At 33.5% G+C, this 72,089-nt stretch overlaps 7 protein-coding genes across 7 annotated transcripts; 2 read left to right on the forward strand and 5 right to left on the reverse strand.

The window, feature by feature from the left end:
• Positions 1-23,194: 23,194 nt before the first annotated feature.
• On the reverse strand, positions 23,195-26,156 carry LOC122586410 (uncharacterized protein At4g06744-like). Its single transcript, XM_043758406.1, has 2 exons — positions 24,576-26,156; positions 23,195-23,537 (listed from the first exon to the last, which is right to left on the reverse strand). The coding sequence occupies exon 1, from the start codon at positions 26,062-26,064 to the stop codon at positions 24,601-24,603; it is 1,464 nt and encodes a 487-aa protein (XP_043614341.1). The 5' UTR covers positions 26,065-26,156; the 3' UTR covers positions 23,195-23,537; positions 24,576-24,600.
• A 9,583-nt stretch (positions 26,157-35,739) lies between these two features.
• On the reverse strand, positions 35,740-38,087 carry LOC122589955 (pentatricopeptide repeat-containing protein At5g18475). The gene is made up of 2 exons (XM_043762285.1): positions 37,755-38,087; positions 35,740-37,423 (listed from the first exon to the last, which is right to left on the reverse strand). Exon 2 carries the CDS (start codon positions 37,334-37,336, stop codon positions 35,795-35,797), a length of 1,542 nt encoding a protein of 513 aa, XP_043618220.1. The 5' UTR covers positions 37,337-37,423; positions 37,755-38,087; the 3' UTR covers positions 35,740-35,794.
• Positions 38,088-38,957: 870 nt separating this feature from the next.
• Positions 38,958-41,632, forward strand: LOC122589956 (14-3-3-like protein B). The gene is made up of 4 exons (XM_043762286.1): positions 38,958-39,481; positions 40,539-40,661; positions 40,780-40,896; positions 41,452-41,632. Exons 1-4 carry the CDS (start codon positions 38,978-38,980, stop codon positions 41,470-41,472), a joined length of 765 nt encoding a protein of 254 aa, XP_043618221.1. The 5' UTR covers positions 38,958-38,977; the 3' UTR covers positions 41,473-41,632.
• Positions 41,633-41,700: 68 nt separating this feature from the next.
• On the reverse strand, positions 41,701-44,413 carry LOC122589957 (protein CutA 1, chloroplastic). Its single transcript, XM_043762287.1, has 6 exons — positions 44,257-44,413; positions 43,902-44,008; positions 43,688-43,750; positions 42,985-43,016; positions 42,763-42,857; positions 41,701-41,938 (listed from the first exon to the last, which is right to left on the reverse strand). The coding sequence occupies exons 1-6, from the start codon at positions 44,385-44,387 to the stop codon at positions 41,857-41,859; spliced, it is 510 nt and encodes a 169-aa protein (XP_043618222.1). The 5' UTR covers positions 44,388-44,413; the 3' UTR covers positions 41,701-41,856.
• Positions 44,414-53,438: 9,025 nt separating this feature from the next.
• Positions 53,439-55,712, forward strand: LOC122589424 (cyclin-D4-1-like). Its single transcript, XM_043761718.1, has 6 exons — positions 53,439-53,732; positions 53,828-53,914; positions 54,029-54,124; positions 54,223-54,424; positions 54,517-54,620; positions 55,239-55,712. Exons 1-6 carry the CDS (start codon positions 53,439-53,441, stop codon positions 55,455-55,457), a joined length of 1,002 nt encoding a protein of 333 aa, XP_043617653.1. The 3' UTR covers positions 55,458-55,712.
• A 2,720-nt stretch (positions 55,713-58,432) lies between these two features.
• On the reverse strand, positions 58,433-59,071 carry LOC122587889 (zinc-finger homeodomain protein 2-like). Its single transcript, XM_043760046.1, has one exon. It carries the CDS (start codon positions 59,069-59,071, stop codon positions 58,433-58,435), a length of 639 nt encoding a protein of 212 aa, XP_043615981.1.
• Positions 59,072-68,130: 9,059 nt separating this feature from the next.
• Positions 68,131-71,032, reverse strand: LOC122590122 (GLABRA2 expression modulator-like). Its single transcript, XM_043762458.1, has 4 exons — positions 70,834-71,032; positions 70,564-70,665; positions 68,745-69,016; positions 68,131-68,352 (listed from the first exon to the last, which is right to left on the reverse strand). Exons 1-4 carry the CDS (start codon positions 71,006-71,008, stop codon positions 68,146-68,148), a joined length of 756 nt encoding a protein of 251 aa, XP_043618393.1. The 5' UTR covers positions 71,009-71,032; the 3' UTR covers positions 68,131-68,145.
• Between the last annotated feature and the right edge of the window lie 1,057 nt (positions 71,033-72,089).

The following is a 72,089-nucleotide window of genomic DNA, read 5'->3' on the forward strand; positions in this document are numbered from 1 at the left end:
AAATATTTTTTTTCAAAGGACGTAGCCCATAAGCTATAAGTGAAGCCTCTCAAACTATGGCAGAGTCATGATAGCTAAGGGCGAATCCCGTTAAGTAGATTACCCCATCACCGATCACCCCCTATGAGATATCACCCTCTATTACCTATCACTCCCACCAGCTAATCCTTATTAATATCCATAAGGGCGAATCCCGTACCGTATCCTTATGTATAACTCACTAACTCGGGTTAGAATTTTTTTTTAATTTTTTTTTTTATGGATAGAGTTATTTAAAAAAAAGAATGAAAAAAATGAAAGAGTATAAAAAAAAAAGCTAAAAAAAATTAAAAAACAAACCTTCTTTCCCTTCTCTCCTTAAGAACCTTCTCTCAGGATTTCTACCATATATATATATATATAGGGAAAAGTGAATATAAGGTTGTCCAACACCTAAGTGGATATAAGGTTGGATTTCTACCATATATATATGTATTGGATCGTATGGGCTTAGGCCTTAATCGAAGATTAGGCCCGAAACAATAAACCAATCGACTTGCCTCGTGCTGACGTCAGCACGAGGTTGTTTCTTCATACTGATGACGTCAGCACGAGGGACGACCCTTTGGCTCTTTGTTTAGCTTCGTTTGGCTCATACATAACATCCAATCATCGTTCAAGTGTTCTATGACACTTATAAACCTTGATTCTATGTTCTTGTACCTGCAAAACAATATATAACACACAAACACAATACAGAACATAAACAGATATAATATTGAAGTTCAAACGTAATCATTGAATATCAACACAAGTTCTTATTTAAATGATTATAAACATAGTTCCTAAAACATAAACGATAATCAAATCTATGTTGCGCTTGTCACAACGAATCTGCATCTACAGACTCCCCCTTGACGATTGCAGCTAGATTTCTTTAAAGTCTTCGAACTTGAACTTCAAAGCTATCCATTGAACAAAAGTCTTGTGCTATTCGCATGAATTCTCTCTTGGAAACAATGCGCGAGAATGTTGCGATAGCGCCTTTCTTTAACTCTCCAAAATCTCACTGCTGAACAAGGTGTATCCAAAAGTCTTCTCTGATCACCTCTTGACAAGTTGACAACCTGCATTGGATCATACATGCGTAGCAACATTTGTTCCTGTGAATCATCAACATAAATCTGTGCTTCGCCTGACTTGATATCTATTTGCCAAAACGTCATCTCTGTCAGCATATCTTGATCCCATCTAATAGCGGAAACCTTCTTAACACATTTAATCCTTCGCTGTTCAAAACGAAATGTGCCATCTTGATTCTTAATCTTCTTCAAAGGTGTTGGCTTAATCAACCTCTCTTCTGGCTTCAGACCTCTATCACTGAAATTTCTAGTTCTTTCATATCTGAATCTATTCCAATAGAAATCTGCAAGTCCATTGCTTTGAAGATTAACGAACCATCGTCTTCCCAAATCTATCATGTCAGAATCACTGAGAGAGTGGAAGTGTCTTTGACTCATCGACATGTACTGGCATCCCTCCTTTCTTTTGATAATAAACAATTTGATTCTGTGATCATAGAACCAACTTTGTATCACTGAGAAGTACTTGGGTGCATCCTTGTCTGAGATAAATTCCCAAAACATTGATGGTTTCAAATTTCCACCCACATGAAAACCAGCACGAGTTACAACTACTAGAATCCTTCTATCAATAATGAACTCAAGATCTTGTTGCACTAGAGGTATATTGAATCTTCTAAGATCAATCTCTCGTGTAGCATCAATATTCCAGTATAACTCAAAAATATTGTCATGTCCTTCATCAATAATGTTTGCAGATACAGCAAATCTCAAACTTGTTGCATTCCTAGGTTCATCTGGACTGTTTCTGATTGGATTAAGATTGAGATGTTCTACTTCAGCTATTGGTTCAACTTAAATGACTTCATCTTCATTAAAGACACGATCAAAGTCATAAGGTATATCAAGCAACCTTTTTCTATCAGCTTCTGAAGTAATGAACTCTCCTTCTTCCATATCTTCACCATTGATACTTTCTAGTTCATCTTCAGCATCAAGATCGTCCAATGCACCTATCCTTTGAAGCTTATCTGCAATTCAAACAATTTACATATACAAAGATAAAGAACATAAATCATAAGTCAAGACATAATAGTATAAATACATAAAAGAAATTAAAATAAATAATACTATATCATAAATATAATGCAACAATTACATTAATATTTATCTTATAATCTTTATCTATTTTAACTTAAAACAATAATATTATATCATAAATATAATGTAACAAATACATTCATATTTATCTTATAATCATTACAAAAACAAAAATCATTAGCACTAAGGTTCATAATCCGAATCTGAATCCGAATCTGACTCTGACTCTGACAATGTATGAGTTAACCCTGACCGTTCTTTCATTTGATCCCTAAGTGATCTTGGATCATAAAATCATCATAATCCATAATCCCTGCTCTAGCTCTCATATGAGCTTGTGGATCATAACCCAATCTCTTTTCTAGTCTATGCACAATTAAAGGGTGCAAATCTGACTCTGTAGAGGCATTGGTAGTAGAATCAGTCTTAGTTGACTCACTATCCTGAGTAGATTTTCCTTTGCTAAGATTTTCTTTTTCTATATGATTGTGAGGATCATTCACTAGCTTTTCTCGAATCTCCCTTTCTATTCTATTAGAATTAGAATCGGAGTTACCTGAATTGGAATCTTCCTCATCATTATCATTTGGATCATCAGGATCTGCATCTGGAGCGGCCATTATAGCTTTACCTTTATCTTGAGTCCTAGAAGTACTAGCACCCACCAGCAATCTCTGACTCAATTTGTCTTGGCGACTCCCTCTGAATATCTGCAGTCTATGTATCCATAGCATCATTAGCAGCATCTTGATCTTGACCTCTATTCTCTGGCTCACCATCTGTTGGTTGTCCTTGGTTTGGACCTTGAGCTGGATCTTGATCTTCATGATCATCATCTCTTGTCTTCTTAGCAAGCTTATCATCCTTACAACCATCTTTATCTCCCCCTGGAGCCAAGAATTGGTCAAGTCTAGAACCAAGAGAATGAACAAGTGTTGTCATTAAGTCCATCTCTTCTTGATGCTTGGAAGCTTGGAGCTTTAGCTGCTTCTCCAAAGCTGTAACTCTCATCTCTAACATCTTCTTTTCAGAAAAAAACGACTCAGCTGCACTTGGACAGGAGCAACTGGACGTGACGTAGAAGCAACATCAGATGTAGAGGCTTGAGGTGGCATCGTAGCTTCAAATGAAGGCATAAGAGCACTAAAAGTTCCTGTGGGAGGTATCTGAGGTCGTTGCAAAGGAGCCAACAGACGTCCCATGATAGTAGAAACAGGAACTGTAGCCTGAATAGGAGCAGACGAAGGCCTAGCAGCAACTGTCGACTCTGGCTCTTGATGAACTGTAGATTCCGGAGCAGTAGGAATCGTAACAGTTGTAGCCTCAGTGACAACTTGTGCGCGAGAACCAATTCCTCTTATAATAAACTTTGGTCTTGACCTTCTCTCTCCAACAACAACACCAGCAGAAGTAGTAGACACAGAAACAAGAACATCAACAACTGAAGCTCTTAAAGCAGCAACTGATGGAGTAACTTGAGATCTCTCCATAGCGGCTTGATATACAGCAAAATCTCTATCAACTCAACTTGAGATCGCTGAGAAGTTGGAAGTCTCTCCACAACATCAACTCCTTTTCCTTGTCTTCTTCTTCGCTTCGGAAATCTTTCAACCTCTTTTTCATCTTCTTCTTCATCTTCTGAATCTTCAACCACATTAACAGGCAATTCAAAAGGACCAGCAACATCACCAACTGGAGCAGAGGTAGAAGTAGAAACTCCAGAAGTTGGTGGAACAAGATTTGTAGGATCATCAATATCCTCCATAAGAGCAACCATATCTGATTCATCCTCCAGATTTCCAGCAAACAAAGGAACATCATTAAGTCCCTCAAACTGATCAGCTCTCTCTTCTTGAGGATTATCTTGAGCCTGATCATCACCAGCAGCCACAGCAGTAACGGGTTCTTCATCTTCCCAACCTTGTCTAGGTGCAACATAGTTAGGATTGATCAAATGTCCGAACAATGGTGGATTATCAACATGTATCGGATGATCTCTACCCGACAAGTGCTTCATACTTTCAACAAATGTCTTATAAGTAAGACGACCTAAATTAAACGTAGGACCGTCAAATGGCAATTCAGCTGCATAGTGACGAATGATTATCATCACAAATCTTGGAAACAGAAAGAATTTCTTGTCTGTACCAAATGAAGTCATTTCCCTTTCCAAATTATCAAAAATGTACTAAGAAAAGCTATACGGCTTGTTCAGCACCAAGGAAACAATCTGAGATGCGTTCTGGATATTCATCTGGTCATAGCCTGTACTCAGATGACTAATGGACCTCAACAAATAGTAAGCTAGCAACTTCCATTTGCCACGAAGATGATTCCTGAAGTATGGGTGAGAAATAGCACCAGTATAACCCATACAACGTAGAGCACCGTCACAAAATTCCTCTGAAAAGTCAGTCGGACCTTGCTCTATCTCGACATCACCTAAGTGTAATATCGTTCGTAAGTCTCCAGCCAAGAACGAGAATGAACGTCCTCCAACAGTAGTGCGAATGTACATATGATCACTCATCTGCACTGATCGGGTTGAGTTCCAAAACTCCTGAATGAGACTTATCACCAACGGAGGGTTCTCTGTCACTGCAAAATGTACACGAGAACGTGCAAGAAACTGTAGGACACCGTGAAACTCTGGTGTGCACCCCGTCTGCGTAATGCTAAGATCGAGTTCAGCATTGTTCTCCTTGACGAACACGCGAACATTATTACCTTGTCCTGCCATACCTGCACAAAAACAGACAAAAACGACAAGAAAACGAAAAGTTAGAAAAAAAATATCAGAAATTTCCTAAGTGTCACGACCACCTTCGTGTGACGTCATCACGAGGCCTAACCTCTTCATGTGACGTCAGCACGAAGTGTTCTTCGTGAACCCAGAAACACGAGGCATAAAACACCTCCATTCGACGATTCAATGCAATTAAATCATCAACTTGGACTTTTTTTCGTGCACATCATTTATTAAATGCCCAGAAAATCAACAATCGAAACAAATTCAATTTAGATGAACACGAAGTGGATATTCTTCGTGTTCTTCATATGCTTCGTGTGAATAGTAAATGAGCCATAGATTCTTCGATTAATCTTGATTTTAAACATGTTAATGTGAACTTTTATTAGATTTAAAGTGTACAAACATCAATTAATCCAATTTTATGTCCAATTTTAGTCCAAATCATCAAAAATCAAAGATTCAATCCTTAGTTCGTTCGTGGTACTATTCACGCGAAGAACAAGTCAAACATTGGGAATTATAACAACTTGTAATCGTTAATTTTCATAGTCAAAACATCAATAATCTATCCTAAATCATGAATTTACCAACAAATCTGGATAAGAAACGGAAAAGGGGAATGAAATCGATCGAATAGAGAGGACGAATGAATAGTGGCATGAAGGAGGTGGTTCGTGTGGATTACTTAGGGTTAATTTTCGGATAAAAGTAATTAATGAAAGGTTAAAACCCATATTTATATTCGGAGCTTCGTGGGCCGGGCCGAACACTTAGTTCGTGGGCTTCATGATGACGTCAGCGCGAGGCATGCTGACGTCAGCATGAACGAAGTCGAATTTTCAGTTTTTAAAACACATGAACTGCTTTCCTTAGCCACATTTTGTAAATTTTCCAGAAACCTTATTAAGGAAAACTACAAAAATTCCAGAAACATAAACCTGTATCTACTCGAATATGCAATCATAAATCATCCGTACTAACTTGTCATCAGAATAATGTATCAAATAAATCTTACATTATTATCTTGACATAAAATCGATCATTTCTTCATTGATGTTTAACTTTAAACAAATGCAAACTTACATCAAAACATATTTAATGTATAATGCATTGCAATACATCAAAATATCATATCAACAACCTATCACATTACATCTTAGGTTGTGATCTTGATAATACAATTATAACCTATCACACTCAGTCTTAGGCTTATAAATACAAGGCAATCCATCCTTGTAGCACAGTTTGTGCATAGATTTTTGTCCGTCTCAATACATATAAAATGAACTCTGCAACCTGCACACTCAACAAACTTCATCAATGCATCAAGATCAACAAAAATTATAAATATGCAAAACAACTATGATCTTAACCTAGAAATCATTACAAGATCTAAGGCAAGTCCAATCTTTGTCAAGCATACTTATCAACAAAAAACAATTGAAATTTCAAAAATTTACTTGAAACACATTCAAAAATATTTTGACTTTTCAATTTCAAATCCATTCATTTTCTAAATTAAACAACTTATGTATTAATTAGAAAATCCATCTTTTAAACATACATACCATAAGCAACAAGACTCATATAATTAATTAAGAATCATATAACTTCCTACAGAATCATTAGATGCTTATCAAATCTCTCGTGCAATAAGAACTAGTTTAACACACAAACTGACACTTATTAGTACAAAAATAAAAATAAAAACAAAAATAGCTAAAAACAAAAATAACGAAAATAAAAACTTAACTACTTTATTTATTCACAAGAAATCTTAAGTTTCTGCAGATTAGATCAGATTAGCTTTTACATAAGTCTGCAAGTGAGAAACAATTCTCTTATTATTAGTTATGAACAGTGACTCAACCACGATTACCGGTATATTTGTCCTCTTAAACACTCGGTACTTCCAGTTTCCTTTGAGTTATGACACTTTCGACAAACCCTGGCCAAGGACAGTCACCATGTAACCCGAGTAGCCTAATATGCCACTGAATAGTTTGCGAACTTATGTGACCCACATTCAGATATACTTCCGTAATCGATACAAGCACTAAGATAACAAATATTCAATATATATTCAAAAACATCCTTAAACAAATCATGAGACACTTTTTAGATAACAAAATATAATTACTTTGTGATTTAACTTATTTGCTTTTGCACATCATTATTTATAAGGAACCCGTGATTTTCTATGAGACCCATGTAGCGAACTTTCTGACAACCTATCCCAAGTTGGAAGCTTTAGGTAGGCTAGGTATACAAAGACACCCCAAAGGCATACTTGTCCGAATCTCAAAGACCACATTAGCCCCTTAATTAACATTCATTTCACTTGCATAAACAATATCACATTTAACTTTCATGCTCATGAGTTGTAGAGGTTTTTGCCTATATTTTGAACAAATCCTATAGTAATCCTAGATCCTTCACAAAATTTAAGGACTAGATCAGTTCATTACTGAAAAGCAAGCATTCTCAGCCATATATCTGAATATGTTTCTCACAAGAACATTGTATAAATTAAGTTCAGATTAAGGAAACTTTGCTACTTTGTGTCTACCAATATATCCCAAATTGTAATCACTGAACTAAGCAGTTATATTACGATTAAGCAGACTTAAAAGCTAAGTATCCTCACTTCTAATCATCTCACAACATTAACTTAAATCTTTTCATATTTTTGTCATTTTCAGATTTTCCACATTTTTATGGTTTTTATGACACTAAGAACTCTTTTTGTATTTTTATGACTCTAGCTATTTACAGACACAAACTTACAAAATTATTTCTTTGAGAGATTTAATATGAATTAGCATTCTTCATCCCATTGAGAAGAATTAACTTCTCAAATCGAGCCTTATCAAATGCTTTGGTATACAAATCGGCTAAATTATCATCAGTTATAACCTTTTCCAAATGAATAACTTCTTTTGGGCACAATCACGCAAGAAATGATGTCTAATATCAATATGCTTGGTGACCTTATGCATGACAGGATTATTTGTAATGTCTATAGCTGACTTATTGTCTATTCTAATAGGAGTATCAAGAAAATCCATACCGTAGTCACGAAGTTGTTGCTGAATCCACAATACCTGGGAACAACAACTACCAGCAGCCATATACTCTGCCTCACATGAAGACTGAGCAACACATGTCTGCTTCTTGCACTGCCACGATACTAATCTTCCTCCTAACAACTGACAACCTCCAGTCGTAGACTTTCTGTCATTGTTACAACCACCAAAATCCGAATCAGTATATGCAACAAAAGCAAACGTTCCTCCCATAGGATACCATAGACCAAGCCCTTGGTTTCCTATAAGATAACGTAGAATACGTTTTGCTGCAACCAAATGTGACTCTTTCGGACTAGCTTGAAATCTTGCACAAAGACAAACAACGAACATAATATCTGGACGCGAAGCAGTCAGATACATCAATGTGCAAATAATAGCACGATAATAAGTTGCATCCACAAGTTCATCTTTCGGATCAAGAACCCCTAAACCATGATTTTGCTGAATATGAGTACCATATGTCTTGGACTCTAACATTTGAAACCTCTCCAAGATGTCATCGACATACTTAGACTGGTGAATAAAGAATCCATCTTTCTTTTGATCGACTTGCAGTCCGAGGAAAAATTGAAGTTCCCCCATAGCACTCATTTCAAATTCATTTTTCATGCTCATTTCAAACTCTTTGCACATCTTTATATTAGATGAACTAAAAATGATATCATCCACGTAAACTTGTACAATTAGATAATCTCGTTTCTTCCACTTGATAAACAATGTGCTGTCTATCGATCCTCTTGTAAATCCATTTGTCAACAAATGTGTTGACAACTTTTCATACCACACTCTGGGTGCTTGATGCAATCCATAAAGAGCCTTATCCAAACAATATGCTCTTCTTGGATAATTCGGATCTTCAAACCCCGGTGGTTGGTGAACATACACTTCTTCTTTAACTTCACCGTATAAGAAGGCACTCTTAACGTCTAACTGATACACCTTTATACCTTTGAAACTTACATAGGCTAAAAATAACCTTATAGCTTCAATCCTAGCAACTGGTGCAAAAGTTTCGTTATAGTCATATCCTTCTCGTTGTGCAAACCCCTGAACAACCAAACATGCTTTATTTCTAGTAACAATCCCTTTGTCATCTCGTTTGCATTTATATACCCAACGAGTTCCAATCGGTTCTTTACTTCTTGGCACATCTACTAACTCCCAAACTCCAAGTTTTTCAAATTGAGCTAATTCTTCTTGCATAGCTTCAACCTAACATGGATCTTGAAGTGCTGCCTTAACATTCTTAGGTTCTACTTGTGAAATGAAAACAGAATATAAACACTCAGTTATCAATCCAGTGTCTTTCATTTCTGAAAACAAACTAGTCAGTTCCTTATTCAGCTGATTTCTAGTTCGAACAGGTTCTATAGCATTACCAAGAATATTTTCAATTGGATGATCCTTATTAATTTGATATTGAGGAACCAAATCAACATTCAAACTTTCTCCTAAATTTGTTCTAATCTGAAACTCAGGAGAGTTAAAATCATCTTTCGATTCTTCAGAAATAAGATCATCATCAGGCAGTGAAACCTTTGACGGAGTAAGTGGAATAGTGTTCTCAGGTTCATTATCATCTGAATCTGGTTTCTTATTCTTGTCCTTACCACTTTCATCAATACAAGTAGTAGATCCATGTGATCTCTTAAAATAATCACATCATCAACTGTCTTAAGATCTGAATAAGAATCAGGACCATGTAGTGAACCAAACACACTATCGTAATCGAAGTTTTTGCCACTTCCAGAATGAATAGCGGGCTTATGACTGACAATCTTGACATTTGTTCCCAAATCAACTTTGCCGGTTTGTTTATTGTAAACCCGTCGAATTGATGTTCCCGGTTTATAACCCATGAAAAATCCCTCTTCAACCTTTGAATCAAACTTTGACTGAGGTAGATACTTCAAGAAAGTACACGGTACACCAAATGGTTCAACATTCTGTAAATTCGGTTTCTTCTTATGTAGAAGCTCATAACATGTCTTATTATGACGCTTAACTACAGTAACCCTATTTAAAATATGACAAGCTGTATTCACTGCCTCCGCCCAAAACATAGTAGGAAGCCCTGAATTTGCAAGCATAGTTCTGGCTGTCTCGATTAGAGTCCTATTCTTTTTTTCAGCAACTCCATTCTGTTGTGGTTCATACGGAGAACTGTATTGATGTTGGATTCCCTTTGACAAACAAAAGACATCCATCACATTATTCTTGAATTCAGTCCCGTTGTCACTCCTGATTCTCTTAAGACGAACTCCATAAATATTTTCAGTTTCAACAAAGAAATTTATCAAAATCTGCGGAGTTTCATCTTTCGATTTAAGAAAGAATACCCATGAGAATCTCGAGTAATCATCAGTAACTACCAAACAGTAATACATCCCACCGATACTTCTTACATTAACTGGACCAAATAAATCCATGTGAAGTAACTTGAAAGGATTGGCAGTAGAGTTTTCTTGTTTCGGTTTATGTGTAGACTTTTGTTGTTTACCTTTCAGACAAGGTACACATTTGTCTTCCATTCCAAACCGTTTCATGGGAACGCCTTCAACCAAACCATGTTTGACAATGTCATTCATCTTACAGAAATTAATATGTCCCATTCTTCTATGCCATAACAAATATTCAGATTTGTTTGCTTTTGTTAATAAGCAAACAGACTCCTTAGGATCATCAACACCTAACACAAGGCCATAGATGTCTCTCTTCCTAGGAGCTTTTAGCAGGATCCAGTCTTCAGGAATAACATATCCTGGTTTCAATATAAGTGCTTCTTTCTCAGTAAAATGGACATTGTTACCCTTGTCACAAATCTGAGAAACACTCAATAAATTATGTGCTAACTGTTCCACATAATTGACTTTCTCCAGCGTAATCTTCCCATTGACAACATCACCTTGGCCTGAGATGTTGTTGCCCTTGGGACCTGCGAAACTAACATACGAACCATTTACATCTTCATAATTGGACAAAACATTCTTGTCCCCTATCATGTGCCGAGAGCATCCACTGTCAACATACCAAACACTGATTGGCTTCCTTGGTTCTCCCTGCACATCAGACAATAAGATGGTTAGTTTCTGAAGGGAACCCAAACCTTTTAAGGTTTAGGTTTTCCGAATTCATCTATAATGATCAATTCCGTCCAATATCCATCGCTCTGTAAAAGAGCCTTGGAAGAAGATGGTGTCATTGACTGTTTCTTAAGTGAAGTGAAACGAGTCTTAGGAGGTGAATTCCTTGGTGAGTGAGTACCAAATCTAGGTTGACTCCCTAATCGATCATAGAATTTAGACGAACTATTAATTCTAGAAGGAGATCGATTTTGTTGAGCCATCTTCCTAGGTGAATAACTCCTTTGAGGTGTACGAGAACGACTCAGACTTACACTACTAGAAGTAGTATTCTGTGAAGGTCCTTGTCGTTTTGGAGTCTTAGATCTATTGAAATTAATCCTTTGATCTGTAACATTAGACTCACCATATGACACATTTTTAAGTAACTTAACATAATTCTGTGCATATTTATTATCAAAACCTCTTTTTGCATACCCCTCATAATAATCTCTTTTATATGCACTCATAAATTGTGGTGAAGCTACTTGTTCAACTAATTTACCCTTCCCTTTAGTATTAGGAATATCACCAACATCCTTTGACTTGAATTGACTGTCATTCTCAGGATTCTTGACCTTCCTATTTGGAAATTCAATAGCTATATGACCTTTCTCACGACAAGTATAACACTTCTTTGCTTGTTGTTTTCTAGATTGACCATATTCTATTTCAGTGATTGGTATACCATACTTCTTCATTTCATTTATGGTATCAAGCGTTTGTATTGCTTCTTCCATAGTTCTTGCTGGTTTAAAAGGAGCATAATGTCTATCCTTATATGGAATTTGTTCAGTTAACCATTCTTCTTTATTTTCCACACACCAAACTTTATCATTTTTTGATTTAGGTTCAATCCTATTTATAGATACTTCTTTATTATAGAAAACTATATCACAGTCTTTCAATGTGTAGTATACTACTTCATCTGGATTAAAATCTAATTTCGTTTGTTGGTGATCTCTTTGTAGAAGTAAATCAGAATCTTTAGTCACGTTACTTTCCTTCTTAAGAATAACATTTTCAGTAGATAAACTAGTTACATTTTCTTTTAATTTTAATACCTCAAGTTTCAAATCTGACACCATTTTACAAACGTCAACTAGAAAACAAAGAACAAGATACCTTCTAATCTGCAGCCTTGCAATCTGCCATGTATGCAACAAAGTGTTCAGTTGTCATACCTTCAGGTATCACGAAGTTCTTCATTTGTTCTTCAATGCTCTTCATAGAAATGTCATCAGCAGGACTCGATGACTCTTCCTTTTCTTCAGATGCTTTCACTGCTGTCATAGGTTCACTCTCAGATCTTACCGTCTCAGCAACATTACGTCCATTTTGCTTAACTATCTTAGATGCACTTTCTTCACTTGAGTATACAGCATAATCAATTGTTGCGGCTACCTCATCATATAATTCTACCATGTAGGCATGATTCGAGGTATCATCAGATTGTGTATCCCATTGATAAGTACCATCCGGATTCTGAACAACAACGGCCTTTGACTCCGAAAATGGTGACAAAACGGGCTGTTGTGGAGTAGCAGGATATGTAATCATTGCTTGAGTTTTCTGATTACTTGGAGTAATACCGCCTTGATTGTAATTCTGACGACCAACAACGGTATTATCAATCCTCTTAGGTTGTTGACACTCTCTTGCAAAGTGACCAAATCCATCGCAGTTATAACATTTCACCTTAGATTTGTCAAAGCCTTTAGTGCCATTACCTATAGGTCTCCCAGTTCTCTGAGTGAATCTTCTGACCTTAATAGTGAGCATAGCTAGCTGCCATTGTAGATCCATTTCTTCCAAATCATCAGGATCTATCTGATTGTAATCCTCATCAATTACTGCAGTATCAATAATCTTTCCTCCGATAAATGCTTCATGAGCACTACAAAAGGCTGTGTAACTACTCATTCTACCTTCTGCAGAACTCATACTCATTGGCATAGAGTGAAAAGATTGTACATTGCTCTTGACATTCGTATGTGCATTGTAATAAGCAACATATCCAGGAATACCTTCAGCATCTACTATTGGTGTAGCTTCTGCACCACTTAGAAATGCATTGTTCCCCGAGCTAGAACTTGCTAAATGAACAGACTTAGCATGATACAATGATGGATCTTGAGTGAAATCCGAGTGAGTATCTTTAATTCTTCTCTTCATGTCTCTGTTCTTCAGCTTGGAAACTACCTTTTCAAAGTCCCATGTACTATATTCCTGATCATCTTGAAGTTGATGAACATAATCAGTCCATGTCTTAGGTAGTGAGTCCAAAAACTTATCGACTAGCTCAGTTTGAGGATAAACAACCTCAAAATATGACAACTCAGTAGTCAAATGACTGAATCCAATAATAATCTCGTCAAGAGATTCTCCTTTCAGTCCATTGAAAGCTTCATACTGGCGCTTCAGAAGTTTGATACGATTCTTCTTCAAGGTTACATCGCCCTCACAATATCTTTCAAGAGCGTCCCATAAATTCTTTGAAGTAGTGTATTTTTTGAACAAGTATACACTATCTTGAGGTAAGGCCATAGTAAGAGTGGACAAGGCCTTTCCCTCAATTGTATACCTTTTTCGTTCTTCAATCGGCATATCAGCATAAGTATACCTACCGATCACTCCATTCTTCTCATACGAAGGCCAATCAAAACCTTGAGTTATCACAAGCCACATGTCCATGTCAGTGAGACGAATGTAGTCTTCAAAACGTCTCTTCCACATCCAATAGTTTTCCATACGGAACAACTTTGGAGGTGTGTTTCCACGACCAACCTCATGATCGTGCATGATCATCTGGCTAATAAGTAGGGCATTTGGTGAATTTGCAGCAGCTGGAATAGTAGTCATTTCGAATCTTTTGAAATCAAATCAAACAAAATAACACTTAGTTCGTGTGGCACGAAGTACAAGTGACACGAAGTACACGTGGCACGAAGTCAAACAAAGTTACGTGGCACGAAGCTGTATGACTTACACGAAGTACACGTCACACGAAGTGAAGCACGAAGTACACGCGTCACGACCTAAGTCACGAAGGGTAGTTCGTGTTGACGTGGCACGAAGAACAGTTCGTGCAGACGTGGCACGAAGTGAACACGAAGTCACTGGATGACGTAAGCACGAACACGAAGTACACCTCGTGCTGACGTAAGCACGAAGTGACACGAAGAAGATCACGAAAATGGTAAATAACACGAATTTCGAACGAATTTGCAATGAATAGCCAATCAAACGATCTTAAACCTTCTGGTAATCAACCTTAGGGCTCTGATACCACTTGTAAGGTACCCTATTGTTGAGTGGATCGTAATAAGACATGATTCGTTATGTCAAGAGTGCGGAATCCTCTTGAGATAACTAGATTGCTATTGCCTTCCGTTGATTAATGAGCACTAACCAACCCAAGGAGATGCACAAGGCTTGTGGTTCGTGTAAGAGATCACACGAAGGAACAATTAACCTTAATTCATAATTTTGTGAATATCTTCTAAGATTTACCAAACGATTAACCTAATTTCGTAGATTAGGTCTTGTATTTATACTAGTTATGTATTGGATCGTGTGGGCTTAGGTCTTAATCGAAGATTAGGCCCGAAACAATAAACCAATCGACTTGCCTCGTGCTGACATCAACACGAGGGACGACCCTTTGGCTCTTTGTTTAGCTTCGTTTGGCTCGTACATAACATCCAATCATCGTTCAAGTGTTGTATAACACTTATAAACCTTGATTCTATGTTCTTGTACCTGCAAAACAATATATAACACACAAACACAATACAAAACATAAACAAATATAATATTGAATTTCAAACGTAATCATTAAATATCAACACAAGTTCTTATTTAAATGATTACAAACATAGTTCCTAAAACATAAATGATAATCAAATCTATGTTGCGTTGTCACAACGAATCTGGATCTACATATTCCTATCCCCCATATATATATATATATATTAGCTGTATGTGGCGGTTAGTACTGAACCATTGTGTTGATTCATAAACGAATGTATCTCTTTAGTCTTCATGAATCATCACGTCGGTTTCTTTGTGAGAGGTCAAAACCGTTTGCCTCCTTTTCTTTTGAATAAACACACCGTTTCTTTATCCTATTTGTAGAAGCAATTTTTGAGAGGCTTTTGTTGTCCATTGCAATGCAATTCCAAGGGCTGATTATGATGAAGAGAAGGCATTATCAAGGTCGTGATGACGTCATCATCACCTCGTGATTACGTCAGCACGAGGCATCTAGGTCGTGATGACGAAGCCCATGAACAAGATAGAAGCCCAGCCCGTTTCTACAGCCTATATATACTAGAATTAGGTTACAATTGTGTTTTAACGATTTGAGTTGCAACAGATTTCGTTCATCGTGCACGGGGTAGAGATCTATACCCCGTGCCAGTAAGATGTATACTGATTTGGTGTAATATCCATATGATTAATGATATTCACGAGTTTTACATCTGTTCTTATCTCTTATTCTTCATGTAATTCGTGTTTATATGTCCATTAATTATACAGAAACCTCAAAGTCGATTATGAATGGATTCCGCACTTTCATAGTCGAATTAGTCACGATTTGAACGGTCCGTCATGTTTCAACACTATTTACACTTTGTATCCCTCAAGTCATAGATTAAATATAAATTCCAACAACTTAAAAGACCGGAGCCATATCTTGCAAACTACAGCAAGAAAGTGAAAGAAAAAGAAATGATGGATGCCCAACTAGAAGCTTAATCCTTTTTGTATTTAGAAGGTCAAGATAAGATGAAAAAAAGGCCTTCACTAAAGTGGCCATAACTTTTGCTACAGAGCTCTGCTTTTTACGTCCGACCAATCAAAACGACTGTTGGCAATAGGAGTATCAAGTTGCAAACTGTCGAGCCCAAAAACGCCATTTTCCATGAGTTACAGGCCTTTTTAGCAGTTTTCGGTGTGTTTTGGACTTTGTTTTTGTAATAGCTTTCGGCCCACTTTTCTTTTAGGGCCCATTCGAATTTTGCAGCTTTATTTATATCAATGTAATAATGGAAAAGTGATCAGTTTTATCACAAATCGAAAATTCATTTTTCCCTACAAATGTGTGTGTTTGTGTGAAAATCCCTAAATTTCAGTATTCTTTTAGAATCAATAAATTTTAGAAGAATTGTTTCTAGGTATTATTTGAATCAACAGAATCAATTAGTTATCCTAAATCTCCGTCTGCGTCAAGAAAAAAAGTTGAAAGAAAATACGTAACACTTTGATCATCCAAATACAATAAATTTGTACCAGGAAAAGGACTACTATACCAACCGAGAGAAAATTCCTTTGATAAACCCCTGTTTTAGGGTAATGGAACACGGGTTCAAGGAGCCTTATTTACAACTAAATGACTTGAGGATATATATATATATATATAAGGAAAAAGGAATATAAGGTTGTCCGACACCTAAGCTTAGGTGTGGAACCCCTCACATACTAATATTTTATTATTTCTTGTTTAATGAATAAATGCATGGGCCCCCATGATTTTTATGGATTAAAAAAACAATATGTGAGTGTTCCACACCTAAGCTTAGATACTCGACAGCCTTATATTCCCATCCTCCATATATATATATATATATATATAGTGGTGGGTTATTTAGAGTACAAGCAATCCAAAAAGTACAAAAGTACAAAGCACCGTTGGATCTTCTTCCTCCTCCTTCTTTCTTCTCCGGCGAGAGTGCCGCCAGCCACCACCTTCTTCTCCGGAGACCGTCACACCTCCTCTTTCTTCTTTCTTCTCCAGCGAGTTTTCCGACGAGTCAGGTTCGTTTTTGGGTGGACACGGTGCGGGCATTGCCCTCATCCATTTTAAACTGATTGTCACGGGACACATATGGGAATCGTATAGATTTGATGGGCGGCGATTCAATAGATGGTGGCTGTTTGATACGGTATGGGCGAAGCCCTTGCTGCCCGCGTCGGCGCCGTGGTTGGGGTGTTTGGAAATGATGGTGGTGGTTGCGGTGGTTGTCTCATGAGAAGAAGGAGGTGGTGGCTGGCTGATAACGCTCAAATAATACATATTTTATTGAGCGTTTTCGTGCCATTTAACGTATAAATATGACCCATTTGAATGTAAATTAATGTATTTTAGTTACTTATTACTTGCATAAGTTTTTTTGTAGGTTGCAATGGAAATTGATGGGAAAATGCACTAAAAAACAGAGAATAAAAATGTCATTGCACTGTTTTGGCCATAGTTTGATCATTCGGACTCCGATCGAGACGATTCAACTTTCTACGAATTCAGAAGATTATTATCTACAAGTTTCATGTTGATCACTTTCGATGAATTAGCCATCATGATCACGTTTTGGAAGTTTAAAGCATAAAGATAAAAATGAAAGCGACATTATTCACCTCGACCCCATCTATTAAATATTTGCAACAATGAATTCAAGAATTCATTTCAATAAACACTGATACTATTTGGTGCAGAACTTTGCTATTCACTACTGTATACCTAGACTTAATGTCAGAGGATTCATGACATATATTTGAAGACTTAGACTATAAATAAGGATGGCATGCAGACGTTTAAGGTGTGCTCAGGAGAAGGTTCTCCACACCATTTAGTTTTAGTTATATCTTGGGCAAAACCACTTCACCAAAAATAATTGTATTTTTGTTCATTAGTTTTAGTTTGTAAAATCAATTTGTTACGTTAAACTCCTAAGTTATTCTCAAGTTCAAGTTTAGTTCATTCGATTAATAGTTGTGAGAAGATTGTTTGTTGAAGTTACTTTTAGAAGTTAATAATAAATTTGGTTTCATTATTGTGAGAAAAGTCTCATCAATTTAGTTAAGATTCACGAAGATTTAGTTTTGGTTGTTGGAATTACTTTCAATACAATTGGGTAGATCACAAGGGATTTGTGGAGAAGCCGTTGGGATCTCATTTTGAGTAGAAGTTAATTGTCCTTAATTTACCATTTCAAGGTTAGAATCTCATTTTAACTTATGAGTTTATCAATTGGATAGTGACAGTCTAATTATAAACTGGGGGTTGAAAGCGTTTTCTGGTTACAAAAATCAAACAAACTCTTTTAGATAAAAATAGTTAAAAATTTAAAACTATTTTTAGGTCGTAATGACCTTAAGATTTATTTTTTGCTCATCTTACGCCAAAAAAGATCATTTTTAGTTTGTTAAGCAATGTGACAACTTTTAGTTATGCACGATATCGATAGCATAAATTGTGAATGAGAGAGGCGTAACCCGTGGTTATGTAGTCGTTAATGAAGAGATCGCGACTAGAGTTGATACGATTGCTTAGCATTTAGAGGTTACCGATGAACTTTCGAGTGTTTACTCTACTTTTCACGTGCCACATCTTAGGAGGTACCTTGTTGAAGGTGCGGCTTAGTTGCCTTTGGAAGAAATTGAAGTTGACAGTAAGTTGAACTAGGCTGGAAAGCCATGGCCATAGTAGAAGAAAAACGTAAAAGAGTGTAAAGTGAAGTTGTGAGATCGTACAAGATTCGGTGAAAGATTATACTAATGACAATTTGTACTTGGAAGTTCGAGAACGAGGTGCTTGTTATCACTATCTTTGATATAGCTTGGATCATGAGGTCGTCATCCATTCCAAGTGGGGGAGAGTTGTAACATCCCAATAATTTTAAGATAAATAAATTAACCCCAGTAGTTTTGACATTAACATAATTTCGTAGTATTTTATTTTTAGATATGGGGTTAATTTAGTTGGAACTTTAGCGGATAGCGGGTAGAATACCCACAAATTAAAGGATGGGTCGTGGCATCCCCATGGAGTGCCAGCCATCCAACTTTCCATGAGTCATATTTCCATTCACCCTCATTTTCTTCACCTCCATTTTCTTCATGCAATCTCCTTCCTTTTCTTTCAAAATCAAAGATTATTTCTTCCAATCCAAGGATAGAAACCATAATAATAATCATCACCATCAAATAATCTTCATTCAAGAATTGAAAAGTTAGGGTTTGTGGGTATTGTGGTGGTAGCTGAATTTCAAAGAGAAAAAAATTGTATGCAAGTTTATGCCCTCCTTCGTATGTATAATTGTATGCAAGTTTATTCACTAAGCATTCGCTTACATTTTAGTTATTTACCATTTTATAGGTGGTTCCGGAAGAAGGAACTAGGTATTGTTGATTTGAAGTTGTTGACTTGAAGTGTTAGTGACTTGAAGGTATTTGGTCATCCGTAGAAGAATGACATTTTGGTTAGAAACCTAGTTAATTCCCTCTCAAACTCTTGGCTCTTGATACATGTGTCTTTCGATTGAGAATGTTGTGTATCATGTATCTTAAGTCTTGAAGTCTTGACTATTATGGTGGATTGAAGTATAAATCATTTTGTAGTCAACTTGGTCATTTCGTCACTTTGGGTAAATTCGGGCGAGTGACCCGCTTGGTTGTTTTAGTGTAAATTTCAATGGTTAAAGTTTCGTATGTAGTAATTATGTTGCAAATTATGTCATGTGAAGGTTTGAAATCAAATTTGATGTGTGATGGAACTTGTGTTTGAGTTTGGAAAAGGTTGCAAATTGAGTTAATAGTCAAATTTGATGTTTTGTGTGTGCAGTAAGAGTACAGACGCAGACACGGCTGACCGTGCTCACGTCTGCAGTATTTCCTCTTGGTGTTCAGTTTCTGAGAGCACGGATGCAAAGCACGGTCGATCGTGCTTGCGGCCGCAGTTTCTCTGTCTTCGAGCAAAATTTTTCCGAGCTTCGTCCGATGTTTTCAAGGTCTGAAACTTATAGGATATGTTTATTATAACATATTAAGGTGTTCTAATTTGTTAGATTTTGAATTTGAACATTTTGAGTTTTTCACCTTATTTTGTCTAAAATTTTTCTAAGTATGGATTGGTAAAATAAAGTCGACTTGTAAAAAAAAACAAAAAAAATGGTCGAGTCGAGTTGAGTTCTTTCAGTTTTTTAGACTTTTAATGCATCAAAATGTAGTTTTTAAGTGTTCTCACCATTTTCTTATTTTAAGATTGTTCTCATTTGATTGTCTATATATATATATATGAGTTGGGTATTGTAAAACAAACAGGACAACATCTTGACCCTTAGAGTATGGTAAAAATGATGCACGAAGATGCATATCCCAGTTTGGTCCTCTATCTTCAATTTTCCTCTTCGACTTAGATTGAATGTTATGTACATTGTTGATGCAACTTCAATTTTCCTCTATCTTTATTTTTAAAAGAAAAGAAAAGAGTTGAAGAGATGAGAATGGAAGAGAAAGGTTATAATTTCTATCCTCTCAAATCATCCCATATTTGGGAAGAAAATTTGTTCACCAAAGTCAACTAAAAAATCCATTCATTTCATTTCTCTTCTTTCATTAAAAAAAAACTTAAGAACACAATTTTTCTTAAAATCTTTTGTGTTCCTTTCCTTTCTTCCCATGACAAAACTCAAGAACACAGGGTAAACGGTAAAGTTGTTACAGATGTCGTCCCATCAAACTAGATGACATATATGTCCTCTTAGATAATTTCTTCCCGTTTAAGATGTCACATTGATATATTTATTATACTGCGTATTACATGGTTGATAATTTAGTTATATATATATAACACTCCGGTGAGAATAGTCTTAAAATAAGAACGGTGAGAACACTTTAAAAACATCATTTTGATGCATTAAAAGTCCATAAAACTAACATAGTGCTTAACTAATTATCATCATTTAAGTGTTTAACAACACATTGATCCGTCAAAATTGAAAAAATCACGTTTTTTGGTGGATGCATCATTTTGAAGAATATGCATCCAAGATGGATGCACAAAACAAAAAACATGATTTTCTTGATTTTGACAGGCCAATGTGTTGTTATACACTTAAATAATGACAATTAGTTAAACACTATGTTAGTTTTATGGACTTTTAATGCATCAAAATCATGTTTTTTAAGTGTTCTCACCGTTCTTAATTTAAAAGTTGTCCTGTGAGATAGTTATCCTGACTTTTTAAAACCATCCACCTCAAAATGATAGTTATCCTGACTTTTTAAAACCATCCACCTCAAACTAAAATTATCTCTAAACATGCCACATAGGATTTATCCTACGTGGCACCTCCATATTTTTTCACACTAATAGATTTTCAATAAATAATATAATATAATTATACATATATTTAAAATATGGCATATAGAAAAAGCATATATATATATAATTTATATTTATATAAATCAAACATATATAAAAAATCACGACTAACATTGCATGACATTTTTTAACTTTTTTATTTTAATTATAAACACTTCATAATTCATGACTCATAATCCATGATATTTTATTACCTTTTCTTTCTTTTGTTTTTTCATTTTTTATTTACTATATACACTTCATAATCAAACTATATATATTACGTTCAACACGTACACCTCAAGTTACATAGCTCTTTATAATAATCTATCTATACATATATTATGTTTCACAGTTTTCTTTGTTGTTAATTTATCATAATCATGAAGTATTTTTCAAATGGTTTTTAATTTATAAAGTTATTCTTAATAATCTATCTATACATATATTATGTTTCACAGTTTTCTTCGTTGTTAATTTATCATAATCATGAAGTATTTTTCAATTGTTTTTAATTTATAAAGTTATTCTTCTGCCGTATACCAATCTATATATATATTAAAACAGTAAAAATCCTAGCCTTTTAAACTCTTCTTTCAACCTAAAGCTAGCTTTAAACATTGCCACATAGGATTGTATCCTACGTGGCATCTCCATACTTTTTTTATAATATTTATCTTATAACCTCTATTTATTCTCAAACCAATGTAATTTGTTTTATTAAATATAACATAAAATATTAAATCAAAACTATATACACAAAATTAAAAAAAAAACTCAAAACCCATATTAAGATATAAGAAGACGTCCAATACATCTATTAATTTGGAAATGATATTTAACATAAATAATATTATTTATTAAAATATATACAACTTTAAAGACTATATCAAATTTTAAAATTTATTTAAAAATATTATTAGGTTACACGACCAAACAATTTTGTTGTTTCTCCTTCGTTCTCTTGGCCGAAACCTTAACCAAAATTGGTTATTCTAGCCACACAAAAATGTCTATTTTATAATGATAATAGTAGTTATTTTGAGTTTTACAAATGAATTTCTTGATTGTTGGAGATAAAATACTTTATTTCCTAATTGTGTTTAGGTTTATTTTTTCCCGTCACTACATAAGGTTTTTTCTCCATCTTTTCAGCATAACTGAAAGCAAAAATTATAATGATTTTCTCTTATTTATCTTATTACTTTTTTACTTATTCGTATTTGTATTTATGTGTATTTTATATGACTAAATTTTTGTCATGTTTAGTTTTTTACTTTGTAAATATTATTTCGTTTGATGAATATATAGATATTATGCTACATTATCGATTTACGTTTGATTTGTTGATGATATCAAAATATCTTAGGTTAAATGTTGGTGTGTAATCACTATAGTAGGTTTAGTGACTGTGATATCGACATGTCAGAAAAGACAAAAGATGACCAGAGTAATCCAGGAATTAACCATTAACTATAACATAATCAATTTCAACATAATAAGCCTATAGAATAGCTATTTATTAATGCATAAAATAACTTTTTTAACTAGTCGCGCATCACGCGAGGTAAAATATCTAGTATATATATATATATGGATATGGATTGTTTATATATCAAAATTTTCGAGAATTAAACAAATATATCATTGGGTGGTCAAAGGTTGTTACATGTGACCAGTGCCCTTGTCGTTAAAATTAAAATATTTAATAATTGCTAATTATAGGTTCAAAATTTAGAAGGATCAGAACCCCATCTTTCACCACTGAATGTAGTCTGTATTATTTAGTTACTATCATTATCATTATTGTTGTTAATATACGTTATTGACCTTCTAAAAGGTAACTATGTAGAGATAAATATTATCTACAAACATTCGAAATAAACTTATGATGTCCAGGATTGATTGTAATTGAGAACAAGGTATTTGTAATTGAGTCACTCAATTAACATTGAATCAAACTATATACAATCGTTGTACACAATTTTGATTACAAGAAACTGAAATAAGCAATCATATATATATATATATATGTTAGCTGTATGTGGCGCTTATTGCTAAACCATTGTGTTGCTTCACAAACGGATGTACTACCTCTTTAGTTTTCATGAATCATCACGTTGGTTTCTTTGTGTGAGGCCAAAACCTTTTGCCTCTTTTCTTGAATAAACACACCGTTTCTTCACTTTATTTGCACTTTGTATCCTTCAAGTTTTAAACTAATTATAAATTCCAACAACTTAAAAGACCGGAGCTATATCTTGCACGCTACAACAAGAAAGTGAAAGAAAAAGAAAAAAATTAAAGGAAAATACGTTACACTTGATCATCCAAATAAAATAATTATATGTAATTGTACATGTACTTATCTACCAGGAAAAGGACTAATATTCCAACCGACAAAAATTTCCTTCGATAAACCCCTGTATTCTGGTAATCGGACACGGGTTCGAGGAGCCTTATTTACATTTAAATGAACTATGTATGAATATTTATGTTGTGTAATGAACTACTTTGATGTTTATTGTATGTAATGAACTTTTAAATCCTAGTTATTGGATATATTTGGGTATATGTGACAACCACTTATAACTTTTTGGTTGGTCGGATACATCCAATAACCTGGATTTGAAAGTTCATTACATACAATAAACATCTAAGTAGTTCATTACACAACATAAATATTTGTGCATAGTTCATTTCTCAGGTCCTTATCTATCTATATATATATATATAGATCGGTTAAATAGAGTACAAGCAATCCAAAAAGTATAAGGGGATCAATCTCCGCCGTTGCATCAAGCATCTTCTTCCTTCTTCTCCGACGAGACTGCCACCACCAGCCACCACCTTCTTCTCCGTCGACCGTCACCACCTCCTCCTCCTTCCTTCTTCTCCAACGAGACAACCACCGCCACCACCTCCAGCGACATCTCCGACAATCAGTTTCTTTTTCTGGTGGATACGGTATAGGAATCGTATGGATTGGGGCAGTCATCCAAGAGATGGTGGTGGTTTGATATGGTACGGGCTTCGCCCTTGCTATCGGCCCCGGCACCGTGGTTGGGGTGGTCGGAGATGATGGTGGTGGCGGTGGTTGTCTCGCCGGAGAAGAAAGAGGTGACACAACAACCAGAGAAGGAGGAGGAAGGGTTAATCTAAGCCCTTGATTGGACGGCCATGATTGGTCCCCTTGTATATTTTGGATTGCTTATACTCTAATTATCTTTCATATATATATATATATATATATATACATAGTAAAAAACAGCGGGGTGTTAATATGGGTACTAATTAAAGGGGTACCGGGGTTCCTTGATCACCGAACCCTTTAATTTTTCCAAAAATCCAAAGATGTATGTGGCAGGAGAGAGGCATAAATTTGTGCTCGTGGAGCCTGCGCCGGTACATAAACGTTATTGGATTCCAATTGTGAGGAATTGGATTCATTACTTTCAAGCCCAACGGAGCAAGGAACATAAGTCAGAGACTTTTCATTCGGGCAAGTATGAGTAGTAGAAAAGAATTTTGCACATTCAGCAGCCGATCTTTGATTTGGAAGATTCAAAATACAATTCATTTTAGCATCAAGAACCCCATCCTTGATCAGCTTCCGACACCGTGGCCCAACTTGCGTAAAATAGTTATAAGATATCGTGAAATTGAAGAGTTCAGGAAGACTACACACTGCTTCCGGAACCGGGCCATAGAACTTATTCTTAGCCAAATTCAAAAACATCATTTTCTTCAAGCATCGAAACGAATGTGGGATCGGGCCAGATAAAAAATTAAACCCGACATCAAACACGGTAGTCTTATTTAAAAGCCCGATTTCGTATGGCAAACAACCAGTTAACTGGTTGTTCAAAAAAAGAACCTGAAGTAAAGTATTCGAAGCTTGACCGATACTTTTAGGGATCCCACCAATGAACTTGTTGTTTGCCAGGTTTAAAGAAAATGCGGTCGTGGAGCCAAGGTTGTCGGGTAACTTTTGAACGAATTTGTTGTTGTGTATGAATAACAAATCGAGATTGAGAAGAAAGACTTGTGGTGGCACAATACCCGCAAATCTATTAAAGCTAAGATCAAGAAGTAGTAGTTTTTTGGCTTTCAGGAGAGGATAAGGGAATGCACCCGTGAATAAGTTGTTACTTAAGCCTAGTTCCTTAAGATAAGGAAGTTCGCCTATACGGTCAGGGATGGTTCCCGTGAAGTTGTTTGAGTTTGCATGGAAGAAAACTATTTCCTTTAAACCAAAAAGGAATTCGGATATGGTTAAGTTTGGGCCACTAAAATAGTAGCCGTCGAAATTGACCCCTACGAGGGCTTTTCCCTGTTTATCCGGTGCGATACCGCATACGAAGCCTTTATACTTGCCGCAAACATCTTTGCCTTGCCATGTATCGGTTATATGCAAGGGATCAACTGTTATTTTCTTTCTGAAGGCCTGGATTACGGGGAAGACTTCTCTTACAAGTTCGCTAATTTCAAAAGGTGATGCTGGTGGTGGTTTTTGTAGTGGTTGTGGAGATGGTTTTGGAGATAGTGGTGGAGGTGTTGGGGGACATGCAGCGGGAGGGGGACCGAGGATGGAGGAACACCGCCACCACCAATAATCTTGAGTTTTTCGTAGCGGTGACGGAGGAGCACCGCCACCACCGATAATTATTTCGAAGCCATCGTCACCACCAATAGTTATTTCCATTGCTTGTCTGTGGGGAAGGTGCTCATCAGCAATGATAGCAAGAAAACGAGTGAAGCAAACCAAGAGTAAAAATGGATAGGCGCCACCCATTTTTTTAGTCGCGAGTGGACTCAAAAGAAGGATAAGGAATCCGTTTAAATAGAGTGCTGCTTTATACACCGGTCCCGAATATGTTTTGTAAGAACCGGTCATTAACCTTGTTACAATATAATTGTAGAAATTGTGAGTTTGAGAAATATATATAACTTAATTATTAATTAATATTTAAAATAGTTGAATAAATATATAAAGTATCATTTAAGATTGTTAAAAAAAGGTAAAGGCAAAATATTAATTTGGAGATCCTATAGCTAGTTTGGATAAATCCAACTCTCACAACGATGTTGTAATATAGGGTCTTACTTAAATATTACATGACGTAATCATATTGAAAATTGGTATATAAAAAAATTTATATATACCGAATTGGACAAATATAATAAAAATCAAACGTTTAAAAGCTAATACAATAAAATGGGTAAAAGTGGTTTAAGAAAAACTTGAGAACCCAAAAATTTAGTGTAAAAAACTAAAAATGAAGACTTTGATAGTGGCAAAAGATAAAAATTAAAACAAGGGTAAAATTGAATAGAATGAAAGTAAAAAAGATATTGTAATGAACATATAACAAACTTATGGGGTAAAAGTGAATCATATAAAAATGAAAAAGGTAGTGTTGTACTTTATACATAATAACTTATAAATTTTATGTTGGTTTTAGTATGTATATAATAGATATAAGGTTTCTCTCAATTATATTGGTGATGATCCATACACCACTTAATTTTAGCCGTACACTATCAAATGTGCTTAAGAGTGTTGTACAACACTGTAAAAATGTTTGATGATGTACGGTCAAAACTAGGTGGTGTATAGATCACCACCCAATAATATACTTCAAATTCTCATTATCATATTAATCTCACATTATTCCTTCCTCTCAAAATTTGCCCCCTACCAACTACGGATGAGATTTTAACTGAAAACCCATAACCCGTACTTGACCCTCCCGTACTCAGCCCACCCAAATCCTAAACGGGTCGGTTCTCGATTCTTGATTTCATTGGTTCTCGGGTTCAGTTCGAGACGAGCCAAAACTGGGAAATTCATGGATTGACCCGGTAAACCCGTAAGATGGCATAATGTAAGTGGACTATTGTATACTTGGATGCTATGTTATCAATGACATAAATTTTGGTGTTTCGTTCAAGGACCGATATTGGTGGGATCTGGAATTTCAGTGGGATTTCGTTGGGATTTCAGTAATTTTAATGTTATGCAATATCTATATAATATAAATAATTAATGCATAATACTTAATAAAAATATCAAAAGTCAAGCTTACAAGTGTCAATATTTGATAGATTAGTGATAAATCTTGTAAAAATTAGTGTTTATTAAGTTGTGTTTAAGTTTGGACCAATTTTTTTTTTTAAAAAAAAAAAAACGAAATCCCACCGAAATTTGGATCGAAATCACTGGGATATCGGAGGTTTGACTGAAATTTGACCGAAATTTTCGTTGACCGGAATGTTGACCAGAATTTGGACTGGGATCCCACCTTAGGACCGAAATCCGAGATCCCACCGAGATCCCACTAGGATCCCAGCGAAATTGATAACATAGCTTGGAGGTTAAACCAAATTGAAATGTCTGGGAGAAGATAGCATCATTCCACCAAACTTTGTACTTACCGTATAAGGATTGTTATCAAAATAGCAAGGAAAACCAAAAGTTTCTTTTCTTCTATATTCAAACGAACATTTAATTATCTTCAAAAAGTTTGAAGGGAGTTGAAAGAAAGTAGGCGGGGGGAGTTATTTTAATTTTCTTTTGAGAGTAGAAAGAGAGATGTTATAATTTGAAGTGGATACAAAAAAAAAAAATTATTATTTTCTCAATTTTGACGGAAAAGTGTTTTTCACCGTATTTTCATTTTAAGGGCGTTCTCATTTAATTAGCCCCCTATAGGTGTATGTGTGGGGTGAGGGGAGGCTATGGCAGGAAGTGTGTTATTGTGCGAAGAATCTTACAACCCATTTTCGACATTTCCCTTCATCTCCACCACCGGCCGTCTTCCCTCGTCGCCCCCACCATTTCCATTGTCGGAAACTGTGATTTGAAGCGGGCTGCGCTCTTAAGGCGTTATGTAGCTGGTAGGGGTGATAGGTCATAGGAGGTGATCCGTAATAGATGATCACCTACGGGTGATTGCCTTCAATGCCATGGACACACGAGGAAGTATTAACATACACGTTACTAAAACTACGTTCGTCCCTAGTTTGATTTTCAAAGTTTTTCTTTATTTTAGCTTTGACCTCAAATATTTTTGTATAGGTTATATAGTAGTTGATTAAACTTATTAGAGCGTTATATACGACATAGATTTGTTCATTAAATGAAGGATAGCCAGGCCCTGGTTCCCAGGGTTAGGGTATTCTCTATTATGTTATAAGTCTACTAAGATCAGAACTAGTTTATTCTCCTTTGCATATCGGCCGGCTTTTAGAAACCTTCACATTTCCTACTGAGATCCCAAGTCTCCAAGTAGGCCTTGGCCACCCACGACCTTCGCTTTTTAGAGAATCCTGCTCCTGTCTCGTAGGACTCGTAGCTCGGCAGTCCACGGGTAGTTTTTTTTATCCTTCTAATTTCGAGTGTATTCTTGGATAGTTATAGCGGCCCATAGGCGCGAGATGTACCTTGTGGCGCGCGCGGGCGGGGGGGGGGGCATGGGCATAGTCCTTTCAGACAGTGACCGTTTAGTCCATGGTCCATTGGATAGTCGGTGCAAGGCCAGAAATTGAAACACATTGATTCCGCTTGTTCCCGTCCTTCACTTGAGGGCCTGTCCCTCATTGTGGTTAGTACTCCGTATATTATTGAAAATACATTAAAAACTCAATTCATTCATATATTAAAAACGTAAAATCTGTTTTGTAAACGCAATACTAAACACCCCCTAAAACCATCTTGAAACATCATTTAACTGGCATATATAACCTGTATTAGTTTAAAGAATTAAAAATAAATTTACATTCCAAATTTATTGTCACATAATATCAACATCAGATTATTATTATTCATAAACTTATTTATAATATGGAACATATCGTATTATACAAGATATTTGTTAGTTTTCACAAACTAACGACATAAGACATCAAAAGTTCCATATACAATAGTGATTATATCCGTGCATTGTACGAATTTACTTTATATTCTCACTGATTTTTTGTAAGATTATATAACGTAAAAAACAATTATATGAAGAGAGAAGCGAAGGTGGAGTTGCCTCATACCAAACTTGAATAAAAAATCTTTCATGTCTAATTTTTAATTTTGTACAAAATAGGTGGCTTAGTCATTTAATTTGTAAAAAACATTTGAAAAAAAATTGAAATGCGAGTGATTTTTCACTTAAGTTGGATGTGAAACAACCTCACACTCACTTTTACTTTTTTAAAAAATGTAATGAATTATAATCTGTTGTAAAATAGATGTTTATATTAATTCAATTAAAATTGTCTACAAACCGGAAGGTTTTAAAGGGACACTGAGTGGGGGGTGGAAGACGACGGTATTACCCCATACCAGCCGTGACATGGCCACCAGCCCCGAATTTATGCTTCGGCGGTAGGGATGATAACGGGTCAGGTATGGTCAGGGTTTAGGTAATCCCGGACCCGAACCCGATTAAAAATCTTTGTCCCAAACCCGGACCCGACGGGTCCCCGTTTGCTTACTAATCATCGAGTAATGAGTTTCTCCACGGATAATCGGGGTTCCTTTATTAATATAAAATTTTTGAAGTTAGCATTATTAAATACATTATACAAATTATATTATATCACCTATTCTGCTAGAGAATCTATATTATAGATTACCTGCAAATTGAATCAACGACCATATACAATATACTTATATTAGAAGAGCTTTCATTTTTAATAATGATACAATATTACCAGCAGATTCTATATTAACATGTATCTATTTAAAAAAAATTATGAAAATACTATTATTCCTTAAATTGAATAAATCATGGTTTGAATTTTTGATTTAAGAACAGATAGTAATATTATGATTCATATGTAAACATTTCATTACTATGTAATATATACGGCTCGGGTATACGGGTTCGGGGCGGGTCCTGGGTATACGGGTCAGATATGCGGGTCTTCTTTGAATGCCGGACCCGGACCCGATCCCGATCCCGCTAAAAAAGTCAAAACCATACCCATACCCATACCCGGCCCTAGACCAAAAATATTGGGTTTCGGTTTTTCCCGTCGGGTGCGGGTTTATTCGCCATCCCTATTCGGCGGATAAGGGAGCGCGTATCTAAGTTAGTTGGCGTAAATGGAGAGAGAGATAGACTAATGACCATGGAGTGGGGGCCCATGACGTTTATAGCCGTTTAAAATAAAAATCTTTTTTTATATATATATTTAAACTCTACAACTACACGCCAATTAAACTCAAACAACTACAAAAATACTTTTCATGATGTTTCATCAATTATACACCTTCCAAATCAATAAAAAAAAAAATGTCTAATACATCATCTTCAAATGAAATCATCCTCCCAGATATGCTTCCCAATTTATCCAAAGGTAGTTCATTTTGGTTTTTTCAAGACGCGTTAACGAAGCAAGAAGAGCTTGAAGACTCGGGAAGCTCTAGTGATACCCAAAATTATATTGAGCAACACCGCGAAGAAGCCAACATCAAACGAAGACCCAAAGTTTGGGGAGCAATTTTTCGCCATCAGTATCGTATTAGTCAAAGATTATTTTTGATGATTATTCACGGCATTGAAGCTACTTTCCTGTATATTTTTGATATGGCGCGAGCATAAAGTCAATGATTATGCTCGATAGCCTTAAGTGTATGCCTGTCCACTAAAGGAGTTGTCCTAGGGCGTTACACGTGAGGTGAGCATAAAGTGCCGACTATTATGATTGAAGTTGTCGCTTCGCAAGATCTGTGGATTTGACATTCGTCTTCTGTTCCTCCCGGATCAAACAACGATATTAATGTGTTGAATCAATCGACGTTGTATCATACTAACATAATTGGAACGGCTCTAGACACTTCATTCCCTTTACGCGGGTGCTATGTGGATATTTTCTTATCGATGGAATATATCCTAAGTGGTCTACGTTTGTTAAAGCATATTCACATCCGGTTGATGTGAAGCGAGTACAGGAGGCAGCGTGAAAAGATGTTGAACGAGCTTTTGGGGTTCTAAAGGGAAATGGAAGATTTTGGAGCGTTCTATCCGGTTTATTGATAAAGAGAATATAGAAAAATTGGTTGAAACATGTTGTATATTGCACTACATGATCATAAAGGACGATGAGAGGTCAATATCATCGGTTCATATAATGGACCCTCCAGTGCCTATACTTTATGACCAAAGAGTGCTATGGGAGTTATAGGAGGAAAACATCCATCATCGTCTCCGGTACGATCTTATGGAGCATGTAGCGAGTTTATAATTGGGATACCTTGATGATCTAGTGGTTCAACCACCACCGATTGAAGACTTAATTTAGCAGTATGTAGTTTTTAATTTTTAAAACTAATGTTGCAATGTATTTTTCTTGCTTTAATTTATAATGTAATGCTATACTTATAATAAATTGTTATGTATTTAAAAGAAAAATATATATATAAATAAATTTAGGAGGGTTGAAAATTGGGTTAAAGGCATGAGAGTATAACCAACTATAACCAAAAGGCTATGTAATGTACCCATTTACTCGACTTCCTATCTAGTGTAACTAACTTTGTTTTTTGGGTTATACAATGTAAGCAACCGGCTAACAAACAAGTTACAAGTTACCACTTTCAAATTTATTCCCTTTTTATTAAAATTTTTTGCCAATTATCGATTCAAATAAAGGGAAAACAGCATTCGGTCTTGACCTCCTTGCGCATGATTCCAAACTAAATAAAAGTCGTGCCTCTATGTCGATTTATTCTCACATTGAAATACCCGAATAAGTTAAGCCACATAAAACTTGAATCCAAACCAAAACCTTAGAGACTCATAGGCTCATAACATCTGCACTCTTTTTCTTTTTATTCTTTTGACTCGGTGATCTTTTCAACCGATTTCACATATAACACAAAAATAACAAAAAACAGCAAAGGGAATAACACAAAAAGAAGAGTCTATTTCAGTTTCAACTTACTAGCCAAGTTTCAATTTACTAGCCAGATTTCCAGCCGTCATCGTCAACAAAATAACAAAAAACACCATTTTTTCCGGCGAATCACCATTTTTTTTTCGGCGAGTGTTAGATTTGAACACCTTTAGTCAGGGTTTGTGCGGAATCAATTTTTGAGTCGATTGGTGCTAGTTTCAAGTCTTAATTCGAAAAAACAACAAAGTTATTGCGCTTTTAATTTTTCCGGCGAATCACCATCTTTTCCGGCGAGTGTTGGACTCGAAAAATTTTGGTCAGGGTTTGTGCGGGATCAAATTTTGAGTCGATTGGTGGTAGTTTCAAGTCTTAATTCGAAGAAACAACAAAGTTATCGCAATTTTAATTTTTCCGGTGAACCACCATCTTTTCCGGCAAGTGTTGGATTCGAAAAATTTTGGTCAGGGTTTGTGCGGGATCAAATTTTGAGTCAATTGGTGGTAGTTTCAAGTCTTAATTCGAAGAAACAACAAAGTTATCGCGATTTTAATTTTTCCGACTATTTTAGTAAGGATGATGATGATGACGATAATATGAGATGATATAGATACAGATACATTACAAATAACCGAATAGAAACCTTTTGTAGCCAATTGATTACATTATATAACTTAAAAAACAAAGTTGGTTACACTAGATAGCAAGTCGAGTAGATGGGTACATTACATAGCCTTTTGGTCATAGTTGGTTACACTCCTATGCCTTTAACCCTTGAAAATTTATATAGCGCAAGTAAAATCGGTTGGGACTTGGGAGGGTTGAAATGTTGTAATGATTTTATTGGTTGAAATTGAGAGATTGATAATTTACCACCCTTCCCCCACCCACCAAACTTTTGCACAAAGAACTAGCTGGAAAGAATGAAACTATACATAGAATATATAAAAACATAGATACAATTATAAATGGGGCAAAACATCTGACCTTGACATCTTTGACCAAAATAAAAACCTTCAAAACCTTGTTTACATTTTACTCTTGAAAAGGCAACATAACATAAGACTGGGTTAACATTTTACTATTGTGTAAAGTGGGCACTTTCCCGTTTATACATCTGGGGTTAAGTGTCGAGGGAACATGAACTTGGTTCGTAACTGGAAACCGGTGACTGAGGCATTCAGGAACTGGCCGGCTATCTTCTTGGAAAGCGAAAACCCTCTCGGTTGGTGGTCGTATCACACTAGTAAAATTAGTAAATGCACTGTCAACATATTATTTTTCATTATATACAGCTCTAGTGAGCGTTATTGAGACACTTGAGAGGATCAGGCGAGATTTTTTATGGGGCAAAGATGGCAATGCAAAGAAAATAAACTGGATCACTTGGCCTAAGGTAGTTACATCCAAAGACAATGGAGGGCTAGGTCTCAGATCTCTTATAGAGATGACTATGGCAATGTTGTCCAAGTGGTGGTGGAGATTTAAACCCGAGCCAGAAAACTTATGGAGAGGTTATTTGGAGCTTTCATAATTCTTCTAGAGCCTGGAACTTCATTCCTGGAAAGATGTCAATTCCGGGCCCATGGAAACAGATATGCAATATATCTAATGAGTTGACAGATTTTGGGTATGATTTGCAGACGTCTTTTCATGTGACACCAGGTACCAATTCTAATCTGTTCTTTTGGTTTGATACTCGGGTCCTCGACATGCCACTACGAACCAGATTCCCAACTTTATTTCAACTGGAATATGTTAAACTATGTTTGGTGAAGGATAGGGTCTGTTTTGGAAGTGGAGGTCAAACAGTATGTTTCCATTGGGCTAGATAACTCAACCCGATGGAAAATGTTGACGTAGATGTGCTACTAGATTTGATAGCATCCATGTCTTGGGCTAGAGACGATGATGTTTGGAGGAATGATGTATGTAACTTAGATGGATACTTGGTAAAGGTCCCTTAGAGCCGGATTTCGGGAAGAGGGTGTATTGCGGGTAAATAATACATTTGTTTGGAATAAAGGGGTGCCTATCAAAGTCAACTTTCTGGTGTGGCGGGTTTGGTTGGGGAGGCTACCCAATAAAGATAATTTGGCTAGAAGGAATGTTCATATACCGTCATCCGAGTGTCAAGGTTTGCGGTTTGGAGGACGAGAATTTGGAACATACGTTTGGCTCTTGCGAAGTTGCTGCTCGGATTTGGGATTATGTGTCACGTTGGTGTCGGATAGCTCGCTTCCTTTTCTTCTCAGTTAGAGATCTCCCGATCTTAGCTCAACAACTAAGAGGCAAGTCATCTTGAAAGCAAGCAGTGCATTTGGTTATCGTCACTCGGATGTGGTGCTTATTGAAGAATAGAAACAATGTGGTGTTCAATTCAAAAAGAGGGTCCGCCGAATCGATCATAGATGAAATTCGGTCACTAGCATTCATATGGATTAAGAGCAGGTCAAGATACAAAGCTTTATCGTGAGAATGTTGGTGTGATTTTAATTTTATTCGTTTTAGATAATGTAATGCAATATTATGGTGTCGTAATAGTATTGGTGCATGTAATTGATGACATATGGTGACCAATGTTTTGTTGGTTTAAACTATAATGGTAATTGATTTTATTGGTAGTTAAAAAAAAATAATTAGACTGGGTTGTTAACAATGATGACAAAACAAGGGAACTTGCCTTTTTTTGAAATTGAAAATGGGATTAGTTCCCTCGAATGTAAGAAATTTTGAACGAATGTTTATAGTAGGAAATAATTAAAGCTGTGTGTATTGTATGTAAACAACTTTGAAATAATGTTTATTGTATATAAGAATTTCGTTTTAACCAATTACAATCTGACAAGTGACACTTGTATATGGTTGTCACGTATGTTTTCTTACATACAATAAACATTTTTTCAAGTTGCTTACATACAATACACATAACTTTAGTTTCTTCCTGCTGTAAACATTCGGTCAAAGATAGTTAAATTTCAGGAAACTAATCCCATTGAAAATATATTCTTGTCGGATGGATTAAATTTCATTCTAGGAGGTCTACGAGGAGTTAAAAACACGCAATAAATTATGTGTTTTCTTTTTTCAATTTAACCGGTGATGCAAGTCTCTTTATATATTACTTGTTCTCAAAATTGGTTTTCAGTCACTTGATCAGTTGATTGGAAGAATCTATGTTTCTGTTTTAATCTTTTATATATATTGTAAATAAATTATGTGAAACACTGAAACATCAACAAGAAACACATTATAAAGATTACCTTAAAAACCCCAGAAGAGGGCTATCCATGTGAGGCCAATCTTGAAGGGTGGACTTGTGCCATGTGGCACCACGTAAACGTTCCAGAAGTCTTCAAGAAAATCTAGAATGGTACTACTTGGCACAGTGGGGGGCTTACGCCATTGGCAGCCTAGAAGCGTTTAGATGTTTGTAAAATGGATGTATGTGATGGTGTTTTACTATTTTTGAAACCTGGTCAACGAACAAAATTAGTCGGAAAAGGGGGTAAGTCGCCAACAAAGACGCCTCATACCCTTAGTCTAAAGAAGAAAAGAATATAACCATGAAAAGAGCTGACAACAAAAAACACATTCTCATAATTATATGTTCATATCAAGTTCAACAATTCTTATTCTCTTACCAATACATCAAGAAGTTCAAATGTTGCAAGCAACCTTCTTTCCCTACACATTACCTCAATAAGCAGACTCCAAACTCTTGGTTCGGGGTTGAACCCCATCTGCGCCAACACGACCAATACCATGGCTGCATCAACAGCTTTTCCATCTTCACAAAGATGAACCAAAAGCTCATTTGACGTAGCAAAATGGGGCACAAATCCTCTACTTGCCATCACTCCTACCAACTCAGTTGCCTTCTGCAGATCCCCTAATTTGATAATAGAATTCAAGACAATTCTATAGCTTGACTTATCCAAATATACACCTTCATAAGGCAACTTTTGTAACATTTCAAGAGCTTCATATGTTCTGTCATATCTGCATAGTCCCACAAGTATTATATTATACGTAATGGTGTCGCCTTTACAAACTTGTACTTCCATTTCTTTGAGAAACCCGATCGCTTCATCAATTTCACCAGCTCTACACAAACAATTTATCAAAGTGGTGTAACCAACCTTATCAGGGCGTAACCCTACACCTTTCATCTCATTAAACACTCTTCTCGCCTCTCGTAGATTTCCCACTTTGCAAAATCCATTCATTAAGGTTGAGTAGTTGAAAATATTCGGGTTGCACCCGTTTTTTTTCATGAAGTCAATTATCTTTATGGCCCGGTCAACTTTCCCACCACGACAAAACCCGTTAATTAGAATATTGTAAGTCAACACATCTGGAACAACCTTATCTTTTGAGACCATTTCCTCAAAAAGCTTAATGGCATCTTCAAGTTGTCCTTTCTCACATAGACCTTCCATTATAGTTGAATACGTGATCAAATTAGGGTAAGAAAGTTCAGACATTTTCATCTCCTTCACCACCTCAAAAGCAGATTCAAGATTCCCGTTTCTGCAGTGATGTTTAACCAAAATGTTGAAGATGCAGGTGTTGGGATGTATATCAAAAGTCTTTTTCGCATGTAAGAGGAAACTTCTCGCCAAATCAACCTGATATGAGTCAACCAAGAGGTTTAGACATGTGCTAACAGCTTTTAGCGACGGTTTTTCGCGAACAATGGGTTGGATAGCATTAAACATCTCAACAACCCTTTCATGAAGTGAAGACTCTGAGAAATGAGTCATGAGATCAAGAAATATACTTTCATGAAACTTGCAAGTTTCATAGCTCATTTGATGAAGAACAGAATCGACATCTTCAAATTTCTTTAAGCGGCCGAGCTTATGTAGTGTAACAGCGTATGTAGAGTGGTTATGACTAAAACCCTTTTGAGTAGCTACCATGTTAAAGATTTTCAGAACACGCTGTGGATCTTTTTCACGTTTGATCAACGTGATAGCTGACTCGTGAGAAATATACTTGGATCTTTTAGGGGCTTCTGCTAAAGGTTCTGTTGGAGGGTCGAGTTTCGGCAACTTAGCTCTTATGTAATTAAGAGGAGAGATCCATGGAACTACAGAAGGTTCTTTAGAAACTGTGGAGAACCGACGAGTAGGTCCAGAAAAAAGTTTAAGCGAATTCATGATACGCATCAACGTTGATTTAGAAAACCGATGTCATCATATTGTGAAAATGTAATTCTTAACCACTACCATTTTGCAGTTGAAACAAATTCAATTCTGCCAGATTACACACACAAAATGAGAGAACAAGTTAATATATATATACACAACAATACTTAACCATATACAACATTTACAAGTAAAGACATTTTATCAAACAGGTGGTGTGCATGCCAAAATGGGACAAACATAAATATTATGTAGAGAAACACAAAGACATATTTAATTAAAGATTAAGATTAACAAATGTAACAACCTAGCTAGTATATCATATTGGGTAAATTAACAGCATACTTCTTTCATAAAATATGATTACTAATCCCATTATATACTATGACATAGAATCTTGTTTATATTTTTTTTTGTGTGTATATGTAGGGTCGCTTACCAGATGAAAGACTGTGATCAAAGTGCCAAAGAGATTCGAGCAGCAGAAGAATAGATTTAAGGTTGATTGATCCGTTCACAATTACATGGAGAAAAGAGATATGGGATGCTCAGGTAAACCGGTAGTTAGCTTGGGATGTTGATGGCTTTGGTTGGGGTTCGGTTTGACATATTCCGGATGGCGTCTAAACCTTAATGAGTCGATTAACAGTTTTCGCAGGTTAAGTTTCAGGTTGTTGGGTCAAATGCATTGGCGGGTAAATTTTAGGACAAGGTGATACGGGTTATAGGTTGCTAAATTGACATGTTGATTTTAGCTCAAATATATTGTGAGTTGTTGATCGAATTGAAATGTCAAATTAGTTGGTGGTTCGATCTATTAAAATTTTTTATATAAATTCAAAATATTTTTAGTTTGATGGGTCCACCTATAAACCCAAACGGTTAACCTAAACTCGACCTATACAAATCAAGTTAATAGTGGGTTGACACTTGACAGCCTGGTGGGTTGAGATTTCAAAATCATAACCTGGTTTTATTACGGACCCGGTTTCAAGTTGAATAAAATTATGAAAGAAAATAAGTGAATTATGTTTGTTATATTTTTAAGTTTTTAAATGGATTATTAGCTTATTTGTTAAAAATATATATCATTTCCCATTTATTAAATGTATCTATTATAATCTCAATTTATGGCAAATTGTTAACTATACATCCAACTTGGTTTTGAAACAAATATTCAATTTCCACTTATAATGATTTTTGGTGAGTTTTTTTCTCTAGATTAATAGATTATAATGATGTTAGATTTAAATCCATGTAAAACATATGTGTTTTACAATATTATTAGTATATAAAAATTAGTATATGAAAGAAAAAAAATACCTATACGATAAAAGTTTATATTGGGATCTATTTCTGTTATTCGTAATTCAGGCCTTAAAGAAAAACAGATTGATGAATACTCCTGTGATAGAAAATAAAAAGGGAACTAATTAATTAAATGGCAGCTAAAGTAGATCGCAGAGTTATAATCTTTATCAAATTCAATAATCATTATAATACAAACCGATAACTACAATAACAAATCCTTGTACGTATCGAAGTCATCAATGTGTATAATACATAGACAGTAACTATTTATATATCTATCCTATTCAACATCATTGCTCATGTTAATTCTCTTGATCGATATCACCTCCTATTCACAAACACAAATAATCAATGGCTTCCAACTTATTATCAGAAGAAAACTTTAATCGTGAACTATATGTATACATGTCAAAAGTAGCCGAACAAGCCGAACGTTACGAAGAGATGATGCAATTCATGGAGAAACTAGTCTTGAAAACAACTCCACAAACCGAACTAACTCTAGAAGAACGTAACTTACTATCCGTTGCCTATAAAAACGTTATAGGGTCGTTACGTGCGGCATGGCGAATGGTGTCGTCTATAGAACAAAAAGAAGAGTCTAAGAAGAATGAAGAACATGTTATGGCTGTTAAGGATTATAGGTGTAAAATTGAGGATGATTTGTCGGATATGTGTGATAGGATGTTGAAGATTATTGATATGAATCTTGTCCCGAGTACGATTAGTAGCGAAACAAAAGTGTTTTATTTGAAGATGAAAGGGGATTATCATAGGTATTTAGCTGAGTTTAAAGTTGGTGATGAAAGAAAATTAGCTGCTGAGGCTACTATGAGTTCTTACAAAGCTGCTCAGGTATATATATATATATAAATATATAGTAGTTGTTTTAATTTGATAGTTTTTTACACAGTTTTGTAGATTTGATTTGACTATTGTACAATTTTTAGGTTTATAAAGTTGTGATACCATATATTTTACATGAGGTGGTTTAATTTCCGGACCAAAGGGCCGCCTAGATAATACCTACCAATTAAGTAGTCATACGATTTAGTCCTTTTTGAGACAATGTGTGATGGTATTTGTGTTTAAATAGTTAAGGAGGTTTATGTGGTTAAAGGTGTACAAAACGGGTACAACAATCAAAATCAAAGCGGATTTTTTCACTGGTTGAATGTATAAATTATATATGTTTGTATTAAGTAAAAAAAAAAAAGTAATTAAGTCAAAAAAAGATATATATATATATTTATATATATAAAATAAAATGTAGCTAAATGCATTAAGTTTTTAATTATTAAGTGTATTAAGTAAAAAAAGAACGAGGTCTTAGGCTTGAATCTTCAATACCAAAAGTGTCGAGTCCAAGACTGGACCGTCATTATATGGTCTAGTTCTTAGTTTTCAAGTTATCAGTTTTGGTCCAGTTTTGGACCGTTCCACGTCCTAGCTGTGATAAGTTTGGAATGAAATCTTTGCATTGTTTTCTCAGGCTCTCGGTGTTTGTGCTAGTTTTTATCGTTACAATTATTAGATTATACATAAATGTAGATCATGTCTATGACTCTATGCTTACGGCTTCAATGTTTTTTTTTTTAAAACTAGTAGAGTTATTCTACTCTTAGATTACAACAATATTACTAATCAATTTCATGTCAAAATTTAAATCTTAATCTTAAAGAGTTAAAGGCAAGAGCCGGATAGCCCCCATTGGCATGAGTGGAGTAGTTGACTTGGATGTTATTAGGCTATCACTGCTATTAGCTTTGCAGATGGATTATTTTTGTTATTTTTATCAATATATTTTAGAAATTATGTTATATTTTTTCTTATATAATATTACAGTCAAGTTACCTTTTATATACAATGTATGACTTTTTTCCAAAAAACATTATGTATGTTGTTTGTTAAGGATATCGCAGAGGCTGATTTGTCGACAGCACATCCGATAAGATTGGGCTTGGCACTAAATTTTTCAGTGTTCTACTATGAGATTCTGAATTTACCAGACAAGGCTTGTGACACGGCAAGACAGGTAACTCGGATACTAATATTAACTTGTTTGTTTGATGCTTGCTTTTTACTATAATCTTTTTGCAGGTATATATGATGACATTTCAAATTTATTAAATTATTCATCCGTTTTCTTCCAGGCATTCGAGGAAGCCATAGCTGAATTGGACACACTCGGTGAAGACTCATACAAAGATAGTACTTTGATTATGCAGCTACTGCGGGACAATCTCACTCTTTGGACTTCAGATGCACCGGTATGATCTCCCTTCTGTCACGGTTTATGTGTAGGTCATGAGGCATTATATTTAACAGAGTTTTATGCGTACAACATATACGTATGAAACTTGGAAAGCGATCTGTACACCACCAGTTTAAAACGATACACCGCCAAATATACCTTATAGGGTTGTACTAACACAATAAAGCACATTTGATGGTGTATTGTCAAAAACTGATGGTGTACAGATCACCGCCCAACTTCAAAACATTGACTGACAAGCATAGGAAGTCAGCTGAAAACATTATTGATTAATTTGATTTTCAGAGTTCAAACCTAAGACACTTGAAATTCAAATTTGACAAATGCTTCTTGCCAACATCAAATATATATCCGGGGACATATCCAATCCCTTAATTCTTTGATCCCAATTCAATTGTTGTTTGATGCTTTTATTTGGCAATCAAAAGAATTTATCGTTATGGGAACTGAATCGACACTCAAAAGTGAAAATACACACACAAACACATTAAGATAACAATTTTATCTACTTATTTTGCAAGGTTATACATCTATTATGTGTGAATTGCAGGATCACTTACAAGAGCCATAGATGCGGCCGCTACCCAACACTACAAGTTTTAAGATTAGTATGCAGGCATTATGTCATTTCTATCAGCTACTTAAACTGTTTATCTGAACGTTTTATATTTCACATGTCGACCCAAGCAAGACTATGATGTTAGCAAGTTCACATATTCATCTATGTTTTACCCTGCATTTATGTTTTTATGCATTAGCTCCTGGAAAGATAATCACGTACCACCTCAATAAAGCCCTCTTTCAATCAAGGTTGTTATGATCACAAACCTTGGTTCCTAATAATTACCAGATACAAGCATAATCATCTCTCTTAGAATCTTTGTTCATTTAATTTACACACCAGAAGGAACATCATCTCACATATCAAACGCCTTTCTTTGTGAGTACACTTGACTCACTCCCTAGTGCTGTTTTTGAGCCATTCTAGGTATGGGATGCTGCCACCAGTTATAGGTAATGCAATGACTTCTGGCACACTGGATCAACAACATGAATAAGAGCTACATGAGTTAAATAAAGGAACATAGTTCCTGGAAAGCATTCTGACCATTTACCAAACTATAATACCAGTGAATATCAGTTTGTGACAAAATAGAGTATCTTGTACACTTTAATGAAGATAAAGCAGCTAGATAAACGGAGACAATGCAATTTGTCATCCTGTAGAAAATTGTTTCTGTTTTCATGAAACATAAAATATGTCATTTTTTGGGCAAAATACCCTTTGTTTGTTAGAAAAAAGATACTTTCCCACTTAGGAATCAAGTCTATTATTAGAACTTATATCGACTACTTTGCACTTTGAAGAAAACTAAAGCATTAATAGATAGCATAACAACCATAGACACTCGTGATCATTGATTTCTAGCAAATCCATGCCAACGTTAAAGTAAACGAGGTATTTGAATCTAACCAACTCCATGTGTAGCTGCATAGGTGGAACTTGCAGTCTTGCAGACCATTTATATGTGATTAGGTTGATTCTCAAAGTGTTTGGTAACGGGTAAAATACAAGTATTTAGCTAAAAATGACGGGTTAATCAGATTTAAGGAGTTGAGCAATCAAAAGCCACATAAAAAAAAGGAAGAGATAAACATGTATATTGGTCAGTCCAAACTGACCCAACCCGCCATTTCTCCTATTTCAATCCATTTCGGTTATTTACCCAGCTCGCCCATGTTGACCATTTCCAGATTGAACACATAAAAATCTGATTATCTATTCTACTTCCTTCCCACTCGATCAAATTTCGGAAAATGTTAACAAATACTCGGAAAAAAAAAAAAGAGATTGACTTACTCATATTCATGATTCGCCTTGACATGTTCGGTTAGAGCACTCAAAAGTGATTCTCTGGTCTTAATTATGAGCAGTTCCTCCGAATCTGTTTGTATCTGCACATCCAACCCAAGAATTGTCGAGCTAGCATCATAGTATCATATAAAAAACACAATCTCTCAACGTATCAATATATAAAGTACAAATTACACTTGGGAGTTACAATTCCCAATAAGATCGTACCTCTCCCTGCCACAGGTACACTGATTCAACACCTGCACTCAAGATAGTCAGAACAATTGATACTCAAACTTTGATGATATATGCTATATGAACAGCAGCTCATTAAAGATAAAATAAAAACCCCTGAAATATTATGTTTCTTATGCAATATTATAGAGTACATATGAAGGTAGCTACAAGACAAAGGCAAAAGAAAATGCCATAACACAGAAATGGCTGTGGTAAAAATTCAAGGAGAAACGAACTTCATGTTTGTGCATTTCGTTAATCTTCAAAAAAAAGGTCCTATCATCATTTGTGCATTTTGTTAATCTAGAATGTTAAAAACATATGTCAAAGTACGTTTTACATTTTGATGGAATTTGGATGTTAACGAGCTAAGCTACTCTTTTTATAGTACTGAAGAATTCATATATGTTATAACAAGTGCTAATGATCATGAACGAAGACAAGATAAATTTTTTTGCATAACGTAAGCAGACTCACCAATGTAATCAAACATACAATTGGGAGTCATGAAAAATTCATAAGCTTCGACATATTTAATTCGTTTATAAATCCCGGCTTTACTTCGGAAAAGAAGAGACCCAATTCGAACTTGTAATTATCAAACTTTTAAATCACTACCCAATAATTTTCGTTTATAAATATCGGCCTTTAATTAGTGACAGTGATTTACCATTATATTTAATTCGTCACTAACCTGGTACTCTGTTAACACAAGCTGCAAGTTTTTCTTTGACAATGCTTGCTGCCAATTTCTTACCTAAATAAAAGGAGCAAACAATATAGCATGATGAACAACATAGTTTACAAAACGTAAACTAAAAATATAAAACGTTACGATTGCTTGTTCCTTTTCTCCTTTTTACTAAATTTTATAATAAAAGAAGGCAAAATGATGATGAGAAATAAACCTGCATCTTGATTGGGTACAGTAACATATACAACAATACTTGGAACTGTATTATTATTATTAGATGCTTCCATTCTTATGCTACTAAATCCCTTTCCGAAACTCAACCTGAAATTATTAGGGCTGTCGTTAACAACATGCTTAAAAACTTGTACATTATATATTAAAAACCGCGCCTGATTTTTCTAACAACAAGGTACAAATTTTAATTCACCTAATTAGTTTTTACTGACTGTCACTAACAAAACCCTTTTATATATATACATAAATAATAAATTATTATAAACTTAGATACATAAGATTTCTAAGGCAATTATTAACTCAGATAAAAAGAGAGAGAGTTGAAAGTAGATTACCGAGGAAGAGAAGAAGAAGAAGGTTGAAGATTGTGAAAGCCTAAACTGAGCATACAAAAAGCACCCACTATTGGTAATCGCCGACGGATTGCCGGAGATGTAAATACCGAACTCACTCTAGATATTGCCATTTTCTTTAGCCTTTTTCTTTTGGACGATTCTTCACTTTTTTTTGCCTGGTTTGATTGGGCTTTTTTAAGGCCCAGATGGTTTTGATTAGTTGGACTTTGGACTTAAAATAGTGTTTGCTATGAGCCTAAGATAGATAATCATGTTTTAGTGTATATAATATGAACTTAGAATGATCAAGAGAAAAAATTAAAATTAAAATTTAATGGTCACAAGAATATTCTGATTAGAGTGCGTATATATGAACAAAAGTCATTTCATCTAAATGACGTATAAAGAAAAACTTTCTATGAAAGTTAATTTTGGTTTCTGGCAAATGCTAACTAGCATATACATCTTGTATTCACTTTTGAGTTTCTCAAATTGTATATGTTTAACTATGTTGTTTGTTACATGGCTAGAAACATAATTAAGGTCTCTTCACATTGTGTCATTATTGTTGGTCGTTTACGTAACCGTAAAAGCTGTTAATTTTTTTTCTATGAGTTTAATTTAATATTTTCATTGGTAAAGTTTTTGAAAATGTTGTGCTACATTGTGGATAATTTTGAATATCGTCTATGTAGATTTGGTAAGCGGATAAAATGGATGAGATTTTTCCTTTTCAACTATTTAATTAACTCAAGTGTACCCAGACTAACCGAGGTATCCCGTGGTGATATTTAAGCCATGTTCTGGCCACTCTGAAGTTGCTTATCTAGCAAAATTAAACCTAAGACAAATCATGGTTGTTTGGTTAACTTGATTTTAACAAAGAATTCTATATTACATATTACATGAAGGTCAAAAACCAATAAATCACCAACTCCATTGGCGTTATTTGAATTATATTCATTTGGGCTTTGATTATGTAGTTCGAGTCTGTGACCAACTGACATCTTTTGTAGTCTATATATTTCGTAGTACTGAAAGACAATGGTACCATCTATCAAGAAATGGATTAGAACTCAAAAGACTTAAAGATCTTAAGTTCAAATCTAATCGATCTACTACACTATTTTCCTGTTTTTTAGGTGATATATTTATCCTCCATCAATCCCTAATTAATAGGCTAATATATCCGAAAGTTCGTAATGAAAAAATGAACAGAATCCAATTGTTGCCACCAAATTCCGATAGTGCACGCCCTCAAGTTTCCTGGGATATCTACTTATCCCATGCGTTCGTAACGAAAATGTTCAAAGTTCTTCACTAATATTCTACTTTAGGTTATAATCTATACAAGGGATGGATGAAAAATCACATAAAATGAATAAAAATCGAAAGTCTCTTGTATGGAAAGTCGTATATGTCATATGTTTAATTGTTTAGTAAGACGAATGGTAAATAAAGAATAGAATAAATGGGGGTAAGTAGTAGCACTTCCTTTTACACGGTGACACTTGTGATTTGTCAATGCGAAATATAAAACTTTTGGTCTATGCACATACCCCACAAAAGGCAAATCCATATTGTATTGTGATAAGGATATGATTATATCCACAAGTATTTGACCAAAAATAACATTGGGGAATTCAATGTCGCAATGACTAATGGATTCTTATGCTCTATCATCAAGAAGACTCAAAGTTTCAAGATGTGAGTTCGGTTTCATAACTTACAATATGACTTTTTGTTGTGGTTTTAACTTTAGTTCGGTTATTACGAGACCGAAAGGTAGAAATGAAGCAATAAACTAAGATGAATTAAACAATACCAAACTGTTACTTTTATTAAGAAAAAAGCTGTTAACTTTATAAACACTAGCATATTATCGTGGCAAAGGTTTCCATTAGACTTCAATTTAAATGGTATTTAGTTATTTTTACATTTTTTGCTTAAATGTAGTTCTATTTTTATATAAGCTGCGTGACTAATTAAATGATGTATAGAAAAGCATCTAGATATTTTGTTAGCAAGGTACCCGATCTGCTTTGCAAACTAACTAATCACAAAGCAGTCACTCAATTTACCAATAGCTCAGAGTCGTCGCTGTTGAACCTCCTTGGCCACAAGGGTATATTTTTTTGCTCATAGGATTTGAACTTGGACTCTAGGTACTTTCACGTTTAGAGATCAAGTTTTTACCACCACACACCCTTATGGTTTTTAGTATATAGATTGTTTGTGTGATATATTCTTAGAAGTTAAAGAGCAAGTATAAAAGTTTTATGAGCCGAGTGTTGATATCAGAAAAAATATATATATTCTATAATAATAATTTATTGAGTTTTGTGTGATATATTCTTATTAATTTTTTTGATGCTTTAAAATTTGAATTTTTTCTTGCGAAAATTCAGGGGGTGTTATTGACATATAAAGTACTAATTTTTATGCATGTAATAAGCTGTTAATGACAACCCTGAGGGCTGTCATTATCATTTTCATAATTTATATTGGATAAGTTATGGTAGCTTAAGTACAAATTTAGAATCTTTTATATGTCTGTTGTCTAAAAATGGATTGAGTTGTTTAAAAGGGATTGTTAGCACAAAAACTATGAATTAATGTGGCACTAGCTTGCTGCATCATGTTACACCGTACTGGTCCATAAACACATCCTTTTTTTTATATTAGAACTTGATCCAGATGTCTAGCTCGAGTTAGTCTTATTTTAAAATACATATATATGGAGAAAAATAGTAAACAAAACTAGCATATGACAATTCTGTAATTTACAATCTAATCGCTTAAAAGAGAAGACATATCATGATCTTGACCGAAATTTTATTGAGATTCTTCACGCGTCATATTACAATAACTTATCTATTTGCAAACAATAAGCAGAGATAATTAAGTCGATCATCACCACAAAAACATCTAAGTCTAAAACAAAATAACTTACGATACAAAATATGAGTGAAAGCCATCATTTATATTGGACGTGAGGGTATGTGTTTTTATCAATTCTAGGTATGGGTTAAGATTAATTATAACTTAAAACTGATAATTGGGTTTCTCCTAAATATCATTTAAATTGATTGAGTTTCAAAACTGTTAGCCACTTTTGATGACCATGTTACTTTGTGTGTTTATTATCAACTTTGACAAAATTTGCAATATCTTATGAATAGTTCAAATTCAATAAATGAGTTAGTGATTCTAACTAATTTTTTCAATCAAGTAGTAAATGCCAATGAATTGATTATAGTATTTGAAGAAGTTGGTGAATTTAAGTAGATGGTGTGTGAATAACTCATGGGTATGAATCTATACTCAAGTATTATATTGTATGTCGAACTATGCCCTAAAGAGGAAATTAGTATTACAAGCATAATGTTAGTTAGAGCATGGTAGTTTTTGTGAATAGATATAGATAGAAAAATAAGAGAATCGATAGTGGGTAGTGAATGACACTCTGGAAGCTCAGATCTCAACAATAGGCCAGTGGCATATGTATATGTAACATATATATATTTATACATACCCTCCAACACTAGCTTTGACCACACTTTTTCCTGTATTGAGATTGAGGATGAGAATATAAGCATATTTACATTTACAAAACTGACATGGTCCATGCTTCCTCCATACAGAAAGGTTAAGTACATTGTTACCTCCATTTGGAATAATGGTTAATTATCAAAACCATCAATCAAATTTCATATTATAACATCCATTTAACAATTGATGGGGTAGTTTACTTGGTAGCTTTGCATATACAATTATTATGATAAATAAAGAAAGGTTCGATGTATAGAATTTTACATAAAAGGATGTTAATTAACATGTCAATAGATAATGAGTCGAATTTCTAAATCAATATATATGTTTAGTATGATTTTTTAGTTGTTTGCATTAGAACAACATATGTTATACGAGTAATTCTTAAATGGCGCAATGTTTTCTGTTTTGGGAAGAGCACTTTAGGAGTTTTTCAGAAATTTTAACTTATAATTTTGGAACAATAAGTATCTATTATGTTAAAAGTCTTGTTCAAGGGTAACTAGTTGGAATTTTTATTTTGAAGAAAAAAAAACTCCAAATAAAAGCACTTTGTAGCTTTTTGAGAGCTTTTACGAGCTTTTACACTTTTAAGTTGTATCTATAATTATCATGTTAAGCATTTATAAAAAAGATAAAAATTTCAACTAACAACTTTGGTTAAAAGCTACAACGTCATATAACTCCAACTTAAAACTGCAACTACCAACTATATTTTGAGAATAAGAACATATCTATGATTATTTATTTATTTTACTATTGTTTTGGATCAACTAGAAAGTAGATGTAAACAAGTCATTACTCATAAACTACTCGTACCATATAAATTGATTTGCTTACCACAATATATAACTTTTATAACAAACTGTACAAGTTAATAAAGCGGATTTGTGGTAAATACATTGATTCTTATGATACGAATATCAATTCTCTTTTTATATAGCAAAGGTAGAAACAGTAAACTTAGACTAAGTCACATGGATAACATAATCAAATTTTGTTATTTGAATTATTATGTAATTTGGACTAATAAAGTTTTAAGTAGTCTTGATCAGAAAATTCTGTTCTGATCAATCTTAAATGCTACAAATTTTTGTTTTTAAGGTTTGAATATTCAGATTCTGTTCATCTCATTTATCGTTCCTTACGTCTTTTGGGTATGATGTCATTCGAATTTTTAGGAAACCATGGAGGGAGGGAATCCTCCTATTAATCCGCCAAACGGCACGACGATAAATAAGAGTAAACCTTACCTCCTCAAGATTTGAATCGGATTTCCCCGGGCCAAAGACTCTCATGGGAGGATTGGGATACCACTAAGTATATAAAGTTGTACGTTAGTTTTGGCATTTCAAATGACAATTATCAAATAAAATCCCGTAGTCAATTGGTTGATAGCCTAGTGGCATACCAAACCTTCAATAAAGGTTTGTTACTTGGACAATCAATGTTTGAATCCAAGGAGACGCAAGTTTTATCCAAAATGCATGGCCTTCAATGTCGTAGATGTCATGCCGTTTGATGATTTATCCGGGGTTTTCCCTGTGAACTATCACGATGGCATCCTGTCCGGTGAGTGTAGAGACCACATATAGAGTGAATAGGTTCTGACCAAAAACGAATGTTAAAAAAGAAAAAAAGGGAAAAAAAAATCCCATAAATCTTATCTTGGTTATGTATGCTCAATCGGATCATTTTGTCAAATATATTTACATTTAATTAACCAAACATATTATTAAACTTTTCAAATTCAATCAATTACATACTTAGTGCTACCTTTTCAATTTCAATCCATATATAGTAATACTTAAATGTAATTTCTTTCTTGTTAGAATATATATATACTAAAGTTAGCTAACTTTTTATAATGAAAATGTATACATATGAATTTAATTTTGTAATGAACCCGTTTGACTAGATTCTCATGCTAAAACATTTTAGCTTTTGTAGCAGATGATACTATAAATATTTATGTATTTGAGCTAATGTGGGATCCGCGCGCTATCAACATCCTAAGTTTTTTTTAGGTAAATACTTAATGCCTTTCATAGACTAAAGAAATCTTTTTTATAACAAATAAAATGATGCATTTTCTGGACCATATACGTTTTCTTTTAATGTGTCCTTTGACTACAGATTTAGTGTGGGATCCGTTCAACACCCGTACATACAAAAGTTATTGTTTGGGTTTCATTTTACGTACGAAAAATAATATTTGCAAGATATGCTACATAAGTTTTTACTTTACAAACTGAATTTTTAACGGATATTCTAGATCGATGTATATACACACAAGTTATTGTTTGGGTTACCTTTTGTTTAAATTAAGTAATTATGGTATTTTAGTTTGACATGGAGTTTGAAGTTATGTAATGTAAATCGATTAAATACAAAATGCCGAGGATTCAATACAATCAACCACATTGGTTTAAGATCCAATGAATCTAGCGTTCGAGACATTTTAAGAAAAGAATGATGCTTATCTTATAAAATATTTTTAATATCACATCTACATCAATTACATTTAAATTTAAATCAATGTATACCACTCGATGCCGCTACAACCATCAACATTTGTTGCCATCACCACTAGTTATCGTCATCACCAGACTGTCGTTGCCGCCACCACCGATATATCATGCGGTACATACTAGTAATGGTTTAGAAATATGTTTTTTTATTCTAATTATTGATATTGATATGTTAAATTCTCAACTATTGAGACTCTCAATTTATACATTTTTCTTGTATCGTATATGCTTTTGATTAAGTTCTGGTTGTTTATGGATCAATACAACTAATACGCTTGTTAATAATTGCATTTCTATTACAGATCAAAATAATAATAATAATAATAATAATAATAATAATAATAATAATAATAATAATAATAATAATAATAATAATTGCACGCATTTTGGTTTATATTGTCGACAAAATTAGTTATATAAGTTTACTCTCTGTTGATGTATATATATACGAGACTATCAATGCACCACCTACTAATTCGTCAGTCCTACCATGACACGGTTAATAAAAAGCTACATTATCAAATTTACTGGGCAAAATATAAATTAGAATTAGAATAACAGGTAAAATTTATAATACCAAAAATGGATGGAAACTTATCGTGGAATAAAAGTAAAAGAAACAGGTTTTAGCAGAATTTAGCAATGCATGGTTTGTATCGCATTTAATTTGGTTGGTGTGGTGAAAGGTTGAAAGGACGAAAGTTACTGTATGTAGAAAGTGTGTACAGTAATAATTATTTGCTGATATAACAGTGCCACCTCATCTTTTGATGAATAAGCGGGTCCACGTGTCATTTCCCTGAATGAAATGACAAAAGATACTATCCTCATTGGGTCATCGTCCACCCTGTCATATTTTAGATAAATGGCCCTTTATCTTTTTGAACTTTTTACTTTGATTTTACAATATATATTTTCTTTATCATATATGGTATATATATTACAAAAGTAATATTGCTGTTGAGTCAGGAAATAGATGAAATGGATAGATGATGTAGGCGTCTTCATGACTAACAAAGTTTTGATAACTTGACATGGTTCATGACAAGGGTGCATTGTTATGACAAAGCAAAGTTGTTCCATCCCCGACCGATTTGACATGGGTCGATATACTATTTTCATTTTTTTTTTATTATAATTAATATAATAAATAAAAATATCATTTTGCTTTATTATTATTATTATTATTTTAACGTGCGTGTCACGGGACGGCTAATCGTTACAAACATTCGGGCAGACAGTCATTAGCGACCGATATACGAAGTGAAGGACCACATGGGAAGGAAAACTCACCAATTCAACCGTTACAAAAGGCTAGACATTTTATTATTATTTTATCTTTAGTTCAAATCATCATAAATACGTTTTTAATTTGTCATATTTCATGATATTTTTACAATTTGCCATGATTAATCTATACGTAATGCACTTTCCTAGTTATTGCGCCTCTTTCTTATTTTTATTTAATTTATATGATTTTTTTTGTTTGTTGTAGTTTTTTCAATATTAATAAAATGTATCTTTATTTTTAATTGTTGAATATTTGTATTTTATATTAAAAAATATAAAAAAATAAAGCAAAGTTGAATTTCAGTATGATGATTTTTTTTAAATATATAACAAAAACTCTAATGTGATTGTTGCTGTGTCACAATTTCTAGTACGATTAAGTACACCGTTACATATATTAAGGTCGTTAAAGTATTGAACACATTCTAATCCTTTTATGAGACAAAGATATATTAAGGGATAACTTATATGATGTTAAGTATTAAGTTAGATGATGTTTCATTCACAAATCATAAAATTTAAGAGAGGTTTTTTGTCATATATAAAAATGATGTGAGTGGCTTGTTACTAATTAGAGAACAGAAGTCTAGCGTTGTTAATCCATCAACACTCCCGTTTACTGAGTTAAATATTACCGTAAAGTTAAAAGATGCTGAAGAGTCTTGTTCTACGTGGCTTTATTATGTTGGTACTTTTGTTAACGCTGAGTTGGATCCTGAAAGATGTTGGAGCTATAAAGATCCAGATGGAAATGTTCAAGGGTCGTTCTCTCTCGCACAATAACATAATTGGAAATATTATTTTCCTAACGATTTTAAGATTTGGAAATATTATGGGAGTGTAAAGGATATTGTTCTAATACATAGTGTCTTACGAAGACGAACAAAGGATGCCTGTTAGATCTCTTTGCATGTGTAGTATGATGCAACAGGTGTTTGATTTCTTTTATGGGAGATCATTTTCATTCAGTGTTACATTGGGATCTTCCTTCTGACTTTAATAGCCGTCGATATGTTACGTGTTTGTCTTGTATCATTAGAATCTATTATGAACCTTTTTTTTTCTTCATTTATTTGTTGGATCATGTATGTACTTCGTAGCTGGTTTCTTATTAGCATTTTAAAAAAATAATTTAAATGTCGTTCTAAAATTAATAAATAAATAAATATGAGTGCAACATCATATCATCATTTAACATTTTCTCAATATATTAACCGATGGTTTAGAACCTAACATTTTTAATGGATTGGCAAGAGGCTTTTACTAACCATTTTAGTTACTAACCAATGGTCCAATAGTTTGTCATCAACTTAATAAACCTAAACCAACGTAAATTAGTAGTACTTTTTTAAGTCAAAAAAGCAAAATAGAAAGAAAACAATTTCAACACATTTTATATCTCTCCCCGAATATGTGCATGTATTTCTCATTTCATTGCCCTTTATTTTTTTATCTCTCTCTTTCACACACACATATTAAAAGCCCAAAATCACATCCTCATTTCTACCTTCATCTTCTACATAACATTAGCCACATTCTTTGCAACACACTGATTTTCAGTTTTCCTTTTTAGAGAGAAACAAGGGTCAATTTTTTTTAATTTTGTTTTTCATCAATTATTGATTTATTTGACCCTTTTTTTCATTCCAAATTTTGACAACAAACTCCCAATGATTTAGCACCCACATTAAAAATCTGCACTTTATTTTCCATTTCCAAATACCCATCATTATATTCTCAGTAAACCAATAAAATTTTCATTCTTTAATTTTTTTATATTTTGATTATTGCTTTTTAGGAATCTTGAAAATGGCACCTAGTTTTGATTACTTGGCATCAAGTTTACTTTGTGCAGAAGATAATGATGGTATTTTTGATGATGATTGTGATGATTTGTTATGGGATCATGAAAACAATCAAAATCAAATATTTGTCAAAAATCTTGAAACTCAAGATTTCCCTTTGCAAAGTGATGAAAGTTTGAATTTATTGATTGAAAAAGAATGTGAACAATTTGTTGGATTTTTTGATTATTTGAATAAATTGAAAAATGGTAACTTGGATTTGGTTGCTAGGCAAGAGGCTGTTGATTGGATTTTAAAGGTTTGCATTTCAACATTTTTTATTTTAATAATCTCAAATTATATGTTTGATTTGTATATTTTGGTTAATAAGTTTTTATTATTGATTTTTACTAGGTTCATGATCATTTTAATTTTGGGCCTCTATGTGCATATTTAGCAATTAATTATTTGGACAGATTTCTTGCTGTTTATGAATTACCGGTGAGTTATATTTATATATTTAATTCAATCACAATTTATGATTTCGTTTCTCATATTGCATTTATTGTGTTAACTAAAATGAAACATTTTTTTTAATGGTGATTCTTAAATAAGGCCAAAGCATGGATGATGCAATTGTTAGCAGTATCTTGTTTATCATTAGCAGCAAAAGTGGAAGAGACTGAAGTACCAAGCATACTAGATTTGCAGGTCAAGATGCTAATTTGACTAAAGTTGTTGACTTTTTTGTGGGGTCAGAGTAATTTTGACAATGAAGTTGGTTTTTACAATTTTGATTGAATTTATAGGTTGGTGGATCAAGATTCTTATTTGAAGCAAAAACCATTCAAAAAATGGAACTACTTGTGTTGACAACATTGAAATGGAGGATGCATTCAGTGACTCCTTTCTCTTTTATTGATGATTTTCTTGTGAAAGTCAATGGTGGTCAACCCATTTCAAAATCTTTGATCTTGACATCAACCCAACTCATTTTATGCTTAGTTAAAGGTAAAAGTAATGATATTTTGACTGGTATCATAGATTGTAGTTGGAATTTTTGATGAGGATATATGGGCTGAAATTGTGAGTTGATCATGTAGGAGTTGAGTTTTTGGAGTTTAGACCTTCTGAAATAGCAGCAGCAGTGGCAAGCTATGTGATGGTATCAGCTCAAATTTCTCCCCTTGACCATTTTGTTCAAGAGGTAATGATCCAAAAATGGTTTACACTATGCATGTTTAGTCGTAAATTGAAACTCAAAAATTTTATAGGTATATGTCTAGTCGTTAATACCAAATATCGCTTGATATAGGTCACAGGTTCAAATCTTACCCTTTTAAGAGCGGCTTCATTTGCCGCTCGTTGTCCCTGTGTTGGTCCTTGAGGAAGGGTCATATTGGAAACGTAGATACGGGTCAAGTGTTGCCCAACAATCCATCCATGTCTTAGAAATAGAACTCGATTATTGTTGAATGATAGAAAGATGTTCTTTAAGCAAATCAAAACCTTTAACCATATATAATCATTCCTAACTTAAGCACAATGTACACCTTTCACTACATGGTATAGAAGTCTTAAGAGCACACAAACATATCCCTTTCCACAAATATGGTAGTTACACATTAAACTTGATTACCTGACACCAAAATACAGATATAAACGATTTTGTAGCAAGAAAACAGAAAAGGCAAAACTGAAACTAAATGCAACACAAGACTTGTGTAATAACTAAAGGTTGTACATATATGATTTTGCCCATGAAAGAAAGACCTTGCTTTCTGCAGTATATTGATTCAAGATTATTTGATTGTTGGTTTTGCAGGAGAGGGTTCTTAAATGCATAGATTTCTTGAAAGAGCTAAATGGTAAGTGTACAAGTAGCTTAAGGAATAGCACATTGACATCAATGCCAAAAAGTCCAATTGGTGTGTTGGAGGCTGCATGTTTTAGCAATAAAACTGATGAATCAACAGTTGAGTCATGTCTTAGCTCTGCCAAAAAGAGAAGACTTGACAATACATGCTTTAAGTTGGAGAATTAGTTTACTTTTAGTATGCAATAAGTTGGATGGATTTTTTTTTTATTTGGTAAGCTTAGTATTTAGTGTGATTTAAGTTCCAAGATAATGGAAGAAAAAAAAAGAAAAGTGTTGAGCTTTAAGCTGTTAAATATTAGACTTCTTAGCAGCTTGGGAGAAGAGAGTTTAGACTCAGATTGGAAGATTACTTTGGAAATATACGATGAGTTATGTATTTTTCGGTAGATATGGTTTATGGTACACCTTATATAAGTACAAGAATTGTTTGAGTTGTGACTTGTAAATTGCATACATATAAAATGTATATTAGAAAAATATCTGCATCAATGAAATGACTAATCAATTCACTATCGACTCTTTACTGATCTATTTTACGATCAATATGAGAATGTATATCACGAGATGTATACACTTTATGATTTGAGATTTTGAACCTGGTATCTTTTGGTACATGCCTGATGCCCCAACCAAAAATGTAACAGTTATCGATGTTGCCAAATATGTAACTGAACTAGACTAAACATTGTATTGTACACACACTTTACTTACCGGCTAATCCGACAAAGAAGTTTTGGAATGCTTTAGCTTTAGATGGATACTCAATATAGGTGATAACCAGATCACCTATTAGGCTATAACACCAAATCTATTTTATTCCTAAACTACCCCAATAATCTTAAACTATCCTATGTCAGTGATTGAATCTTGGACTTTACATATACCAAGTTACCCACTCTACATTGTTTTAGATTTTCTAGTTAATGAAAACCTTTTCCCATGTGAATATTGAAATTGCACTTTAAAGATGCCCGATTGGAAAGCTATTTGAAGCTATGGGCCATGGGCCAACTTTGGGAGTCCAAGCATGTCATGGGTAGACAAATTCCGATTCCCTTTGTGTCATACCCTAGCTATTTATTCAGAGCTTTCTTGATGCAGGACTCGAGTTTTTTTAAGGAGGGAATGGTAAGGTCTATGGAATAGGAAGAGAGGTAAAGCCATCTTGTGCTCACAATTAGCTTCCAAGGTTCAAAATGTATAACCTTTAAGAATTGCATACAATTAGCTAGCTACTTAATAAAATGATCATAGCCAATAAAAAAGTTACATTCAGGTTCGAGACTCACTCTCCACAATTATATATATATATATATATATATTGCCGGTAGAGCTGAGAGAAAAAAAGATTGAATTCTCTAGCTTCTGATTGGCTGATGGTTTTATTTTCTTGTGTTTTGATTGGTTAATCTATTTTTGGAAATGATTTAAAATTTATTTAAGAAGAATCTTTTCATTAGTAAAGTTAAATATAAAACAAATATATTAGTAATTATATATGGAATTTAAAGAAGATGCTTAATACTAGATACAAACAAATTATTAAAAAAAAATACGGAGTATAATAGTTTTTATTTATTTTTAATTTAATTTGAACATAATAAAAACCAAATTAATATATGGGTTGATAAATTGACTGCAGTCTATATAACTAGAACACAATTGTGAAACATAATGAAAAAACATTATTACCATATATTTTTAAACATGTGATTTTTTAAAGTTCGTTTAAAGAAGTGGGATTATGTACTCCACCATTATTGTTCATGCAAGAATTATAACTATTTATAGTGTATAATTTTTCTCAAATTTATAATTAAATTTTTTTAACAATAAGAGTTTTTTTTAGCCTACATAAATATTCATAGAAAGTTTTATATATGATATACGTTTGTTAGTTAGGACCACCCCAATTGGGATGACAGGTTATAAATCTTTAACCTTAGTCAGACCCACTAAAGTTTAATATAATAAACTACAACCAAAACCCAACTTGCCTCAACTTGTAGGTTTGTGGATTATTAGGTTAAATGGGTTGTTATTGGATCAATTTAGTCAAATTAGTTGTTTTGTAGACAAATTGGTTGACGGGTTGAAATGTCAAATGTGTGGTTTTTTGTCAAACGGATCAGTATTAATTAAAAACAAATTAATATAAAAATATTTCAGGTTGGGAGGTGGACCTAGAGGTGTACAAAAAACCGGGTTGAAACCCGAACCTGAACCCAAAATTGGTCAACAACCGGGTCTGACCCAACCCGGCGGTTACTAACCGGTTTGGGTTTTCGTTTTTATATCAGGTTGAGATCTGGTCTGGCATGAGTTTTTGTAAAAATTTTTTGGTAAAACCTGGTCAATACCCAGTCAAAGTTTGACCAAAAACCGGTATCAAACCGGGTTGGGTTGGGTCAAATCCGATTTTGGCCTCATTGACCAAAAAACCGGGTCGAATTGAGTAAAAAACCGTTTTTGTACACCACTAGGTGGACCTGACAACCAAAGGAGCCAACCCGAACTAACCTGAAAAAAATCAAGTTGTTGGGTTGGCAGGTTGAGATACTTGACCTAACACTGTTTTTCTTCAAATTGAGCATCGGGTTAGATTGACTATTGACAACCTTAACATGATATACCCAAAATTACACGTGTGTAAACTTTTATCTAAACTTTATATTCAATCTATCATATTAAACTTCATATATCAATAAACATACAAAAAAAAAATACTAACATCATAAGACTCATAAAAATATCAATAGAACAATCTTTACAATTAAACTATACGCTTTTTTTTTCTCTCTTTCACATTATATTTTCTAATAATTTGACGTATATTTTTTGCAATGTATGATGCATATATCAATTTATCTTTTTACTTGATCGGTTCATATATCAATTTATCTTTTTACCTGGTCACCGACCGGGTATTAATCTAGTTATTTGTGGCGATGGGGTTATTTTGGGTTTATACGGAAGTTCTAATAAGTTTCAATCCTAGTCTAATTTAGCAGTTTGCCATTTAAAAAAGCATCAACACCAAAGCATAAAAGATGCAATTATTTAGCATCTAAACCATTTAGTTTTTATATTTGAATTCAACCATCATTTCTATAACATTAATTCTCAACAAGCTACATACTCTAACTATTAATTGAGATCTTTTTACCAATAGTATTTTTATTATTATGCATCCATACCTTAAGCACCTGCCTCTTAATCCCATTTTCTTCGCAGAATTCTTTCACAACCTCTTCACTTTCCTTTTTAATCTTCCATCCTATACTTTCAGCAAAACGCATCATCTTATCCTTTTGCTCCTTAGTAAACTTGGTACGAAACCGCTTCTTTGTAGTTCCTGATCCAGACGCCCGACTGGCGCCACTTGCACTGGCGCCAACGTTCAATATTTCTTCAAAACCTTCCCTTGGAGCTACTGGTACTATTGCCAGCTCACGGTTTTTGGGAGCCTGTGAAGTCAGCACGAGGTATCCAGAAGGCCTATAGTATTGGGGTTGTGTATAGTAATTAACTAAATGTCCTATTACCGGGGCTTGGTATGGAATTATCGGCTCTTTTCTATGAAAATTGCGGTGGCAATGGCATGCGGCGCATGTTACTGATTCAATCGTGCCCTCTTCTCCTCCTGGCATGAACTCGCCGCACCCATCAACTACAAATCCAATTGTCGCTGAGGCGACATGATTCTTTTGACATTCAAGGTAGCGAAATCCAGGCTCATTCCTCTCACTAGCTTCAACATGTCCGTTATTGATCTCCATTTTCAGTATTAATCCTTCTGTCAACAAAATTCAAAATGAAATTTTTATACCAATGCGAAAACATCGAATTTTCTTAATCGATATCATATCCATTAATTTACCTTCAAATAATTTAGGGATTAGTTTCCTGAAATGTAAGAAACTTTGAACAAATGTCTATAGTAGGAAATAACTTAAGTTGTGTGTATTGTATGTAGACAACTTGAAAATAATGTTTATTGTATGTAAAAATTTCGTTTCAACCAATTAAAATCTGACAAGTGACATCTGTATATGGTTGCCACGTATGTTTTCTTACATACAATAAACATTTTTTTGAGTTGCTTACATACAATACACACAATTTTAGGTTGTTTCTCACTATAGACATTCGGTCAAAGAGACTAAACAAACATTACATACCTTAGTCTACTTACAAAATACAAGTAAATTAATATTGTTGTTATATATCGATATATATTTACTATAAAATAGAAATTAATAACCATGTCTGTTTAGTGTTTTAGTTGTCAATGTAATTGATCGTTGTCTAATGTTTGTGAGCGAATACAGCTGAAAGCAGTGAAGTTAGCATTTGGGGTCGATGACTTTTTATTTTATACAAAAGTGCGTTTTCCTTTTTTCGAACTTAAAAGCACGTTATCCTATTTGTAATAGTAACAAATGAGAAAAATTAGTGGTGAGCTAAAGATCGGTTTTTATTTTTAAACCATTAAATGACTGAATGGATTAAATAACTGAATCAATAAATAATATATGTACGTATTAAATTAATATAGTTGTTTTCTTATCTTTAATATATACTAAAAGAGAACTCTTAATTTAAAAATAAAGTAATCTAGACCTTTTATTAAATTTTCTTCTTAATTCTCCACCCTTATATCAAGATGATGACATCATCATTGATTCAATCTTTAATTAAATACTCTTTTAGTCTTTCAAATATGGATAAAATGTTTCAACAATACATATTATTAATTAATATTCTACTAATCATATCAAAATTAATAATTCTAACTTTTAGGATACCCTTTAATATGTCTAACTTTTTAAATACCTTTTTTTATCCACATCATCGTCTATCTTTATTTTAATTTTATTTTGATTTCATATTTGATTTTCTTATAAATCTTCGTATAGATAAGTATTATTAAAAAAAATGTGTTCTCTTGATTTGTTAACAAATAATTATTGTTTCAAAAAAGCTATGTCGATCAATCTTAAAACTTTTTTAATAAGTGTTAGCATTTATATTTACAGTTGCTAAATTTGTGTCAAGTAATATTATGATCTATATATGTTCCATTATAGTTTATTTTTCGTATAATATTTTTTTACAAATAATTAATAACAAATAATATTGTATTGGATTATGGTTATTAACCTTATGTTATGAAGTATAACTATACACTTAATGATATATAATTAAGGTTGGAGAATAGGGTTTTTATTGTTTATAGTGAATCATTGAATGAGTTCATAGGAAATATTATGACAAACAGCCATTATCGTGATATGAAAAATGTATGAATATTATACATCAACTACACATTAGCATAATAAATATTACATATTTGCTTCCATATCACTATATACAATATCATGGCAGATCAAATTGTGTTCGATAGGATGGCTGACATCGATGCATTCAAGGAATTTTGGAACATATGTGTTAAAATTGTATCTGGGTTAAAGTTGTCTTACTTTAGAAACAGACGTATAAGTACAACTCAAAAGTTGTTCCATTCGAGTCCCTCTTTAATGGAGGAGGCGTTAGGAAAATAAATAACTTCGCTATGGCTTCAATGAAGGTGATTACATGCTTGTGGATCATAGGCATAAAATCAGCTTCTACAAAACCACTACTATTTGTGTATCCAATTATCTTGTGGATACCGTGAATCCTTATAACTTTTTATACTATATGTAATTAACTACCTCTATGCATTGGACCAATCGTTTTAGCTTTCAATTTACTGGAAAAAAAAGTATGTTGTAATCTTTAAAAATATAATCATTTGTGATACTACGTGAATCTATAAAACACATGTAAGGTGGATGATCAGAAACAATTGTCAAATCATAGTCTTTGAAATTATATTTATACAATGGTTGATTTATGAAAAAAACAGCCCGTTTGTTTTCATTTTTGTAATTTTATTTATTATTCTGGCATTTTTCAATAGCTTTTAAGTATTTATTATACCACTGTGTTAACTTTTTATACGTCTAAATGTAATTTCTTTTATAGGTTTTTTTCGCGTTTCACGCGGGTTATAATCTAGTTTACTAAGAAAAAAAAACACATTTGATTGACTTAATAGGTGATTGACTGATTGTGCACCAAACTGTACATAAGATGAAGATTCCAGCAAGAGGCTCCGTTCATGGAAGGATGATTGAGGTTTTAGGTTTGTTGATGATTCCCCAAATTTGACGCCAATTAGGGTTATTAGGTTATTCGGCTGATTTGTGAACATACCTATGAAGGGAGAATTCCCTCTTCTTATATAGAAGATAATTATTTGGAGGAGAAGGTTACTCTTTGATTTAGAGTATAATTACCATATTTAACTGATTTAGTTTTCTTAGATGATTATTCTTATTGTAATAGGATATATATTCATTTTTGATGAATATCTTTTATCTTTGAAAGTGATTTATATTAATTTTCTTAACTATTTAATTAATTATGCACCTCCAGGCCTAAGTCCTTCGTATGGGTGCTTCGTAAAGACTTGACCTTCATATAGTGATCCGAATGGGTACATCATCAATACGTTAATTTTTTTTTAATTAAATACATTAAGTCCTAAACAAACTAGACCTAAGTTTCCTTCTTAATGATCTCCCTAGCTCGTATGTATTCCTATGAAGCACGGAAACGTCTCCCAAGTCCGCGTTCCCGTTTCGAAACGGCCGGGGAACGGAAACGGCTGTGAAACGGCTAGGAAACGTTTCCAATCCGTTTTTGAATATGTCGAAACGTTAGGAATATTTTCAAAAAAAGACTTTTTTTTCCCTATAAATATAACCCAAAATTGTCCCTCTTATTACTGGTCTCCAACATAAAGGATGATACATGCCTGAATTGCCACTCATGAGGGGGCTTCCGTGAGAACATGTCTTGGCTTTGGCGTGAATGGCCAACGCGAATGGGATTCACAAGGGGAAACATTTAAGTTTGGTTACTTTTATCTGTTTAGGCATTATCTATAATCCTTTATAAAGATTATGTACCCTTTAAAATAGAAATAGTTATTTATATGTCACATACGAAATTACTAAATTGTCTCTTAATAAAAACCCACTATGGAAAGAGTTTTATAAATTACCAACTTTGCCCTTAATGAATTAATTTACACAATAAACCCTTATTTTAATACTTAACACTTTAAGCCCTTATCTTCTAAAAATTTCCACCTACACCACTTGACACTACCACCACCACTAATAGTACGATCACCGACACTACTAGACCGTCTTTTCCACCACCGCCGTCGCATTGCGCGGATACCATGCTCGTAAAATACAAAAAGAACTCGCTATTACTCCGTACAAAAAAAAAAAAAAAACCTAAATTAAAATTTATAAAATATCTGACCATTGGACCCAATCAGCTTAAGGAACAATTTTTTCTTTTGTTTTTTAATTCGATCTCTAGCTATACTATCATTTTAACCATTACATATCTTTAGTTATCAAGATATTCATTTCACAAATCTATTTTAACCATAAAACCATATCCTAATGTTCCAATTTCGTTGCTGAAGAATTGACGTAAACATAAACTTAATCGTCTTGCTTTTCTTTTATATACACTTTTAAAATTATATTTATCTTTTATGTTTCTGTCTAATTTAGGTTTTTTTTTAAAAAAAAAAATATTAAACGCAGTTTTTTAGGTTACACTTAACGTGCATAAAAAATTTGTACCTTGTATTTGTATTATTAATGTACTTGTAATTTTTAATTAATGATTTGTGATTTTTATTTAATAGCATGTACTTTTAACTAGTTATTATTAATAATAGCGTGACGGTTTAAAAGTTGGCTTTCTGTGTGAAAGATTGATCATTAAATATTGATAACAGTATGAAAATTGAAAACTAATGTGACCGGTTTGGAAAATTTTTTGATATTACCTGAAATATACCGGTTCGTACGACTATTTTAATTTATTTTGTATTTTTTTAAAAAAAATTATACAAAACTTGTTACAATTTAACAAAAATAATCTTAACATAATTATAATTCACTACAAAATAATACTAAATAGGTATTTCATGATAAAATATAAATTATAAAGTTCACACATAACAAAAATATAACATTAAAGTATTATAAAAATAATTTAAATTTCGTTTATTTTTTTTAAAAAAAAATACTGGAAATACCAGAAGATATTGAATAATGAAAATCTCAGGGACTTAAAATACTGGAGTACCCTCTACTATCAGTAATGATATATAGCAATATTTAAAACATTATAAATAAGTTTAAAAACCTTGCCAATTAATACTATAAGTAATTAATTAATGACTATTTCAATACAAAACATCATAAATGATTGAACCTACAATTTCTACACATTAAATGAAATATATATATATATATATATATATATAATATCATCATATTATAACCTAGAATCTTTTTACGTGAATAGTGAAGCTAGCAGCTTGGCTGGTTGTTGGCTAACCTGGCTGCTTAGGTTTTTTTTTTCTTTTTCACTTATTAGCTAGTGTGTTGTGTAGATGTCACTTGTCTTCTTTGTGTTTTACTTTTTATTTTGATTTTTTTTCATTACTTTTAGAGTAATAATGTTTTAATGCTTTTCATTTAACCGCTAACTTTTTTTTTTTTAAACTTTTGTATATGTACCATTAAAGTTTTATTTTTGAGGATTAACGGTACTACAGTTTTAGTCTTTTTTTTTTCATCGTCAAAGTTTTAGTTTTATTTTCTTATTTTTTTTCTTTCAAGAAAGGTTGCAGTTATTATTTCGTCACCAAAGTTTTGTGTTTTATGATTTATGGTGTATTGTTCAACGATGAGTTTTCTTTGTCCGATGATAACGGTTGACATATTAAAACTATGACCCGCATTAAAGTATATGTCTGATTGTTATCTCCGGTCAACGGCCGGGTATAACACTAGTTGATTTTATATAAACTATTCCCTTTTTAACATATAATTTTAAAAGGAACTCTAAATGTAAGACTAATTTTAAAAAGTTTTAGACTTTGAGGAAATTCATCAGGGTTTTCGAGAGTTTTAGGTTTGATCCCAGACATGTGTAATTCGAGTTTCATTTATTGCCCAAATAAATGTTACTGTGATTTTTCAAATGTTAACAACTCACTATTAAAAAAATATAAGATTAACTTGGATTACACATTTTATATATATAACATCACAAAGCAAGTCAATAAATACAATTAATCACATATAGCTTTTAAATAGTTTAAACCAAGAATCTTGCAACATTTTAAAGTTAAAGTATATTACATTGACATTAATCTTTCTAGTTCAATCAGTATATATTAATTCACTTCCAAGTCTTCAATTAATTTACATTACATTAAAATTGATAAAACTAACCATATATTAAATATCAATTTCGATGTACATATTTATATGGAACATGATTACACATAAAAATGATAGAATCATTCATAATATTTAATATTTGAAATATGATAATCAGTCGATGTATTTAGAGTAAAAGTTGGGACCCCTTAATTGCATGTATCATTTTGGATACCATGTAGGGGGATCGTCTCATGTTAAGACTCTCTGGATATTAGACAAGAAATCGGTCTAGGACTAAGATTCGAACCTATGTATATATTAAGTCTTTCCTAGTGGGTCCTGAGCTTTTGCATACAGACAAAATCACCTAAATGAGTTGGTTAGTCAATGTATATACGTGTACACATGAAACTAAAATCTAGTATTTTTATAAAAGAAATTATGTTTAAGAAACTTTTTTTACTCATTTAAGAATATAAATCTTTCTATACAAAACCTAAAATAAGATCTACAAAATTTAAACATTCCCAATGATAGCCATTTTACTTTGAAGCTTTGTCACATCAATGTCAATCATTTTATAGTAGCATAGAAAGATATGGAAAAAAAAGCAACTAAGATCTTATTAATTAACAGAAAAAATTTTAGATCAATAAGAAAATGTATAAAAAATACGTATCTTACCTGAATAAATCTCAAAAATAGAATAAATAGATTGAGCAGGGGCGGTATAAAATAGAAGTAGGCTTAGAAGATAAAAAGCGATCATTAGCAAATCCAAGGATGTAATTAAATCAAATCGATGAATATTGATCTAGGAAGATTTCGATAGTTTTTTTTTTAAATTTGGGAATTGTGTTTAGTAAAAAAGACTTTGATGTTGAGATTTATTGACTCCAAAAAGGGTATTATTGTCAAATATTTTCAGTGGTAGAAGCGAAGCGTTAAAATTCTATAAGTAAAGGAAGTGAGAGATTTCTAAAGAGTTTAATTTCGTGAAAAGTATTTATTATAAAACACGTAAAATTGCATAAGCGAGGACACCGATATTCCTAACTAAAACAGCAAGAAAAAATCAAGTATCATTCATTAAGCGTCGATCATTAAAGAGAGTGATCTCCACACAACAATTATTGTCCATACACCACAATTATAATGAATTAGACTAGTTTATCCTTAATTAGTTTCGGTTTTGATATTTAACCCTCTTGTTTTACCTTTAACATTACAATCATGTCTTTCATAATTAAACCCTAAGGGCATGTTTGGTAGGGAGAAATTCAGTGAAATGAAATAACTTAGAGAAATGAATTGGAGAGAAATGAAATTGACTGAGAAATTAAATGAATTCCTTCGTTTGGTATTGACAGATAAATCAACGCGAGATATTAAAAAGAAATCAATTCCATTGTTTGGTAGAACAAAAACAGAGAAATAAAAAAAAGTAATTGCAAATATATATATTTTTTGAATTACAAATATGTTATCAATTAAATTAAGGAATTAGTTTCCTCGAATGTAAGAAACTTTGAACGAATGTCTATTGTAGGAAATAACTAAAGTTGTGTGTATTGTATGTAAACAATTTTGAAATAATGTTTATTGCATGTAAGAATTTCGTTTCAACCAATTAAAATCTAACAAGTGGCACCTGTATATGGTTGCCACGTATGTTTTCTTACATACAATAAACATTTTTTCAAGTTGCTTACATACAATACACATAACTTTAGTTTTTTCCTACTATAGACATTCGGTCAAAAATAGTTATATTTCAGGAAAACTAAAGCAAGATATATAAAATATATAAAATGATTTCTGATGTTGACCGCATGAAGTTAAACCAAAAATACAAAAAATATTACCATGGTTGATATTTTCAAGAAAAAGGAGTACAGTGTTCCGATCAAATTCTCCGATCTAAATGATAGAAAATGTTTGACTAGGAAAACACATAGCAAAAACATTTCAACTTTTAATTAGAAAGAAATTCTGAGAAGGCAAACATAAAATAAAGATTCCAAATATGAGAAGTTTCAGAGAAACATACAAAGAGTGGGGAGAAAAATTTGCAAAGGAAGAAGATTTACACTACAGTGAGGGGTTTGGAGTCTTCAATGATTTTTATTGAAATGTGCAAGTCATGTGCCTTGAGCTTTTATATCTTTGTTTACAACCACATATTATGGGAGAAATGTTATCTCCGTGTTTTTGTAATTTGTATTGAGAATCCAGAGAATTTCTTTTCTTAACCAAAAGAGAAGAAATCAAGTTGTACATAAAAGCTTTTCTCAGAAAATTGAATTCTCCGTGTTCTTATTTCTCAAACACTACCAAACAAAGAAAATGAGTATATTTCCATTTCTCTGATGGCATTTCACCGTATCAAACACGCTCTAAAGGTTATCTCCCAACCACCTCTACTCATTTCCCATTAGCGCCAAATCTCTTTCGGTTGAAATGATGGAAATACAGGTCATATGTATGATTTAATTACCTTTATTTTGTGTTTTTCCTACTTTGTGTGCTAAGATTTAGTTATTTCCGATGAATAATTTGTTATGATCTCACAATCAATAAGTAATTAAATTGAATAGTTAGTATGATCTTTTCGGAGTTTACAAATGTATTTCTTATTTTTTTCAATTTTCTAGCTATAGTGCAACAAGTTCTTTTAAAGTACACTTAAGTGGTTAATTAAGAAAAGATCTGCAATTAATGCTTCACTGAGTCCATGAATTGAAGTTGTTTCTTAATCTCGAGTAATCAACAAATGAATACCGAGAGGATCGTTAGACGTTTTGAAAATTCATAGACTCACACATTGGCTGTGATACTAGATTGACGCAAACACTTTTGTTGAAAAATTCTTATGATCAAATTAAATCCATTCATAGAGATGATGGTGATTGGTGAGCTTGAACATCATGATCATTCAGGTAGCCTCATAATTTACATCTGTGGCCATAAATCTTTTTAAAACTTACTCTAATAACTTGGAACAATGAAAATATACTACTGGTACTTTTTTGTTGTGACAATTGGGTGGATATATATCATTGTTTTAAAAAATGGAGTGCTCCTTACCACTTGTCACGTTGATCAATCAGTCACCTGTTTTTTACTGTATATATCATGTTAAAAAATTGCTAACAATATATGCAACGATTAAATCATAAATCCATTTACAAACATTTTCTTATTTCTTTTTGACTATTAACAGCAGAAATAACCAAATAACTACAAGCCAATTTACAAAAATTAAACAAAGATGAAGTAAATAAAGAAGCTAGTACCACATTTCTTCGAGCCTTTTGTTAAATTCCTGCTCAAAAGAGAAGACTTAAGTATTATGACTCAGAAAAGAACATAAAAATAAATCCGATTTGTAGCTGTATACTTAACGCTTAGCGATATATGACTCCCATTAGTGTTCTGCCTTATGACTCAGTATCATATCTTAATAATCGGATGCATAGACTGAACCAACTGACAGATAAATGATTTTAGAACGTACCAACTCAATATAAAAATATGGTTTAACAATTTGAACTGCCAAGGCAGGGCGGATGTTGGTTTGGCTCAAGTGCACCTTGAAGATTTTTCACAGCGCTATCGTAGTTTACAAAACCCATGAACCAGAAATCATGATCATCAACTGATACAACTTGTATGTATTTTTCAGCAGGATCTGTTTTGCTTCTTGAAGGGTACACGGCTTTGAGCTGAAGCAATGGGATGACCACCTATTTAACGTTACACAAGAAATGAATTAATCGAGCGAATTCATTATGCATGATGAGAGTTCTAATATCTGATTGATATAATATGCACATATCCTGACACACTATCAAGGGTAAATGGGTGGGAACCCTCTGGTACCATCATTTTTCGACAACTATGAAGAATTCTTGACAGTAATATACAAAGATCACAAAAATTGAAATATTTATGAGTCCCCTATAATAAGATGCCTAATGAAGTAAGTGATTAGCCGTCATGAGATTTGATTGGAAATAGGATTAAGTCGTAAAAAATTTCTAATACTAGCTATATGGGGCAAGATTTTTCTAAGCAGATTCCTCAAAGAAATATACATATATTTGAGGGAAAAAAGGAATGACAGAAACATGTTGACCTTGTAATAGCTCCATTTCTTCTCTTCACCAACTTTATATGGAAGTGGATTGTCACTGCAAAATGCAAGCTTTGCTGTCGATAAGTATAGAACTCCCATAACCGGGCCAGCAGAAGTTGATAGGTAACATGCATATGACTTCAGAAGTCCCTCCTCCGGAATTGTTTGGAATGTTGATCGAAAGATTTTATCGTATCCACCTTCTGCAAGAACTTTGGTTCCTTGAGCAATTCTTCCAACAGCAGCATCCGTAATACTGGGGCCTGTTTTCACTGGTTCAAATAAAAGATTAAATTGAAGAGTTCATTATATATCCTTTTGAAGGATGTATTTAATACTACTACATATAGTTAGTACGATATTTTGGGTACAAAGAATTTTTTTTTTTTTACATCAAAACAGCAACAGTTCAGTGATAATGTATTCTTATCATACTATGTAAATGATGCTTAAGCTTAAAGCATATCAACAAGACAGTTTCTTAAACACCATTTTCCAGACAACGTCTGGAAAATGGAAATACATTATAAAAGCTAAACAGGGAATATGTGTGATTGAGGCAGAATGGATGTAACATTTATATTTCTTTAGTTTGGTTCTACGTTTTATAATCATAGTAAGTGAACTTCAAAACATACATTCCCTGCATACTTCGCAGGTTTCTCTTGATGGTTCTTTCTTGCAATTTAGGATAAAAGTCACTTGTTATTTTTCATCTTGTTCTTTGCCCCCATATATCTTAGCTTTACATAAAAAAATAGATTAATCATACTATATATCAAGTAAACCTAAAGCCAAAGAGTTAACACAAAACTTTCTATCAGCATCCCAGAAAAAATTAACAAAACTGAAATTCCTTAATTTGGTTTCTTGATCCACCTCAACAAATTGAGTAATTGAGTTTCATAGAACCTATGTACCGAGCTTTGAGTGTGACTCCATTACCAAATTCTTTAGAATGTGTAATCCTTATGGCTATAGCTATATAACAGAGTACCAGACTGGTTGAACAAAGAAAAAGTCAATTGGTGAGTAATAAATAAGTATCCACTTAATCTTTTAATCAGCTTAATAGAAGACATTGCTAATCAATGTTGTGATATTGGTGAGAGGGGTCACAATGCCCCTCTTATTATTACGAGTAACTCATAACTAGTCCCTATCAGCACCACTCAGAAGAATCACGCCCCACCATGTACCAATCAATAACAAATCCCTTACAATATAACCCATCACTAGTCTAGGACCAACCAAATTTGAAATCTCCAATAAGAACAAAAAACAATATATAATATGCTTAATTTCACTTGTTATCAAAATAATGAATGACCTCGTAACGAGTCAATAATGAGTCACCCTAGTGATGTTGGCCCGTTATACGAATAATTACAAACATTAGTGGATAGCAAGGGTATTGTAAGTACTCCGATGATGCGCTCTTAGTTATTGCTATGCATCCAATTTGTTGCCGCTTGTATAAAGATTGAAGATAATAAACTTTCAAATAACATGGGTGTCGACTCAATCAGGGCAGAAACTAAAGACAGGGACAATATGACCGACATGGCTGATATGACGAAATAGATGCATAGATAGAGGTTTAAAGCATATTATCCTTGCAATGGTGATTTGTTGAGCTAAATTTAAAATGTAGCTAGGTATGCATCACAAATACTTTGCAGGTATTTATAGAAACAATTCTATAAGCATATACCACATAGATACTGCAAGCATATGAAATGGAGCCCCAATATCTTAAAAACGAAGTTTATTTAATATAACGACATAATTCAAATAAGTAATCGTAATTTTAACTTACAATGTTGCCACATATCTCCAGCATATTCTTGTCCCTTCTTTGATGCCTCAGCGGCTTTCTTTGCCCATCTCGCAAACAAAATTTTCACCGTGTCCATTGTTTCTGCAAAAATAACGAATATACTATACCATCTAAACATGATTACCATAATATAAGCGATTGTTAAAAACATTGACGTCTTCTTTAACGTTTAAAACACGCCAAGATTTATTAGACACACGCAATGCATTATATATAAATATCGTAATGCAGATGCAAATTCTAACTCACTCTTCGTGGAAGAATCGCGAACAGGAGTTGCAGATACATAAGGGTTTGGACATTGCGGTGCCGTTGAAGCACACGCTTGCGAGGGCTGGCCCACGGGATCCTGCACAGGAGGAACATTTTCGTTTTGTTTCGTTTCCATATTAGGGTTTGGAGTAGATGATTGATTGGAATTCATGATGGATATTATGAAATGTGATTTTTTTTTGTTTGTTTGTTTTTGAAGCTGTTTAATTTATTTGCAGAAAATTAGATTATTTGATAGGATTTGGAATGGATGAATTGAAGATTCGAAAGGGTTTTGATATAACGGACGGACTAACGTTTTCGTTTTTATTGTTATATGACAACAATATAATGCATGTCATTCAAACGGTTATCTGTTTGATTTTTTTTTTTTAACCAAAGTTTTGTTTTTAGAAAAATGATAATTGTTGCTAATTTTTTTTAAGGACGACTTAATAGTTACGAGTAATAACAATGACATTCAACTTGGGAGTATGTGGAACCCGAACCACGCATACCTGAGATGAAACTCAAAACTCTTGAAAACCTCCCAAAATAATCACTCCTACAAATGTAGAAAGTGAAATTCGAAGCCTGATGGATTTCCCTAAGGTTTAAAACCTTACTAATAGGCCACCAACACGTTGGCTAAACAACTTATTACATGCTTACAAACTTGTACATTATATATTAAAAGCCACCCTATGAATTTCCTAACAGTAAGGTATAAATTTTAATGCATAAAATTAGTTTTATTGACAACATTAAGGGTTATCATTAACAAATTAAACCCTTTTTTTTCAACTATATTAAGGTGTGAGTTACTAATGAAAGTCGAAATGTCTAGCATATGTAGTGGCGTAGCCAAGATTTTGATCATGGGTCGCCAAACCATTTATAAGATACTAACACGTGTATGAAGTTAACTAGCTAGTAACTATAAATGGAGCTGTGGGGAGGGTGGGAGATTTTGGTCTTGGGTCGCCTATAAGATTTGTTGGGTGATTAATTAGCTTTTAACCAAACTAAAATATAAAAATAGTATTAAAATATAGAGTTTGATAAACATTACGAGATTGATTCTTGGGAGACGAAAGTTGTGGTAGGGGATGGTTATCTTCTCATTTCGTGGAAACTGATTTTGGGGACAGAATCCTCATAAAAGGTGAATACTTGTAACATCCTAAAACTTAATTTCGTCAACGTTAATTTTGAATTATCACTACACACCAGATCACCGCACTTTACCTTGG

The sequence above is a fragment of the Erigeron canadensis genome, chromosome 2, assembly GCF_010389155.1.
Source record: "Erigeron canadensis isolate Cc75 chromosome 2, C_canadensis_v1, whole genome shotgun sequence".
Classification (NCBI taxonomy): Eukaryota; Viridiplantae; Streptophyta; class Magnoliopsida; order Asterales; family Asteraceae; genus Erigeron; species Erigeron canadensis.

What these genes read in the sequence shown, in the direction of transcription:
- LOC122586410 (XM_043758406.1), bottom strand. Translation starts at nt 26,064, where the DNA reads ATGGGTGGCGCCTATCCATTTTTACTCTTGGTTTGCTTCACTCGTTTT.
- LOC122589955 (XM_043762285.1), bottom strand. Translation starts at nt 37,336, where the DNA reads ATGCGTATCATGAATTCGCTTAAACTTTTTTCTGGACCTACTCGTCGG.
- LOC122589956 (XM_043762286.1), top strand. Translation starts at nt 38,978, where the DNA reads ATGGCTTCCAACTTATTATCAGAAGAAAACTTTAATCGTGAACTATAT. An exon ending in CTTGTGACACGGCAAGACAG is followed by an intron (nt 40,662 to 40,779) that starts GTAACTCGGATA and finishes GTTTTCTTCCAG; the next exon opens with GCATTCGAGGAAGCCATAGC. An exon ending in TTTGGACTTCAGATGCACCG is followed by an intron (nt 40,897 to 41,451) that starts GTATGATCTCCC and finishes TGTGAATTGCAG; the next exon opens with GATCACTTACAAGAGCCATA.
- LOC122589957 (XM_043762287.1), bottom strand. Translation starts at nt 44,387, where the DNA reads ATGGCAATATCTAGAGTGAGTTCGGTATTTACATCTCCGGCAATCCGT. An exon ending in TGTACCCAATCAAGATGCAG is followed by an intron (nt 43,751 to 43,901) that starts GTTTATTTCTCA and finishes CCTTTTATTTAG; the next exon opens with GTAAGAAATTGGCAGCAAGC. An exon ending in AAGGCGAATCATGAATATGA is followed by an intron (nt 41,939 to 42,762) that starts GTAAGTCAATCT and finishes TTGTTGATCCAG; the next exon opens with TGTGCCAGAAGTCATTGCAT.
- LOC122589424 (XM_043761718.1), top strand. Translation starts at nt 53,439, where the DNA reads ATGGCACCTAGTTTTGATTACTTGGCATCAAGTTTACTTTGTGCAGAA. An exon ending in TTGCTGTTTATGAATTACCG is followed by an intron (nt 53,915 to 54,028) that starts GTGAGTTATATT and finishes TTCTTAAATAAG; the next exon opens with GCCAAAGCATGGATGATGCA. An exon ending in CATTTTATGCTTAGTTAAAG is followed by an intron (nt 54,425 to 54,516) that starts GTAAAAGTAATG and finishes TTGATCATGTAG; the next exon opens with GAGTTGAGTTTTTGGAGTTT.
- LOC122587889 (XM_043760046.1), bottom strand. Translation starts at nt 59,071, where the DNA reads ATGGAGATCAATAACGGACATGTTGAAGCTAGTGAGAGGAATGAGCCT.
- LOC122590122 (XM_043762458.1), bottom strand. Translation starts at nt 71,008, where the DNA reads ATGAATTCCAATCAATCATCTACTCCAAACCCTAATATGGAAACGAAA. An exon ending in TGGAGATATGTGGCAACATT is followed by an intron (nt 69,017 to 70,563) that starts GTAAGTTAAAAT and finishes TATTTGAACCAG; the next exon opens with TGAAAACAGGCCCCAGTATT. An exon ending in AGAAATGGAGCTATTACAAG is followed by an intron (nt 68,353 to 68,744) that starts GTCAACATGTTT and finishes AACGTTAAATAG; the next exon opens with GTGGTCATCCCATTGCTTCA.